The 62,268-nt window shown below is 41.8% G+C and overlaps 4 protein-coding genes across 5 annotated transcripts in view; 3 read left to right on the top strand and 1 right to left on the bottom strand.

Annotated features, from left to right (window-relative positions):
• The first annotated feature begins 2,027 nt into the window (after positions 1 to 2,027).
• On the top strand, positions 2,028 to 23,313 carry arpc2 (actin related protein 2/3 complex, subunit 2). Its single transcript, XM_080024257.1, has 10 exons — positions 2,028 to 2,229; positions 3,887 to 3,921; positions 4,472 to 4,584; positions 7,389 to 7,434; positions 12,156 to 12,342; positions 12,878 to 12,971; positions 18,577 to 18,703; positions 19,103 to 19,203; positions 21,083 to 21,183; positions 22,740 to 23,313. The coding sequence occupies exons 1-10, from the start codon at positions 2,156 to 2,158 to the stop codon at positions 22,759 to 22,761; spliced, it is 900 nt and encodes a 299-aa protein (XP_079880383.1). The 5' UTR covers positions 2,028 to 2,155; the 3' UTR covers positions 22,762 to 23,313.
• Positions 23,314 to 24,233: 920 nt separating this feature from the next.
• On the bottom strand, positions 24,234 to 31,562 carry LOC307247731 (keratin, type I cytoskeletal 18-like; the record flags this gene model as incomplete). The annotated part of the gene is made up of 9 exons (XM_080023854.1): positions 24,234 to 24,463; positions 25,072 to 25,106; positions 25,230 to 25,459; positions 27,689 to 27,814; positions 28,383 to 28,601; positions 28,835 to 28,996; positions 29,705 to 29,861; positions 30,541 to 30,623; positions 31,200 to 31,562. 9 exons carry the CDS (start codon positions 31,560 to 31,562, stop codon positions 24,234 to 24,236), a joined length of 1,605 nt encoding a protein of 534 aa, XP_079879980.1.
• Positions 31,563 to 31,977: 415 nt separating this feature from the next.
• On the top strand, positions 31,978 to 41,978 carry LOC307247729 (keratin, type II cytoskeletal 8-like; the record flags this gene model as incomplete). The annotated part of the gene is made up of 9 exons (XM_080023852.1): positions 31,978 to 32,148; positions 34,731 to 34,939; positions 36,491 to 36,551; positions 36,818 to 36,913; positions 37,380 to 37,544; positions 37,652 to 37,777; positions 38,423 to 38,643; positions 38,894 to 38,922; positions 41,821 to 41,978. The coding sequence occupies 9 exons, from the start codon at positions 31,978 to 31,980 to the stop codon at positions 41,976 to 41,978; spliced, it is 1,236 nt and encodes a 411-aa protein (XP_079879978.1).
• A 1,513-nt stretch (positions 41,979 to 43,491) lies between these two features.
• The window catches only part of obsl1a (obscurin like cytoskeletal adaptor 1a), a 28,275-nt gene continuing 9,498 nt past the window's right edge, over positions 43,492 to 62,268 (top strand). Inside the window, exons 1-16 of one of the 2 annotated variants that reach the window (XM_080024378.1) lie at positions 43,492 to 43,704; positions 47,866 to 49,170; positions 50,203 to 50,472; positions 52,008 to 52,268; positions 52,582 to 52,887; positions 53,135 to 53,401; positions 53,799 to 54,074; positions 54,778 to 54,892; positions 57,101 to 57,261; positions 57,515 to 57,787; positions 57,986 to 58,261; positions 58,511 to 58,789; positions 59,981 to 60,256; positions 60,751 to 61,026; positions 61,456 to 61,725; positions 62,195 to 62,268. The exon at positions 62,195 to 62,268 is cut by the window's right edge and continues 193 nt beyond it. In XM_080024378.1, coding sequence (XP_079880504.1) covers positions 47,949 to 49,170; positions 50,203 to 50,472; positions 52,008 to 52,268; positions 52,582 to 52,887; positions 53,135 to 53,401; positions 53,799 to 54,074; positions 54,778 to 54,892; positions 57,101 to 57,261; positions 57,515 to 57,787; positions 57,986 to 58,261; positions 58,511 to 58,789; positions 59,981 to 60,256; positions 60,751 to 61,026; positions 61,456 to 61,725; positions 62,195 to 62,268 — 4,602 coding nt within the window. In that variant the 5' untranslated portion in view covers positions 43,492 to 43,704; positions 47,866 to 47,948. Of the gene's footprint in view, positions 43,937 to 47,865; positions 49,171 to 50,202; positions 50,473 to 52,007; positions 52,269 to 52,581; positions 52,888 to 53,134; positions 53,402 to 53,798; positions 54,075 to 54,777; positions 54,893 to 57,100; positions 57,262 to 57,514; positions 57,788 to 57,985; positions 58,262 to 58,510; positions 58,790 to 59,980; positions 60,257 to 60,750; positions 61,027 to 61,455; positions 61,726 to 62,194 lie in introns of both variants that reach the window. The other variant, XM_080024377.1, reaches the window with a different exon arrangement.

Below are 62,268 nucleotides of genomic sequence, written 5' to 3'. Positions count from 1 at the left end.
ATTTATAGGGTTGTTTTTTTTATATTAAATTTACCAGGCAAAAAATCGGTAATTACCGGCTAATGGAAACCCTGAGCCAAACATCAAGCAAGTGATTGCCCCCTTGTGTTCCCAAGTGGTATCATTATCTTCGCTGTTCAAAAGACAACCAGGTCGCTTTACAATTTCCTCAGAGCGCTCCATGGAAATGATCAACACCACGTTGGAAACAAGAGAGAAAGCGCGTTCACTGAAGAGGTGCATTTAAATTGTCACAACTTTAGTTGCATTTTATTTCTTTTGGTCGCATTGGTTGAGTTGTTTTTATCTTCAGGGGTTTATGATCAACGTGGGGGAGATGCTCCATCGTTGCCATTTCCACTCATGGTCGCACATTGGTTGACGCACTTCCTGTGACTGTCACTGCCGTAAACCCGTCATTTTAACAGGGATTCGTACATGGTGGCCATCTGAATGCATAATGAGAACCATGGGGAACCAGTCTAAATGCTGATGGTGCCATAAGTCTATATCCATTACACTGCAATCGACATTAACTTCATAATGATAAGTAAAAGCAAAAAAGTTGTCTATTGCCCCTTTAAAACCCCCTTTGTATAGTGTTTACATAGTGCAGAAAAAAAATACACACAATTCACTTCCATATAAAGAGATTCATTTCTACGTTAACGTTAATAATGCAGTTATTTTAAATACGTTAATCATTTACTTGTTTTAAGATCCGATAAAACAGTATACGTTTAAAAATGTCAAACCCGTGAAGTTCAAGTTCAAGAGATTATTTGTCACATACATAAACGTGCGGTTATATGTATATGCAGTGAAATGTCATGACACCCGGTGATTAAAGGAGCCTCGATCGGACGCGGAACTGGCACACTGCGGACGGACCCCCACCCCTTCTGCATTAGAAGGAGTGAGGCTTATGGCAGCGGGTCACAGCCTATCGCGTGCGGAATCCGACTCTTCATAGGAATGAATGGGCTTCAGGTTTGTTCTTGTCGTTTGTCGTTTTAGGTGTGAAGCCAGCTTTGGATTTAAAGGCGCAGTGTGTATAATTTGCGGAACAGACTTGGCAGAAATGTGATATAATATTCATAAGCCCTCAAATGTTTGACTTAGTGTATAATCCTGATCGTTGTGTTGGCCTTACCGTAGGATGAGCCGCTTTAATCTACATAGGGAGCGGGTACGCTTCACGGAGGCCCCCATGTTGCACCGTCATGGGGAGGGGCACATATTTATATTTCACTAATAATAATAATAATAATGGTAATATTGTCGCGTGTTGGGGAATAGAGGTTGGACGGAGATTCCCCACCATGCTTTGTTCATTGTGTGTTTTGGGGTTGTCGGGGAAGGCGATTGTTTTACGTGTTCTTAGCTACAGTAATGTTAATTGCCGTGCCGTTGTTCGTGTTAGTTAGCCATGTTCCATGTGTTATGATAGATTTGTATTACTTTGATGTGTTACGATTGTTGCACCCGGGGTGAGAGCGCGTGCGCCGTTCGCGCGCTGCCCGCCGCGACAACAGCGTGGGGTTGTTAAATGCTCTGAGGAATAGAGATCACCCTTGGTTGAGAAGTCAAATCTCTTGCTTGCTTGAGGAAGCCCAAACTCGCAAGAATAATAATAATAATAATAATAATAATAATAATAATAATAATAATAATAATAATAATAATAATTCAAGCAACGGTTTTATATGATCAGAAAAATATATCACAAGATAGAGAAATAATTGAATACATGTTGACATACAGTGTATGTTGTTGTTTTTTTTTAAGTTATAACCACGTTGTCCTCTTATTTAGAACGATCGACACGCTCCATTTGTCATCAGTGATTAAAAACAATTAACAGAATATTCCAAATAAAGATGTGTGGGGGCCCGAAAAAATAAATAAATAAAATAAAATAAATGAAAAAAAAAAAAAGGTGGCTATGCAGGCAGGCAGAGCCGCGGGCAGTCTTCGGGGGGTCCTGGGCGTGAAATACGCGGAAGCAGCATAGACGGGAAGACTCGACGGAAGCGGTGTCGTCGAGGAGGAAGGGGGAGGAAAAAAAAAAAGGAAAAAATTAGCCACAACTCGCCACACAAAACGGACTGAAATCTGTTAGAAAACCACCGCGACAAGAAATTCCGCCGCTGCGATGATTCTGCTGGAGATCAACAACCGGATTATAGAAGAGACGCTGGCCCTGAAGTTTGACGGCGCCTCCAACGGGTGAGCGATCATTGTTCCGGAGCGGACGGTGCTGCTGGGCTGTCAGGCTAGCTGGGTTAGCTCCCCGCTCGCCCCCCCGTCTCCATCACCAGAGGCCGGGTTAACGATGGCGGTTGTGATTCCGCTGTAGAGTTCGGAACCCGCGTTTGAGCGTTCGGGCGGCGGCGGCGGCCGCCTGGCCCTGCCCATCGCGCCGCATTCTCTTTTTCCGTCAGACTTTGGAATTGGGAGGCCGGTGGCGGGGTGTGTCTGTGGCTGCGCTGGGTCCAGGCATCCAGCTAGCTCTGCGACCTGACAGAAGCGCGGGGGGGGGGGGGTCTCTATAAGGCTGGGAGCAAACCAAACACCCGCAGGCACCTCGCACCCACCTCCACCTGCGATCTCAGCCAAGTCACAGGGTCAGGGATGAGGGAGGCGGGTGGCCGCGTTCTTCTCGCCGACCAGTCTTACACTATGCAGTAAAAAAAATAAATAAATAAAAAAGAAGAATCCCGGTTAGATGGGATGTGTTCTGTCATGAATTCGAAGTCTGAACTCGGAGGATTGCAAATGTGCCACTATGCTGCAGAGACGCCCGCAAGGCTGCTGCGGCGGCAGCCATCGCCCTACTTCCAGCTTCCGCATTCCACTGCTCAGGCTCGGTCAAGTCGGTGCACGGAGGGTGATCACTGCTGATGTGATGAGCCTCTGCCTGGAGCTGCTGGAACAAGCTCTGGAATCACACCCCACATACCACCTATATGGCTGCTAAGTGGTATAGCAGTGCGCCCACTGTTTTTCCCTAATGAATAACTTGTTATGGGGAGGGGTGTCACCTGCATACTCATGCTGTCACCATGGGGATAGATAGATAGATAGATAGATAGATAGATAGATAGATAGAACACCAAGAGCTGAGATACAGTGGTTATGACAGGGTGGGTAAAATGAAAATGGAATAATAATGAAAATACCCAAGAATGATTTTATTCTTTGTTTTGTATGATGGCTTTGAGACTTTTGGGGTTTTTCTGTTGTTGTTGTTTTTTGACACTGTGCTGTCAGCAGGCAGGGCATGCAAATATTCCATAATATTACATCATGTTACGTTACATTAAGTCCTTTAGCGGACACTTGTCCACATATGTCCGAAGCCACTTACAATAAGTCCATTTTGTTGGCGGGTATCAAACCGACTGTGTATCGCAGCTAAACCTTCTCTGGGAATAAGTAGCATCAGTAGCGTAAGGCGGATAGATTTGTTTTGAAGTAAAGTAAGAAAGAAAGTAAATGGTGAAAGCGACTGTTGGACAGTTCCAATACCCTCTGTTGTAAACATAATAAATTTGCACAAGTTAATCTACAAGAGTTGTTCCAATTCCCAACCTGCAATGATAATGATCAAAAAACACTTAATGTGTTAGCTTAAGAACTTCAGTCTTAACTGGTAATAATCGTTTAATCTTCATACTGATGTTATCACCATGGTGATGAATGGATGGATAGATAGAAAAAAAGAACACCAATAGCTCATATGCCATGGTTAGGAGGAGATGTAAAAAAAAAAAAGAAGATAATTAAAATACACAAGAATAAATGCTTATTTAGACTACTGCTTGTTTCTCCAAAGGACCAGTCTGCTCAATGTTGATAATATATATTTTTTTCCTCCTTGTAGAACCAAACCAGAGGCGGTGGAGGTGACCTTTGCAGGTGAAGTCATGTGCTAAACAACTTGAAGGGTTTTTCAGCATTTTGGATCTTGTATTTGTACATTAATGCAGTGGTTCTCAAGGTGGGATCTGGGGACCCGCAGGGGTCCTTCAAGAGGTTACATGGAGTCCAGTCCACAGCAAAATGATTAACAGTTAACTTTCACTATTATTTCCATCTGATTATGTGTGAAGAAACACCATTAGATAATGTACAACAATGACTGTTTTGATCGTAGTTTCACAGTTCTCTCCCCAACTATAGAACAGACAGGTCTGAAAGTTTGGACTAAATCATATCTATTAATAAAAATAAACATCTTCTCAAATGAGTTCTGTGGACTGATACGTATTCAATTGACAGTCCTTGATTTTAAAAAGGTTGAGAATCATTGCCATAATGAACATAATCTATGGCCTTAAAATAAATATGTAGTTTTGCATCCTTGTTTGTTGTATTGTTGTGTTTAAATCTGTCTGTGCATGATTAAAAAAAAAAAAAAAAAAAGGCTCTCAATAAGCTTAAACAAAAATGTACATCCCAAATCTAGATTTTGATGGCGTCTTGTACCACATCTCAAATCCCAACGGAGACAAGACCAAGGTGATGGTCAGCATCTCCCTCAAGTTCTACAAGGAGCTGCAGGAGCATGGAGCCGATGAGGTACGACCTGCTCACACACTCGATATAAGACCACAAAGAACACAAGTTGGGAGGCTCATAGGTGTAGGTTATGCCCCAAATATATCCCAGACATGTCCATTAGGGCTAAAACGTGACTGAACTAGTGTGGCATTTTAAAGGTGGAGGGAGTTTAGGACTTTTAAAAACTTGGAAACAGATGTGAGGGTCTGACTTCATGATTTAACTCGTTGGCCTCACAAGCCAACGAGCTAACATTTGTTGTTGATGCTGCAACGACACAGAAAATATAGTTCGCTACGATCTCTTCCTTGCTTTGCTGAACAAACTTTCCATAAGTCCACGGTTTTTCCTGAACATTTAAAATAGCTTGCAGGCAGATATATTACTTTTTAATGTGGCATTATCAATCTTTCATTTTGTTTAGCGGTTAATACGTTGTTACTTTGAGGACACCGTAGTTCACAGGGATGGGAGGGGTCTTGTGTTCAGTGCGGGGTCTTGCAGGAGATTGAAGTAGTTCCTATGGCTTCCTTTTGTGCTGTTACCAATTGTGCCTTTTCAAGGTGACAAAAGGCCCCCGGAAAATCCTTTATCTGACAAACTTTGAGGTTTAAAGTCCCTTTATATCCCGACACATGCACACAGCGCACCATAAACGCATACGGGCAGATGATGATTATAATACAAAAGCGGAATATAACAGGGTCTTCTTTATGCTCACGCGCCATCACCTCTCACCATGTATGGAAGAAAGCGGCTGCCTCGGCCGCTGGCGGAAACAGGAAGTGAATACTATGACTCACCCTAGAGAAGGAGGTGCTGACTGTGAGCGCTGTTTTGGCTTCCTGCCAAAAAAAATATCATGCCTCCTGCGCTTCCTCTTTTTTCCCCTTTTCGCTTTAAGTTCATGAATGCGGATGCTTATAGTAGTGATGGGAAACACTGTGTTTAGAGTATTTAAGTGATGCACTGGTACTATCATCCAGGCCCTTGAACATATTCAGGCATATTACATTTTATTTATTTGCGACATGACAATATGGAGAAAAAGCTGGACTTCTTTTTTTTACCTTTTGAGTCTGAAAACAAATTAGAATTTGGTTAATGTTTGCTACTGCAAATTGACAACATTTCAAAAGTAAAATTCCTTTTAAGACAAGATAGCGCTTAGAATTCTCAGGATAGTTTAGTTTGTGATTTTATGATACAAAGCAGTCTTAAAATGTATTAAAAGTCTTATTAAAGGTCATATAATTGTTAAAAGATCTGATTGTATCACAATAAACCTGTCTCAGATATTAGATGTGAGATTTTAGAGAAGACTGACCGGAATGTAGGAGCATGTTAGTTGTTTTTAATGGAGTAAAGAAACATTCAAATGTCAATTATTTTGTTCTAAGGAGCCCAAAACAAACCACACTATACTCATTATCGGCCGATATATATGGGTACAATCAAACAAAACCAACAAGGAGTCTGGTTACCCAGTACCCATGATGCATTACGCTAGTGGCCAGTTTCCGTCTGTTGAGAAGTGCCATACATCGTTCACCTAATCTAAAACAGTGTTGATGTTGGAACTGTTGTGACCACAGCTCCTCACACCAGACACTGTTTCTCTCATCGCTTGACTCCATTTGCATATTTCTACATCAGCGATCAGTCCATTCCGGAATGAGTTATGATTTTTGAATCCATCTCCTTAAATTACTGCTTTGAGACGCCCACCTCCTTCTCCTTAGATTATACCTCTGCCCGCCGTATAATGAGTTACTGGAGCCACGTTGTCAGTTTTATTGGTCTCGGCCTCGTTGCTTAAGTGTCCTGACTTGGCAAGGTTGAACTCTCAGGGTGTTTTCATGAATGAGGATGCACAGAGACTGCCAAAAATGGCAGCTTCTTCTTCTGAAAGGAATCAGTTCCTTTTCTTCCCCTTTACCATATGAATTTGGTTTAAATTTCTCTGGTTTTAAATTGACTTTTTGTCCATTAGGCTTGGGTCGGGTTACTTTTGGAACAGTACGAAGCAAGACAGTCCCTTAACTCAGTTGTGGTAAAATAATAATAAAATGTGTGTGTGTGTGTGTGTGTGTGTGTGTGTGTGTGTGTGTGTGTGTGTGTGTGTGTGTGTGTGTGTGTGTGTGTGTGTGTGTGTGTGTGTGTGTGTGTGTGTGTGTGTGTACACACAATATATACACACATATAATATATATCCACACATATATAATATATACACACACACATTGATATATACACACACATATAATATATATATACACACATATATAATATATACACACACACACACTTTTTATCATATATATATATAATATATATTTATTTATATGTGTGTGTGTGTGTGTGTGTGTGTGTGTGTGTGTGTGTGTGTGTGTGTGTGTGTGTGTGTGTGTGTGTGTGTGTGTGTGTGTGTGTGTGTGTGTGTGTGTGTGTGTGTGTGTGTGTGTGTGTGTGTGTGTGCCAAGCCAAGCCTATTGTCCATCTTACACACATTACTTACACACAGATGAGGTGATTGACACCAATTTCGTCCCTGTGTGTCCATTACCAAGATAGTGAGGCACTGCATGATCACTGTGTGAGCTCAATGCATGGCTGCACAGGGAAGCAACTAGCCTAACGCCGGTGAAATTAGTGGAATACACAATCAGCATCTGAAAGTTGAGTTATTTCACCGTTAAATCTTGAAGTAAGAAATCAGTATATATATATATCAGTGTATATATGTCTGAATCTGGGCCAGGTGGACAAACACACATTTCTCTTTAAAAGATGTTAAACAAATATATATTTTTTCTTTGCAGCTGCTGAAGCGGGTCTATGGGAATTTCCTAGTTTCCACAGAGTCTGGTAAGTTCTTGCAAAACCCCTCCTCAGCTTTGTCTGCAGAGTGTCTCACACTGTGACATACATTAGGAGCCACTTGAAGAGGCCTCTTCCAGCTGGTTGACAGCCGAATTGCAACCAGCTTTCAGCCATTCGGCTGGAATCCCCCCTCCTTCTCATGTGTCCTGACAGTGCGTGTTTACTTTTGACTGTAAACCTGCTCATTTATTCAATTTAAGTGTCTCCATGAGATGGCGTTACCTTCACAAAAACACAATCACATACCAGAGATTTCAGATTTTCACCCCTAACCCTGACTCATTACCTGAGATATTGTCCTTTGAACCCTGACCAGAGGTCAACTTTCAAAGTTCAATTGTTTTTTTGTGATATGAATGAGAAAAGGTTTTGCACAGCTGTTTAATTTCAAAATGGGAGCTGTTTTTTTATTTACACTTCAAATTACAAAGTTCAACAGCTTTGTAATGAGAGCACTCAAACTAGGTCTATGTAATTATAGTTTCGAGTTTATTGTCACTTAGCACCACCTTGCAGTATTTATTGTTACACGAATGTTGTTGTTACACTAATCTCTGTCGCAATGTAGCTTGAATGTTATTCTCCCTTGTAAGTCGCTTTGGATAAAAGCGTCTGCTAAATGACTAAATGTAAATGTAATGTAATGTATTGTGAAATACTTGATAACAATGCAAGCATCATTACCAGTAATGAGATTCTTTGTCTCAGAGCTAACTCAACTTTACATAGTATGTAAAATAATGGTATAGTAGTGATTAAAATATAACAGTATTTAAAAACAGAATTTAAAGAGTATTCAAACAGTTAATTTTCAAACAAATTTAAAATCTTAAAATGAAAAGAAGTAGTGTAGTATAAGTAATATAAAAGTTTTTACCTAAAAGAAATACAACATAAAATGCAAACAATGACAGTGAGTCAACTTGATAGTGGACATCTTAAATAGCCATGGGCCACAACAATGCAGTGTCATAGTGTATAGTAAGATAGACACAGTGTTGTAAGACAAACACTGCAATATACTACTTAGAGGTAAGACAAAACAGGTATGCAATACTTGATACATTAAAGTGACTAGTTTTAATGTTTTACTAGTGGACAAGTATGTGGATATATAGGTTCTAGTCTTTGGCCTTTTGATTTCAAAATGAGGCGTTTTGAACAATCAAATTTTTATTTTACTTAAAATAATTGTGAAAATATCATTACAAATGTCTGCATTTGAGCCTTCCTGTCGAAGAAACGGTCCCACATCACCCCTCCCCTCATCTAATAGATTGATTTTCCAAATTCCAAAAAACAACAATGGCAACCTGTTGGGTGACACAAAGGGATGGCCCAAGGCTTTAGCTGCAGTCTGTTTGTAGTCACTCAAAAATGTGTACTGCAGCAATTAGAGGCAATTACTGTACCGTCCCTTGTGTAAAAGGTGTAGACTGGGAGGCTCCAATACAAGTGATTATTTAAAAAACAAAAAAAAAAAACAAATTAAGAAGCAACAGGTAAAACAGAAAAAATGTGATAAACAATAAAGGGCGATGCAGCAATACAGATAAAAATGATCTCATACAATCGAGTCATAATGCACAGATGCTCAATTACACTTGTGCGTGTGCATAAGTTGTCATTCTGAAAAGCAATAGAGATTGATAGATACTAATAATACACTTCAAATAAGTATTTCCATAGAGAAGTGGTAATAAATAATAATATTAATAACTTACAAGGTGCGCAAAATGACACGCTGTATGGCAAAAAAAAAAAATCCCGCTCCAATTCTTAGTTAGGTTCACCTCTCATACGATGAGTTAAAGACAAGAAAGTGTTGAAGATTTCATGATTGTATTCATGAATTTGTCAATTGACAGTATAGCAATGGAAATGTGCATTATACTTAACCGGCATACTGTACACGTACTGTGATACAGGCACCGGTAGTTCATCCTTGGATTTCCCCCTAACCCTGGTCTTAATTTGAGGTAGGGCTTAGGCCTTTATTTGTATGTGTTGACCACACCTCCGGCATTTCTTAGAGGCCCGGTTTTTATTTGAGTAACTGTTTATATTTGAGGAAATATGGTAACTCAAATATATGAATTACCTTATATTTTAAACCTTACACTGCTGTTATGTACATTATCACCTCAATGCTAACCCTGCTATTTTGTTGTTGTTTTAATGTCATTCATTGTCTCCAGCTCATTCAATCGTCACTGACAACACAGAGGAATGTTTTTCTGAAAGTTTTCTGTTTATTTTATACAAGCACAGTATGGAACCAGATCAGAATGGCACACTACTATTTTGTGTGTGTGTGTGTGTGTGTGTCTGTCTGTCTGTCTCATCTGGGACCTCAAAATACGACGCAGAGTTTTTTCAGACATCAGGGGACTCCCCGAGGGGAACTAGGACCTGGAACTAGGAGCTCCCTGAGAACCTGGTACTGGTGACGCGGATGTGACGTCATCCAGCGGGGTTTCAGCATGAGTTCCATGTTGTGTTTACACCGCAACTTCCACTTATTTCACCTTACCAGTCCACTAAAATTAGTTTCGGAACAAATTTGAGGTGAGAAATAATCAATCTAGTTGCTGAATTTTCACTCATATTAGATTTACAAGATATAATTTAAAACTTTGTTCCCACTTTCGTAAAGCACGGGCTTGCTCCCTCTGCGATTTTCAGTTTCATTCAATTAACTTTGTAAAATTAAATAAATACATACATCGACAATAAAAATACTATTTTTATTTTCTTATTCGTCCCATCACCGGCACATCAATCACTGAAGGTTCAGTCCCTGTCCTGGAGCAGGAGCTGAATAAGTTGCTTAAAACGGAGATCCGACAGTAGTGCTTGCAGCGCGGACACAATAGAATGGACGGTTCCTACAAAATGTCACTAGAACGATGAAAAAGTTCCTGTGGTGTCAAAACGCACCCAATGGCGAGTTTTGCGATACATTAAGTATTGCGATTAAATTTGTTGCAATATTTCACCTTTATTTTATGTAAATTAAAACACCTGTTACACACGGTTATGCAGTGTTTTCATTCGTTTTATTCAATTAAATGCATCAAACAACAAAAAAAAAAACCCCACAGATTCATTCATTCTTTCTTTAAAATCAGAGATGTATATATTGTTTATTGATTCTATTAGATGTACAGAACGTAGATTCCATTCCATGAAATAAACGCAGGATTATCCCGTATACGCGGGTTGCTTTACGTTTTGAGCCGCTGCCAGGGACCCGTCACGGTCCTTGCATGGGTCAGCCATGCCCCAATCACGGAGCTGCCTGGGCTCTGTTATGTTCCAGCTGTCCCCTCCAAGTTGCTCCTACTGTATGACTATTATTTGACAGCTATGGCTGGTAGTTGTGGCTCGTACAAACACTGCAAACTCATTTAATTTCTGGTTTGTCGGACGAGCACCCTCCCGTGTAGCGGTAAATCAAAGCCAAAGAACTGTCAGAGTCTGGACCATCAGTGTCACTGGAGGTCTGTTTGCAACAAAATGTCTACTCAATGAATTACAATTTTTTATTATTTTCCAAACGTACAATTTTCAATTGTGATTGAAAACCAAGTTAGTTAAACCTCTAAACAGCAGAACCATTTGAATAACTTGTTTTGTTTTTTTGTTATAGACATGTCGTAAAGGTTGATTGTTCAATACGGTGTCCAGCCTCTGGCATTACATTGCTGTTTATTGATGAAAAGTTGAGCTCTTTTTGAAGATTTGGCTCTTGACTAATGAACAAGATTTGTTAATTGTCCCGACTCTTCATTTGTTTGACTCGGTCGGTGTAGCGAGAGTCAGTCTGTTCGGTTGTGAGTGGAATTCTCACAAGAATCATTTGATTATTTTATTTTTTATTTACTTTTATTTAGTTAACATTGACTTTATCTAGCCAGGTAAGTCCCATTGAAATTACAAGTCTCTTTTTCTCGGGAGTCCTGGCCAAGATAGCAGCAGTACAGTATTTCAAACACCATACAAGCAAACCTTAAAAACACATAAAACAAAGCGCACAGTCGCAACTACCAGAGTCATATGCCTGACAAGACAGACGGGAGGAAACGGATCTAGCTAAGGAAGCAATTACAAATTCCAATTGAATTTGCCTCCAAACCCTTCACTGCGTTTTTAAATGCCCTGATCGGGACCCGCTCATCTAGCTACAAATCAGTCTGCAAGTGGTTCCAAGCTGCAGGGGCAGAGAACATAAAGGCCTGTTTGCCAAATTCAGTGCCAGCCTGAGGGACGGACAGTAAGAGGATGTCATCTGAGCGCAAACAATAGTAGCTAGTTTTGAGTGAGATATGCCCGCGAAGGTTAGAGGGGGGCAGACCAAGGATTGACCTATAAATAAATATGTACCCGTTTTCTGTCAAATTCTGTCAAAATGATTCATTTTGGTGGAATGCAATATATAAATTAGTCAATGTGAATTAGCCAAAGAGCTTCAACTTTTTTTTTTTTTTTTGACGTTAACTACGCGGAATAACTCCTGAGTCAGATCAGTTCTCCACCAACTAATCGTTTGCCAATCGTGTGTCACCAGTGCTTAAACGTAGAAACTGTAGAATAAAGAAGTAGTAGAATTAAGTTTCTACTCCAGTATGTGGTTCCCTCTTCCCATTGGCTGTGTCACTGGCGCACTCTTCTGATTGGCTGTGTGTCTTGTTGCCCCCCTGCAGGTTACAACGTGTCCCTGCTGTTCGACCTGGACGCCGTGCCGTCGAACAAGGAAGAGGTGATCCACCAGGCGGGCATGCTGAAGAGGAACTGTTTCGCCTCCGTCTTTGAGAAGTACTTCAAGTTCCAGGAGGAGGGAAAGGAGGGCGAGAGCAGGGCCGTGGTCCACTACAGAGACGACGAGTCCATGTAGGTGACCGCTGAACTGCCTGTTTAGAAAAGTAAACAAATGAATTATTGAAACTAATTATGACAACAGTATTATGTAAGGTCGGAGAATAGAGCATTTATATTCATTCATTGCTCAGACACTTTTTTCAAAGCGACTTACATGAGAGGCGAGAAAAACAATCAAGCGTACATCGACCGTTGGAGCAACCTTGAATTTAGGTTCCTGAACACCTGTTTCTAAACTCAACCAAACACAAGCGCACGATAGCGAGAAGGAATCAGAATAAAATTGTGTTAAAAGTAAAGTATTTTTTTTGTATTTTAGTCCAATATGACAAGTAAATATTTTGTTACTATATTATGTCAATACAACAAGTTAATACTAGTCAACATCAACAATAACAAGAATAATTACTCATAAACGAGGGGATACTTTTGTAGACGATGAAATGACCGTAATGGCCATAACGTGGCAGAAGAGCTGACTGTTCTCCTTTTGAAGGTATTGAATTTGGTTCGGATTATGTCTCCCGACCTCCGCTGCCTCCTTCAGGTACGTAGAGGCCAAGAAGGACCGCGTCACCGTCGTGTTCAGCACCGTGTTCAAAGACGACGACGACGTCATCATCGGCAAAGTCTTCATGCAGGTCAGCGAGTCGCTCTTTGTATTAAGGCCGTGGTAGAAATCTGATCCAATCTTTTTTTTCAGCTGGAGAGTCTCGTGCCATCTCAGCGCTAGATAACAGTTAATAGCAACTACTGCTCCAGGAAATAAGATGAAATGCACATGTTTTCAACCACAGCTTGAAAAACTATCGGCTATTTTTCAACCACCTGTTGTTAGAGCTGGGTATTGGTACTCAGAACCTTTTTATGGTATCGACCAAAATAACCTATTACCAAGTAGTATCAAAATCTCTCCAGTCAAACAATACCTGCATTCAATCCTTTATCCAGATCTAGAAAAAAATGACTCTTTGTAGGGTTTTGCTCGCAGCCAATCACCGCAAGCGTTCTTTGATTTAACAGCGTGTGATTGGCTCATTTATCAGGTCAATGGATTCGCGGTCACGCGCCAGTGTGACATGTGGACGCATTTGGTAAATCATCATGTCCTGAAACTGGCGAAGATTCAGAGAACGAAAGACAGCATTTTGAATTGAGAATTGACCCAGCTGAGGACCTAATACCTGACGATGAGTGAGTAAGGTTAGAGATGGTTATGTTTAGGTATAAGTTTAGGGATTGTTATGTTTAGGTATAATGTTCGAGATGATTAGGTTAAGGAATAAGGTCAGAGATGGTTACGTTTAGGTATAAGGTTAGCAGCAGCAACGACAACACCAGTTAAGGTATAAGGTTAGCAGCACCAACAACACTAGCGGCTACTATACCAGCAGCAGCAATAGCAGCAGCAGCAACAGCAGCAGCAGCAACAGCAGCAGCAACAGCAGCAACAGCAGCAGCAACAGCGCACAAGCGAAGATGTCACCGGAACCGGAAATCTCATCTGTATTGAGTCAACAGTTCTCAGGGAAAGCAACGCACAGCAAAGACGTCACCGGAACCAGAAGTGGCAGCCCTCACCAGACACTGAGATTTCAACTGTGTGCACCATCTCATCTTAATCCAGTCACGGTGGATGGTTAAGTTAAGGTATAAGGTTAGCAGCAGCAACGACAACACCAGCAGCGACAATACCAGCAGAAACAATTGCAGCAACAGAAAACAGCAGCAGCAACAGCAGCAGCAACAGTAGCAGTAACAGCGCACAAGCGAAGACGTCACCGGAGCCGGAAGTGGTAGCTCTCACAGGAACCAGAAATCTCCCCATCTGTATTGAGTCAACAGTGTGTACCATCTCATCTCAACGAAGTAACGCACAGAAAAGACAACACCGGAAATTTCAACTGTGTGCACCATCTCATCTTAATCCAGTCATGGTCCTTTAATTAGCGTCCCTAAATTACGGGTCAAGTTTTTTATTTTTTTTTTCATTCTGACCTCGGGAGGGAGATCCTTTTGACTATCTCTCCGCAAACACACCCTTCTTATGATTCTCTCACTGTAATGTCACAACAGAAACAACAACAACAGCAACAGAAATAGCACTAGCAGCCACAAATCAACAACAGCAGCAGCAACATCAACTCCAGCAGCAGCATCAGCAACAAAAAAACAATAGCAAAAAAGACAACAGCAACGCACACGCAAAGACGTCACCGGAACCGGAAGTGGTAGCTCTCACCGGAACCGGAGAAGTCACTCAGGTTAGAGACGGTTAAGTTGAGGTATAAGGTTAGAGATATTTAAGTTAGGGTATAGGGTTGGAAATGCTTAATTTTAGCCATAAGGTAAGCAAGGGTTAAGTTTAGGTGTAAGGTTAGCAGCAGCCACAGCACCATCAGTTAGTCATAGACTGTAGCGAACAGCAAGGGTTTTAACCTGCTTTTAAAAGTGTGGGGGCCTCTCTCAGGTCCCTTGGTAGGGTGTTCCATTTACTTGGGGCATAGATACAGAAGGCAACTTCTCCTGCTTTAGAGTTGGTATGAGGGATAGTGATGGTTTGTGTATAATTAGCATTTATTTTATATACTCAGGTGCAAGGCCATTTATACCTTTTATATACAAGTAGCAGAATCTTATAATCAATCCTGGAACAGGTGTGATATGTTCAAACCTTTCTGTCCCAGTGAGAACGCGTGCAGCCGCATTTTGGATTAACTGTAGCAGCTGCACAGCTGATTTCGGGAGGCCGGTGAAGAGGCCATTACAGTAGTCCAATCTACTCGTTATGAATGCATGGGTTAATTTTTCACAGTCTGCTTGTGACAGGAAGCCTCTTAATTTTGAAATGTTCTTTAGATGGTAGAAGGCTGATTTTGTGAGTTGATTTAAAATTCAGATCACTGTCTGTGATTACACCCAGATTTTGGGCTTCATTCTTGCTCTCCACGGACAGAGAACTAAGATGAGGTGCAATTTTCTGTCTTTGAGCGTTTGCACCAAAGATGAGTATTTCTGTTTTGTCTTTGTTCAAAAAAAAAAAGAAAGTTATTTGACATCCATGCATTAATATCATTAATACACTGAGTGAGGGAGTGTATGGGGAGTAGGTCTTCAGGAGATAGGGATGTGTACAGTTGTGAATCATCTGCATAATTATGGTAAATTATTTTGTGTTTATTTACAATATGTGCCGGTGGAAGCTTATTGAGGTTAAACAATAATGGTCCCAGAATCGAGCCTTGGGGCACCCCACATACAATATCCACTTTGTTTGGCACAAAATCTCCAATAGAAACGAAGAACTGCCTGTCCTGTAGGTTGGTTTTGAACCAATTTAGAACCAGGCCAGATAGGCCGACCCATTTTCGTAATCTCGCGAATAAAATCTGATGGTCAACAGTGTCGAAGGCAGCACTGAGATCCAGGAGCAGAACAACAGATCATTTTTTTGTATCAGTGTTTATGTGTAGATCGTTCAGAACTTTTATAAGTGCTGTTTCTGTGCTATGGTGAGGTCGAAAGCCATATTGATGGGTGTCTAAAAGGCTATTTGAGGTTAGGTAGTTGTTAAGCTGAAGGTAAACTGTTTTTTCAAGTATTTGAGGAACCGTCAGGTTGGAAATGGGCCTGTAATTGGCAATAACTGTTGCATCGAGGTTGCTCTTCTTCAGGAGTGGTTTAATGACAGCTGTTTTAAATGCTGCAGGAAATATACCTGATTGAAGAGAGCCACTTAAAATTTCTAATACCTCATGTGCTAGGCAGTTAAAAATGTGGGAGGGAGGGGATCCAGGCAGCAGGTGGAGGACCTGAGCTGACCAACAATATTGTCCAGTCTTTTTATGTCTAAGGGGGCGAAGTGAGAGATGGCAGCAGTCATATCACTGGGGAACTGAAGGGCAGGTTCATTTCTGGATGTTGAGGCACTGATATTCTGTCTGACAGCTATCATTTTATCACTGAAGAATTAACAAACTCCTCCTCCATTTTTCAGTGGAGAGCATCTCTGACGGGGTTGTAGATGGTGGATTAATAAGTCCATCAACAGTGAAGAAGAGCACTTTACTATTGTTGAGGTTTTCATTAATGATTTTAGAGAAGAAAGACTGTCTGGCCTGTTTAATTTCTATATTGTATCGATTGAGTCTATCCTTGTAAATTTCATGATGAACCTGAAGATTTGTCTTTCTCCGTTTTCGTTCTGCCTGGCGACACTCTCTCTTAACCTGCCCAATAACTGCGCCATTTCTCCAGGGGGCTTTTTGTTTTTCTATGTTTTTAGTTTTAACAGGTGCAATCCTATCAATGATATTTTGGAGTTAAAGTTGTTCACAGGATCCTCAGTTGATGATTCCTTGAACAGCGGTAACTCATTTACAATTCTCTTAAAGGTTTCAATGGTATTATTGGTAATGAGACGTTTTTTAATTGTTCGAGTACCCCTCTGTTGTACAGGAAGAGCAGACACGTCAAAGAAAATGCAACGGTGATCTGAAATAGCAACATCCATGACATAGGGTACAGTGATGTTTAGTCCTTTTGATATGACCAAGTCCAGAGTATGCCCCTTATTGTGGGTGGGTCCAGAAACATGCTGAGTGAGGTCAGATGCCTCCAATAGGCTAATGAAGTGTTGAGCATCTGGGTCTGTTTGATTGTCAACATGAATATTAAAATCACCTGAGATAATGACACAATCATAATCAGTGGAGACCTTGGACAGTAGCTCAGAGAATTCATCAAGAAAGCCACATTTAGATTTTGGTGGCCGATAGACAGCGATGATTAAAATCGGGGCACTGCAGTTTATAGGTATAGCAAGGTGTTCAAAAGACGTGAATTCTCCAAGGAGGATTTCCTTGCAGGGATAGACATCAGAGAAGACAGCAGCTATTCCACCGCCTCTCTTATCAGCTCTAGTGGTCTGGATGAACTTGAAATTAGGAGGTGCTGTCTCAATGAGTGTGACTGAGCCATTTCTATCCAGCCAGGTCTCAGTCAGTAGAGATAAATCCAGGTTATGAGTACTTATAAGCTCATTAACAAAAATGACTTGTTAGTTAGTGATCTGACGTTTAATAAAGCCATTTTTATTGTTCTGGGTGAATGGCTTTGCGGGGTACTGAGAGTTTGAGTCTGAACCGGTAGTAAATTGTTTAGATTCCTGTATGTTACAGGGAAGTTACGTAATTTCAGTCTATGGTTTATAATTACAGCAATTTGTAAAGCAGAGTGACAGTCATTAATATCAGAGCGGATCGGACTCACCAAACATCAGCAGCGAACAGAAGATTTCAGTGTCAGTTCCATGTTCAAGGCGAGGAGGCGTGATCCGTGAAAGTTTGGATAAACTCCATCATGTATCTTTGAGGTCATTAGCTAATGGCTCCTGTCACACCTTGGGTCAACTGAAATAAAGTTGTGATAAAACCTTGTTTTTATCTTTTTAGACATCAGATTTGATCAACTATTTTCACTTAATTATACAAAGCAGTTCGTCAATACATTATAAAGTGTGCTGTGACAACATTTCTAGCGCCGGCAAAAAATACAAAAACATCCTCTTTATATCTTGTGTGTTTTCGATGTATCTAAAAGCTGCATAATGATACTAACCAAACTATCGATGGCATATCATCGTAGCTGTGACCGTCCTTCAAATGGACAAATCAACCACTTTGGACTAAGTGTGTTAAGTTGATTCTATTTAGATAAATATCAGACCACACCAAAATCCCAATGCTTCTCTGAATTCAGCTTGGACCTAAGAGCCTTAATACACTGAAAACTAAAAGTCATTTGGATGGGGAGGAGTGGTGGCATTTTACGCAACTGAATGCTTCCTACTATATGGGTATAGTAGAAGAAAAAAGGTATGGAATTAAGTACTCTATTGTCTCTATGTCTCTGTTTCCACCTACATATTCAACTGCTGTTCCTCCTCTTCAAACTGTTCCCTTGAGTCCCATTAACTTAGGGGGAAGCAAATGAGTTTTATTATATTTTTCTACTCCTTGGTGACATGGGGGTTTCCTCGAATACATTAGCGTGGAATAAAAAACTGACTGACCATGGTCTACTGTTTAAAAAAAAAAAAAAAAATACAAAATAAATAAAACGAAACAGAAATCCAGTTCAGTCTTGAATGGTATCATATCAAATTGCAATCCTTATCGCCCTAGCCCTTATCTCCCTCTGCTCATACAGGTGTGTGTGTGTGGGTGTGTTTATATGTGTATACAGGAGTTTAAGGAGGGCAGGCGAGCCAGCCACACAGCCCCCCAGGTGCTGTTCAGCCACAGGGAGCCCCCCCTCGAACTGAAGGACACGGACGCAGCAGTGGGCGACAACATCGGATACATAACCTTCGGTCAGTGTTATGTATATGTGTTCTACATCGTGTATATGCCATATCCTATGTATGCTATATATGTATGCTATAACACCGACCAATAGAAGTTGCTCCCTTGCATAGTTAAAAAAAAAAAAATGAACAAAATAACTTCAAACCACTTCCTTGAGCTCTGGAATTGTGAAATTTGTCATATTCCATCATTTCAAGATATTAGAGAAATGTTTAATACTTAAACCGATTAGTTTCAGTATGACTGTTACTTAAGTGTTTGATTCAATACTTATAGCCATCCCTGAGCTATAATCTCAGTTTTTAGCCATGTGATATCTACCCTCCTGTCTTTTTTTTTTAATTATTCATTTACTTATTTGCTTTTCTTTTTTTTTTTTTTTTTGTTTTTTGTTTTTCGTGCAGTCCTGTTCCCCCGCCACACCAACGCCAATGCCAGAGACAACACCATCAACCTCATCCACACCTTCAGGGACTATCTGCACTACCACATCAAGTGCTCCAAGGTGAGGCTGTCATTTTCATATTAAAAGTCCCCTTTAGTCCCAATTTAAACTTTTAAATAATTGTAAAAGTTTATACGTATTAATTAGGTTTATTATTTTAGACATAGAGGTTGCCTATTTCCTTCGGAAATAATGTGTTTTCTATGCTTATTATTCTTTATAACCAAATATAATTAATTATAATATATAAAATATATAATAAATATGGAAAAAAATAATATATAATATATATTTTATAATTTAAAATTAATTAATATAATACAAAATTATTTGTATTACTATATAATTTTCCATTTCAAGGATAAAGAACATTTTTTAAATGTATTTATTCACTAGTCAATTTGTCGTTCACCCACCAAGTAGTCGAATATTAAAATAGAAGTTATAATAATAGTCATTTGCGCACCCCTATTGTCCTCCCAGTAAAGGTATGTTCCAGAATCCAGTTAATGGTTCTAATTATCCCTCTTGCACAAAGAACCACCATTTTCACATGAGGTCAAAGTGGAGTGCAGGTTTTTAAGAGGACAATGCCATCTGGGTGTGTTGTGTATGCATGACAAATACTAAAATGCCTCAAAGGCCATCCACTCGCTTATAAAAAGTCCTCATTTGGTCGTAAATCGCAAGCACTCCCACTCGCAACGTAAGCTTCAAATAGAAGAGAGATTTATGGGCTTTGTCTTCGGTTTTGTCAAATTCCTCTGGAATTAGAGTTAGCATTTCCCTGATGATACCCTGCTGGTTTCGAAATACTATGTGTATCTTATTGCCTGTGTTCTGCAGCGATGTTTCAACCATTTCACAGAATATTACAAGACGAGAGGTATGACTCGACAATATGGCTAAAAATGTTATTTTTTTATATTGATCAATATCGATAATTATCAAGATATATATTTATCAATAATTATAATTATTATTATAACGGTTTCATGGCTGTACGTTAAACACTGCATAGATAAAATAAATAAAAAATATGTAAACAAAAATGAGATAAATAATAATATATATCATATACATTTAAATATATAATATAATCACTGTTGTCTTGGGAACAGTCCGAAAAGTTCCTGAATCTGCACCTTGATTATATGCGTGAACGCATATATTCTTTCTTTACTTGCTCTCTTTCTGCGGGGATGGGGGCCGCGCCGGGCTCGGGTTGGGAGGAGGGCGAGTTTGAGTTCAAGTTGGTGTTGGTGTTGAGGAAGATCCGCCGCGTCAGAACCGCGGGGCCTCATCGCATCTGCGCGCTGCCCGGCGGGGGAGAGAGCGGAGAAAGCATCGGCACTCCTGCTGTATGATTGGCTGTTCGTGTCACATGGTTGTTTCTCTGCTGTACGATTGGCTATTCCTGTCGCGTCCTTGTAGGTAGAGGAAAACGGACTCAAACTGTGTCGATAATAAAGCTCATCCATTTTGTCATCGTTATTGTGGAAGATTTTATCATAAAAAAGATCGAGATCATTTTATCCCCCAGCCCTAATGAGATGTAATATGCATGAGATTTTAAATGAGAGTGCCGTTTAAAAAAAGGTGTAAAATCAAAACACTAAAATAAAGCCCTTAAACTTTGTTTAAAAGCCTGCGGTTAGATGTCTAGAAAACAGGCGCAAAATATACAAAGTATTGATGCATTTGAGGCTCGAAATGATTAGAAAGTCACATTTGAGCCTCAAATGCATCAGCTTACACTGAATTGTCACGTTGCCTCATTTAGTAAATATTCACTGGAAACATTTGGCGTTTTATTTATTTGCAAGAAACGGACCTTTCATTTTAATTGAAGGTGGTGTTTTTTAAAAAGCTCTCCATGTGTTCTATTCAATGACCGCGATAAAGCCTCCTCTGCCGTCTGACTGTCGCCCCCTTGCAGGCCTACATTCACACGCGTATGCGAGCCAAGACGTCAGACTTCCTCAAGGTGCTGAACCGAGCTCGACCCGACGCCGACAAGAAGGAGATGAAAACCATGTCGTAAGTAGCGCCGTTGTTTGGAGACCGTTCTAGACGACCTACCATTGGGTTTAGGTGTATTCATTTTTTTATTGGCAAACAACCCCATCCAAAGATGATATAATTGGTAGTGCTGTCATTATCACTTTATTAATAACCCAAATCTTAAGGTTTCCAGTTGAAATACATTTCTGTAAAGGGAGTCAATAAATCTTAGGGTTGCCAGTTAAAATACATTTCTGTAATGTGAGTTGATAAAGCAAAAAGCTTGCTAGTTTTCTCCTTGGATTCATTGAGAGGAACTCTCCAGTTGCGCAAACAACACATGTGGACACAGTAGTAGGAGTTTATGATGCACTGCTGACATTTGTCTCTATGTGCTTAGGAGGTGTGTATGTGTGTTAGCATGTGAAGCATCTCCTACACCTGAGCCTCCCGCAGGCCGAGCTGGCACAGGTCTTAGATGTCTATTGTCGCAATCCTTATCGCTGTAGAGGAACGTGTTTGACAAACGCCGGCTGCGTTTTGTCACAGCCCTGGAATGTCTTCTGGCGTCGGGTGCCCCACACACACACACACACACACACACACACGTCATCTTCACCAGTTTCTCCTCCATCTGTTGGTTTCGGTCAGAAACTATCTACAAAACTGTCGTTAGAACTGTGGAACCATGTGTCTTATAAGTTCAATTTCAGCATTTAAGAAATGTCTCCAAGCGTGCTGCAAAAAGGTTTGTTTGCACATTGTCCTCTAATAGTACACATTTATTACATCCAGTGTTTATTTGACTTTGTGAGTCTCTGAGATGGGGAATGTAGTTTTCACTGAAATTCAAGTAGAATGTGTAATTTTGTTGTCCCCCCCCTAACTCAATGGGTGTCCATCCATAAAATCTTTGACCAACAAAAACTTGGAGCGCAAAAAACTCCTTACAGCCACCCTACAGGACTAACCAGTATAAGTAAAAACATATAAATACTATGTGAACACATGCAAGTTACTAAGTAGTAATTTACCAATTTAAATACTAGCGCTGCATCCAAAATGGCGTACTAGCATATTATTTAGAACACAAGGTTAGTTTGGGAGAGTTTTTTTTAGTGTGTTGAAATCCATAGTATGCATCAAAAAGTACGTGGAAACGTATCAGATTGACATAATATATCTGGTGAAACATTGCAGTACGCAAACACTGCACACTAAGCCGGCAAGCGTATCCCACAATGCATTGTGATTTTTCTACGACAACAATCAAGAATGACGGAGTCAGTCCAAAGTGGCGGACTAATAGTATTGTCAAAAACCGGCAAAGTGCTGTAAGTACATAAATCAATACTTCGATTCATCATTGTATTACTCAGAAGTTCTCCCTAATTTCCAGAGAAACTGGTTTGAAACAGGACTTTAAAAGGAAGAATCGTTCCACTTTGTGAATCATTAAACTGTAAGAATCACAGAGGTCACGTTTACTATCCTCCACAGCTTTGTGTCAATTCAAAACTCCAAACTCAACAGAATGAAGGTGAGAGGATGGGGCTCATTTTTGGCATTGTTTTTTTAAATTGTATTCGTAGGGGTAAGACGTTCTCCCGCTGAGGTCCCCCAAGCCCCGCCCTATTGCAGCCAATCGGAAAAACCTTCTGGACACGAACCACGTCGACTCAGCGCCACATTGGACAGGACTTCAGGATGCCTCGAATGCCCTCGCCAACCAAACATGTCCACTTTTTGTTTAGGGTTTTTTTGTTTTGTTTTGTTTTGTTTTGTTTGTTTGTCCGCCCCCGCCCCCCGCCCCCCCAACAAAAAAATATGAAACAAAGTTGGCTCTTATTTGAGTAAAGTTGGTTATACCTTGGAAACTTGAGGCTTGAGCTAATGGAGGGAAAGGGGCATTCCTTGTTTCTGGCTTTGCATAGCTAAAGAGAATTACTAGTCCTATATAAATATATATATGAGAAAAAAAATGAAATTTTTGATACGATATCTTTTACTCCATTTGGTACTCTTGCCTTGCCTCCCCCCACCCCCGCCCCAGTCTCCCCCTTCTTGTATTACCCATGCATTTGATGACTTCAAAATTCAAATCTCTCTCTCTCTCTCTCTCTCGTTGTCTGTACCATTGTCATTGGTCTTAAGAAAATAAATAAATCTCTTATAAAAAGCACGTATTGTGGTTGCGTATGATTTAATCTAAAGACACAAAGGCGACAGAAACTAGTGCTTTATTTGTTTTTAACTTTCTGTAGAACTTGCTGAGTTTCAATGAGAATTTCAATTGTAGAAGAGATTTGCGTTTGGAAGAACCATTTTTTTGGTGTGACCAACAAATTATTAACGTGATGCCTGATTTCTATATCCCAGCCGTTTGCCTTTTGTAAACGATACAGAGATGACCACAGCTACTCTCCTGGTGTCTTTTGGGGCGTGTAGAGACTCTCCCAAACCCACCAAACCTTAACTGATTTGTTTCTAGACTCAGCATGTCTTTTAGGAACTACGTGTTTCCCTTATAGACATCATTTTGATATGTCTTTATATTTTGCCATTGGAACAACACTTGAAAAACAAGCGCGTGAAAAATTCTTGAAGATGGCAGGTGTCCAACTCATTTCAGGTTGCAAGGGTGGGTTTGGGGAGGGGTTCCTTTTGTAAGGCTAGTTTTTAAGTAAGTTTGTGTAGGTGTTGGTCGCTAAAGCATATACTGATCATCGCTCTTGGCAAATGGGCCAAAGGAAATATACCACGTCGATAATTACCACATTGTGATAAAGCTTCTCTTCAAGTATCTCTTACTTGTAGAAATGTAACGAAAACAGTAATGACGCCAGCAAGACCAGTGTAGAGCAGTCAAATGTGTTTATTTTGCTCAGAAAGACAAGACAATGCATTGTAACAACCTTTTGAGTGAATCAACTAAAGTGAGTGAAGTTCTTCGCTCGTAGAACTTTGCCAATATTCACGTTCATGCACTGTTAATGCCGCATGGTAAAGCAGCATTAAAGTAACTGCGGCTAAAGAGGTGAGCTCAGACGGCCGGCGGCGCCGTTTGGCCGATTCCCGCCTCTCCCTCACCCTTGGTTTTGTGGAGTCGGGGCTTCGCCGTTCACAGTTTGGGCCGGGTTGTTGACGGCGACTGACGCTGCCTCGACGGGATCGCCACCTTGTTTTTCCGCCTCTTGGGCTGGCTCTTGGGAGAGATCTTTCGCGTCGCCGGGATTTGTGGATTGATTGGAAGGGGAATGTTCCTGCTTCAGGGGGGCGTCCTCGCTGACCTCTTTCTTTTCAGTCAGTGGCGGTTCTTCAGACGGAAACATGGAAGGATTAGTAGAGAAATAGGTCTGTTTGCGTTGGGCATCAGTTTCCCATTTCCTTGGGAAGTGCAATTAAGAAATACAGTTACTTTTATTGTTTTACATTTATGTGCAATTAATTGACATTGTGTTAGGATCGAGGCTCTCGTGGCATGCAGGTAAGAGGCGCAACAGGTGGGAAAATAGAACACTTTTGATTGTGAAAAGTGAAGTTAACTGGTGCAAGTTTTGTTTAAACTAGGTGAAAATCTTAAACGAGCAAAATCTGATTCACTGAATCCCCATTAGTAAAACGGTGATCTGTGATGAAATCAACAGGTCTAAGCAACATAACTGTCGGCCATATTGCTTATACCTTGCTTCGAAAAGACAGACACAGGCCAAAGCCTTTTCCTGATTGGGTGGTTGGTTTTACCAATTGCATTGTCCCCATTGGGTAAACCCGGCCCATTTGGTACTTCGGTTAAAACGAGGACAATGTCATTGAGATGCATTAGATCGGCGTTTGAACCAGGTCTGCGGAGAGACGGACAGTTTCATAACCCAAACAAATCAACAGGTCGCAGAACGTTTTCCACCGCAGGTCTGAACTCACCACTCTTCAGCGCTTGGTCCAAAGAGAACCCCCAGCTGTTGAAGGAGAATAAGATTGAAGGCAAACGGGGCACATGTAACACGTCTACCAACACGACTCTTGCACTGGACTTCTACTGACGGCTGAAAAAAACGCGACAAAGGGAAGGCGCCGCTCACCTGTCTTCCTCGCCCGCCGTGTCGTGCAGCAGGCCGCGGTAGCTGTCGATCTCGGCCTCCAGCTTCATCTTGACGTGGAGCAGATCCTGGAAGTCCTCCACCTGGCGCTCCACCTGGGCCCTCACCTGGCCCAGCTCGGCCTCCAGGTCCAGGAGGATGCGGTTCTGGCGGTACAGCTCGCGGCCGTAGCGGTCCTCCGTTTCCTTCAGGGTCTCCTCCAGAGAACGGAGCTGAGGGGGGTATGGAAGGGGGGCGGGGGTAGAAGGAGGGATTGATGGAGGGGTGGATGGAGAGATTATATGAACTGCCGGTATGATGGCTCTCTCTCTCTCTCTCTCTATCCTCAGAGTCCACAATCAGATGTTTATCGCCCTTGTGATCCTTTATTTGTTAGTTTAGTTATTTTCTCCTTTTAAGAAGTTTAGGGAGAAGCACTGGTTTTGATTGGTTTCGGTGCTTCTCTGTTTTGTTCTGTTTGGCCAGACCTCCTCACTCTTCTAGTATGTTTTGTTTTCGGTTGGGTGTCCACTTTACACCGCGTTCCAAATTATTATGCAAATTGGATTTAAGCGTCCTAAACATTAAGTTTTTCGTTTTTCAATTAAACTCATGGATGGTATTGTGTCTCAGGGCTCTTTGGATCACTGAAATCAATCTCAGACACCTGTGATAATTCGTTTGCCAGGTGAGCCCAATTAAAGGAAAACTACTTAAGAAGGACGTTCCACATTATTAAGCAGCCACAGGTTTCAAGCAATATGGGAAAGAAAAAGGTTCTCTCTGCTGCCGAAAAGCCTCAAATAGTGCAATGCCTTGGACAAGGTATGGAAACATTAGATATTTCACAAAAACTTAAGCGTGATCATCGTACTGTGAAGAGATTTGTGGCTGATTCAGAGCACAGACGGGTTTGTGCAGATAAAGGCATAATGAGGAAGGTTTCTGCCAGACAAATTCATGGGATTAAGAGAGCAGCTGCTTAAATTCCATTACAAAGCAGCAAACAGGTATTTGAGGCTGCTGGTGCCTCTGGAGTCCCACGAACCTCAAGGTGTAGGATCCTCCAGAGGCTTGCAGTTGTGCATTAACCTACTATTGGGCCACCCCTAAGCAGTGCTCACAAGCAGAAACGGTTGCAGTGTTGCAGTGGGCCCAGAAATACATGAAGACTCATTTTGAAACAGTCTTGTTGACTGATGAGCGCCGTGCAACCCTGGATGGTCCAGATGGATGGAGTAGTGGATGGTTGGTGGATGGCCACCATGTCCCAACAAGGCTGCGACTTCAGCAAGGAGGTGGCGGAGTCATGTTTAGGGCTGGAATCATGGGGAGAGAGCTGCACCTCGGCAAAGTATATAGAGTTTCTGACTGACCATTTTGTCCCTGGTATAAAAAGAAGAACCGTGCCATCCGTAGCAAAATGATCTTCATGGCATGACAATGCACCATCTCATGCTGCAAACCCGGTTCCAGATATCGTGCCGAAAGCAGCGAGAAGTCGTGACAACTTGCTTGGATGTGAAAACACCGGCGTTCGGGGGTGGGCGCAGGGGGCGGGGGTAATAACAGGGGAGGCAGGAATGCACGTGGAGCAGAGCAGCCGGTGGGGTGACATTGCCCCGAGGGTGTTGTTTTTCTCGTCGCTTTGCATGATACCAGCCAGAGGATTTGAACAGAGTTTATTGTCATGATACTCAAAGGAGAATCTCACATTATTGATCTCTATCCCAAAAACCGCCCTCGTCAATTAAATGTCTACTATCTAACTGACGTTGCGTTGACTGGTCATCAATGCTCCGTCAATCAATTACTCACAATATTCTTTTGGAAAATGTGAAATCATTTTTCCTGTTGATGAAGATGAGTTTTGTCCAAACAGAGCCTTTCCAGACATTCCCCGCTGAAGCTTTGAAAATACAGCTCCCCCTGTGTGGTAAAGCTTAGATATCCTGACTACACCTGGGGTAGGAAGTGGAAATCACGTGGATATCATTTCAAGCTGCTTTCGGCAAAACTCAAGGAAATGGTGTAATGGATGTAAACAAACTCCGGACCATTCAAGTGATTCAAGGAAGTAAGTGAGTCGTCCCCTCGCAAACTGAAATGAATTACTTTCAAAAAAGTTGAAAGAATGTGCCATAATTCATATCGATTGTGACTGATTTACACTTGGCATACCAGGAAATGAATGGATGAAATTCTTGTGAGAATTCCATTCACAACTCAGAGCCCAACCGACTCTTCTGATTAATCTCTTACTGAGCCACTCGTAAAGAGCTGAATCTCCAAAAAGATTTGGGGTTTATGACGTGTGTGTGTGTGTGTGTGTGTGTGTGTGTGTGTGTGTGTGTGTGTGTGTGTGTGTGTGTGTGTGTGTGTGTGTGTGTGTGTGTGTGTGTGTGTGTGTGTGTGTGTGTGTGTGTGTGTGTGTGTGTGTGTGTGTGTGCGTGCGCGCGCACCATGCTGAGCACCGCCTGGATATCAATCTCCAGCAGCTGCCTCTTCCGCCGCAGGTTGTTGAGCTCTGACTTCCCAGACCTCAAGGCCTCAGTGTTGTTAGCCACCTCCGTCTTGATGTTGTCAAACTAGAGAGAGGGGGAGAGAATCAAAGCAGAGGTAGAACGGTGTCGAGGGTTGTCAAAATTGGAATACTTGCACAAGAGTAGTAAATCTGGATGAATTACAATCATATACTAAATTTGGATTTGATTTAGATAAGATTATGGATATATTAGGTTATAGATTAGATTAGATTTAGATTACATTACAGCACCATAGATAGAGGTTGGAACGGATGGAGATCTAGATTTGCTCAGATTAGATTTAAATTAGAGTACATTATCATAGTAGAGTCAGAGTTGGGTTATGGTTCCTAGGGTTAGGACTGGGGTTCGTAGGGTTAAGACTGAGGTTTGTCAGGGTTAGAGCTGGGGTTACTGTGGTTTGGTAGACTCCAGTGAGAAGCACCTCAGGACCTGACGAGGACCTGAGGTGGTCGGTGCTCCACAACATGAAGAAAGTGTGGACGCCGAGCCTCAGCACAAGACTCAAAAGGTCACTGTTCCTCTCCGCGATTGAGTCCGTCCTACTCTATGGCTCAGAGGCGTGGACCCTCACAACCACGGCATAGAAGTCACTGGACGGGCGCTATACCCACATACTAGGCATGGCCCTTGAAGTATTGCGGAAGCAGTCGAGGAGCGTCGTCTGAAGCTTACCGGCCACTATGTCCAACACCCTGAGCTTGCTGCCTGCCCGACTATGCTGCGGGAGCCCAGGCAGGGCACTGCCACGAAGGAGAAAACTAGGCTGACCGTTGTGGGACCAGCTCAGGAGGGACACTAGCCGCACAACTGCAGATGAGATGCACTCCTGCACGGTACATAGGGGCAGTTGGAGGAAGAGTACTCGTTTTATTACTTGTGATCGCTCGCTACTGCTCAGGCGGCCCTGACATGACGATGAGGTCAGTAGGGTTACGAATATTTGCTGTCGATTTAAAATTGGTCTTGTGATCCTTGGGGAACTTTAAGTTGATCTAGTAGGGATGGTTTAGTAGTGGTTTTAGGGTTAGGTTGAGGTCAAGCTCTAGTATGAGCGTGTACCTTGTTCTGGTACCAATCTTCAGTTTCCTTCAGGTTCTTCTTGGCCAGTTTGTCGTACTGGGCTCGGATCTTGTTGATGGTCTCGGCCAGGTTGGAGTCCTGGGAATCCATTTCTACGATCACTTTGGAGTCCTTGATCTTCTTGCGGAGATCATCCACCTCCTAAAACGGCAACAAGAGGAGAATCTGGCGTTTACTCGGGGATGGAAGCAACTAATTACATATACTCACTTTACAGAATTTTTGTTCTTTCACTAAGAAATAGTTTTGAGGATAGTTGTTTTTAGTTACGGTATGTAGGAGTGGTTCACTTTTTCAGTACTTAAACTTGCAATTGGATACAATATATAGTAAGTGATAGATGGAAGCCTGTTTCACATCATGTAATACTGGAGTGAAATTGAAAACTTCCTATTAAATATATTTGATACTTTTGTACTTAAATTTTTGTCTTTGTACTTTAATTTAGTACATAATTCACCACCCTTGCCACCGATACCGTTTACTTTAATGAAGCAGTGTGCCGTAGTCATATTAAAACTATAATTTTAATGAAATAATAGACATTGTTGTAAGTAAATCATAATGTCTATTTTTGTTAATATAATACATCAATATTCTCTTATGATGTAATATATTTAAGATATCTACATATTGCTACCCATTTTTGCCTAAATCATGACCCAAAACTCCTCGCAATATATTAGTGCGTTCAATCTTGTATCATTCTTGAAATCCACATGGAGTTCAATGTGATGAACCTGCAGTTGGAATCTTGATGGTAACATCATATATCAAATTATGTAGGCAGGTATCACATATTGAAGTTGTATAAAATTCCCTAAATTCCCCCCTTTTTTTTGTCCTCACATCGTTGTGGTCCATCTTGAGGTTGGCCAGTTCCTTCTTCACGCACTCTATTTGACTCTCCAGCTGCACGCGGTTCAGCTGAATATCATCGATGATCTTCTTCAGGCCGATCAGATCCTGTTCCAATGTCCGGCAGGAGTGTTTCTCAACCTCCAACCTGCACAGAGGGGTGGAAGATTTCAAATACTGAGAGAGGACAAGGTTAAAACCCCCAAAAATGGCTTTTGGCCATTGGCTTTGAAGTGGAAATCCCTATCCCTGGTTGGATTACATTAAAAGTACCAGAATTTCATTCAAAAGTGCAACTTTTTCTTCAACGCCTAGATTTACCCTTGTCTTTGCTCTAAATAAAAAATACTATATTTTGTTGTATTTTCTGAATTTGTGAGTCGACAGTTTGCTGACCACAACAAGCTACACTGGTTTGTAAATTTCCCGGTGTGTGCCCAATTCTTTGCTGCATTCTTTCCAGGAAAGGCATGGTGGACCCCGCCACTAACACTGGAAACAGCATAATATATAGAGAAATAGAATATAGAGGAGCACACGTATAACGGAAATACATTAAATGGTTATATCTTACAAAATTCCAGCTAAATAAATATGGGATTCATATCAAATGTGTTTTTTTAGGGATTACCACTTTAAATATCAGTTTTAAAAAGTTTCAAGTGCACTTTATCACTTACTGTAATGCACTGGTTGCATTAACTTGCGTCAATGGATAAATGGATAGTAGGCTGCTTCTTATTTGCCCCATTATAATAGCCACAGACAAACGAAGCGAATGTCAATTCCTCTTAAATTTCTGTTTAAATTGCATTTGACCGACTCACTTATTCTTGAAGTCATCGTTGGCCAGTTTGGAGTTGTCGATCTGCAACAGCAGCTTGGCGTTCTTCATGGTCAAGTCCCTAACCTGAGGGAGAAGACAAGATCACATTTAATAATAATAATAATAATTTAATATCCGGAATTGCATGGAACACAAAACGAAACACAGAACATGTAATTTTTTTTAATAATTATTATTTTCTTATTTATTTCTTGTTATTTATTTATTTGTTGTAAATGTTAATTTATTATTCATGTATCATTGTTATGTTAATTATGAGTTTTTAATTGCTCTTATTATATGGATTTATTAATTATTGTTGTTGTTATTATTATGTTTATTAGTATTGCGTATTTATTCATAATTGTTGTTATTATGTTACTTACCATTATGTATGTGTTTAATAGTATTGTTGTTATTATGTTTATTATGAGTTATTTATTGCTGTTATAATTATGTGTATTAGTATTATGTATGTATTTGTTATTGCTGTTGTTATTATGTTAATTACCATTATTTATTTGTTCATTATTTATGTTATTATGTTTATTATCATTACGTTTTTTACTATTTAATTTTGACGCACTTTTTTTCGATGTGCGTATCACTGCGAAGCGCCGCCCCTGGCTGCGTGGTAAATGGTGTGAAATGCTCCGTCACCTTCTTGCGGAGGTCGTCCAGCGGCTTCTCGGTCTCCTCCCAGTCTCTCCCGGCCTCCGGCGCCCCTCTCTTGGCCAGGATGGCGTTGATCTGATCCTCCAGCTCTCCGTTGGCTTTCTCCAGCTGCCGCACCCGGCCCAGGTACCCGGAGAGCCGCACGTTCAGACCTCGCATGGTCTTCTTGTCGTCCGGAGCCGCGGCGGGCACCGGGGCCGCCGCCGCCGCCGCCGGCGCCGGGACCGCCGGGGCCCTCTCCGGGTCGTTTCGCATGACGCTGCGAAGCCCCTCCAGGCTGGCCACGGACACCCGGGTGCCCCTGCCCCCCGCACCGCCGAACATGCTGGCAGAGCTGTTTCTAGACATGCCGATGAGGAGGAGGATGAAGATTGGTGATGATGATAAGACTGAGGTGTCTGGCTTTGTCACCTGGACAGGTAGATCCACGGAGAACCCAGGGGCCACTTTTTATACCGGATCCTCTTTGAGGCGTCAAACCGGCCCCCAACGCGCCATTGGCTCCCTGTGTCCATCACACACCTGGATCAACTGATTTACAGTTGAAATACCTGATCTTCGAGTTGGCTTTTCTTGTTTTTCAGCTTTTGATTGGACGCCGGGGTGAGGGGGGCCGTCCCTCTCCCCCCTCAAAAGCAGCTGGTCCCCGGGGTGCTTGGACCTCACCTGCTCTCTCTCCTCCAGACAACATCCGCTCATTCATTGTGCGTTTTTTTTTGTTTTTTTTTTAACTTCTCCATCACTCTCCGTCCCCGTCGCCACCATGTCTAAACAAGGAGCATTCAGCAGCCAGTCCTGCTCCCCGGCCGGGAGCACAGGCGCAGCCAAGAGCCAGGCCACGGCCGCGGTGGACCCCAATGACCAGTCTGCCAAGACCAGGGAGAGGGACCAGATGGTGGGACTCAACGACAAGTTCGTGGCCTTCATCGACAAGGTGGGCTCCAAGCTAATGTTTTCATTTTATTTAATTTAAGAAATTTACATAGACTCAATTTAGGGGACCAACCTGCTGCACTTGTTTCATAATTAGCTGCACTTTGATTCTCCAATAAATCTCAACTCAAATTCATCACTAATAAGTAAATACGATTTTATTATTTTGGAGTTGGCTTATTATTATTGATGTACCGCATAGCTTCAATATGCTTATCTCTATCCACGACAGACAGAAATCAGGGGTGGAAAGAAACAAAGCACTTGTACTTTGCACTTACGGAACATTTGTGAATGACTCAACCTATAATATTATGTTTTTATTTAGTATTGTAATTGTTTTTCCGGGGGGTGTAATCAGGATTTGCATGATCACTGATCTGTAGAATAAAAGGTGCAGACTTACTAACTAATACTTGCTAAATACATCTAACAGCAAATATTTATACATTACTTAAGTAGAAATGTCAATGTTTCACTTTCACTTCTACCAGAGTCATTTTGTGTCAGGGTATTTGTACTTTTACTCAAGTAAAAAGGTCTTAGTACTTCTTCCACCACTGAGAAAGAAATAAACATTGAATGAAGCTGGATGGGATGAATGAGGTTTTGCCTGAAGACTGACATTTCCGAGCCTGGGACATAAAATAAAAGCTGACCTCCTCCAGGCCATTAAAAGCCAACAAGCAGCCGAGAGCAATAAAGTTATTGAAGTTCAGGGAGCAAGCCTTGAGGAAGTTGTATTCATTACATGCAGTTCGAAGTGTCCTTAATTGAATGTGCACTTTTTTTATATCAGCTACAAACCACTAAAAAAAAAAAAAGGTTGTGCATATTTCTGTCAAATATTGTTATTGTTGTTATTATGTTGTTATTATATTGTTGTTATCTTTTTATTATATTATTGATCTTATTTCTGTTGAAGAAACCCATTCATTTGATAAAAGAATGTAAAAATCTGTCATTTTGCGAGATTTCCTCTGGAAAACAATCTAGAGACAAAACACAAGTGAGTTGAACTTGGCCCCAGATGTGAAGCACATTCTGGATCTTTTTTTGACCCCCCCCTGACACCAGGTGGGACAAGCTCCCAGTCAAATAGCCAATCAAATAAGAGCACGTGAAAATCAGATAAAAAAAGCATGACATTCAGCTAAACTAGCTGTTCAGCTTGAACAATAACTTGTTTTGACAGGTTTTTCTTACTTATTGAAAAACATAACATAGGACTAAAGATTATGGAAAGATTTAATATTAATTAAATTGAGGCTCAAAATGTGTTCTTCTTTACAAACAAAAATCGAAATTCCTTTCAGTATAGAGTAGCGCAACAGCAAATACCGTGTCTTTAATTAATCCCCCCGGGGGTCACAATCGATAGACTCCCCTTCTTTTCCGGAAATCAAAATCAAAATAATCAATCACAGGTCTGAAAATTAACGCCGGAGATCGAATCCTTTTACACTTCATGTCTAATCAGGTTATTGGATCAGGCATGTAAACACCTACACATCAACACATGCACATAATTACACAATAATATCATAATATAATATCAGACACAGGCAATGCATGTATCATGGAATGTGAGGCATGTTTTTGCTGTTTCCAGCCGCAAATTACTACCTTTGCTGCCTTCATGTTTCAACCATATATTTCTTAGAAGCCTGACAGCTGTCGCACATTTTTGTTTACACAACAAAGCTTACTGCTTAGTTATGTGTGAATATTGCCTTGTTTGTTTGAATAGTTCTCAAAGTAAATAACAGAATTAATAGCATTCAATTATATTACCTTACCTTCTCCTGATCAAAATTAGACTTATCTTTATTCCAACATTCATTCATTTCTTCCTCTGTTATAAAAAAAGTAATTCAAAACATTTGATCGCTACGAACGAATCGATTGCGAATTGTTTTGCATCACTAGTCTACAGGGTGTATTAAATTGACCTGCTCTGTGTGTGTGTGTGTGTCATTTAAAAATTGAAATTGAAATATTGTCTATGTGGCTGTAATAGTAAATCCTGTTACATACTCTACGCAAGCTATAAAACCCGAGCGCATTTACTGTATGCGAGCTGATGACAAAAGAGAAGCTCTTTTGCTTACATAGCATACGCACATTTTGGGTCCTACCGGAGTCATAAAGGGCTCATCCACGAGGCGGCGCGAAGATCATTTATTTGGTAGGCGAAAGCATTGAGCGGGGTATTTAAGAAAAGCTACCGAGGATGTTGTATATTCCCAATCGCTGTCGGAATGCTGCGGAGACAGCAGTATCATACAAATGGGAGTTGGTCCAAATGATTCCCATTAAACGCTTGTCTTCTGCTGCTGCCATTGCCATTTCAGTTTATGTTAACCCAGAGAGGATTTCCTCTTCAGTTGTGATGTTTGTTGAGTAGTATTTGTATTTAGCACCTCTATGGGAAACACGTTTCAAAATTTGAACACACACATTTGCTACGCAATAACGAAAGAAACGCCCCTGTGCCTTGCTCTTTTCGTTGTTGCAAGCAATGTCTTGTGTAGGGGATGTAACCAGCCTGATAGTGATAGTGAGTGTTTGCGGTGCTCTTAGGTGAAGCACCTGGAGGACCAGAACAAGGTGCTGGAGACCAGGCTGAAGATCCTCCTGGAACACGAGGACTACGACGGGAAGATCGAGGACATCGTGAAGGAGCAAGAGGCCGAGCTGCACAGGCAGGTGGGGAACCTGATAAGAGACCATCTGAAGCTGGAGGCAGAGCTGCAGAAGACCCAGGACGAGATGGAGAACACCAGGCATAAGTGAGTGGGGGAGGATAGATAGATAAATAGATAGATACTGTAGATGGGGGGTGTCCAAACTTTTTTCACTGAGGGCCACATACAGAAAAATATACGAAGGGCTGGGCCACTCACTAGAGGTGAGGTATATCGGCTAACCTCTAGTGTATTAAAGTTAGCAAAATCAATCAAATGTAGGTAAATTATGCTTGATAATTGAATATGCTGAAAGAAAAAAATCAGCTGACATCGCAGCTTTTCATTAATGAGTTTTCATTCATTTTGTTAGAAAAATGGTTGGCAGACCAATCTCGAAACAGCAGCCTCAGATTACTTCTTAGTCAGGGTGGTGATCCCCCTTCACAGCCCTGTATAGAAGGGAAAAAATAAGGGGAAAAGGGGATGGGTATTTTTCAAGATTGTTATGCAATAAGTTATTGGGCTTGTTAAAACATCAACTTATGTTTGTTATCAACTTTAATTGACTGAAATGATTAAGTTATTTGGCTCATTAACACATGAATACTCACCTATAATGGGAACAGCGTTGCACTCAGTGGGAGCAGTGATACTGTGCTTTGGACTGAAGGATGGCCGGCAGGTCAGGAGTTAGTTTAGTGGTTGAGATGCGAAGTACATCACAGAGATGGCTGTCAGTCATTTTGGTTCTCAATCTGCTTTTGTTCAGAGTTTACAGAGAAAAAGTTTGCTCAAATATGTATGTCGAGCCAAACAGACTCATCATTCTTTTTGCGTGGCATCTCACCAGAGGAAACTTGGCTTTTTCCAAGCTCCAGTAGAAGTCGGATAGGGAGAGAAGCTAATGTTGATTCTTCAGAGAATCGATCGATTCGGTCAATTTCTGATGTCGGGGAATAAAACCGCTGCAGCATGGAGCCACAACTTAACCAGCGCACATCAGAATGGTAGAGAAGGTCCCTGTATTCAGCTTCGACATCAGATAGGACAGCTTGAAATTTTCTGTGGAAGAGCCGCCGTGCTCAAACTATGTTGACAGTTTTCACAACAGTGTTCATCACATCGCCATGCTGGACTGTCTTGGCACAGAGGGCTTCTTGGTTGATGATACACGGCATTTTAACAGCCTAACCTGCACTCTCTTTCACCTTGGCGCACACTATAGAGGCCATTCCTTTGCGCTCGCCTGTCATTGCTGGAGCCCATTGGTTTTAAATCCACACAGCTTGTCCCATTTAGGTCCCATCCTGTCAATTACATCTGACACAGCTTCAAAAATGTCATGACCTGTTGTTGTGTCCTTTAGACTCCTAGGATCAAGCAGCTCCTCTATAATGCAAAAGTTATCGTGAACTCCCTGAAAAATAATGGTGTGCAGAGCAGTGTCTGTGTGTCAGTGTGCTCTCATCACATACAGTCGAGTAAAAATCAAAATTACAAGCTTTATATATAGTTTTATATATATGTATATTATTTATAAATATATATATATATATATATATATATATATATATATAAATAAACATATGTATATACGTATATATATACATGTATGAAGGAGGTAGCAGTGATTTCAAAATGTTTTTTTTCCAGGTATGAAGATGAATTCCAAAAGAAAACAGAGCTGGAGAATGACTTTGTCATCAACAAAAAGGTGCAAGTCCCATCCTCCTCCTCCGCTACTTTGCACAGAAAATTATCTGCAACAGATGAATTGTGTTTTTTTTTTAGGTGGAGAACGATAATTTATTTGAATGATTTTAAATTCAACCTCTATTAAGGGAAATATAATTTGAAGTGTGTGTGTGTGTGTGTGTGTGTGTGTGTGTGTGTGTGTGTGTGTGTGTGTGTGTGTGTGTGTGTGTGTGTGTGTGTGTGTGTGTGTGTGTGTGTGTGTGTGTGTGTGTGTGTGTGTGTCAGGACGTGGATGGAGGTCATTTGTCCACAGTGGCTCTGGCTCTGGAGCTGGAGGATCTAATGGGGGAGCTAGAGTTCCTCAGGCAGGGCTACGATGAGGTGAGACTTGGTTCCATAATTGAGGATGGAATTGGTTGCCCCCATTTGGTCAAACTGAAGCTATGGCCGAATGGTGACGCACACAAAGCGACCATTTTTAAACAGCAGTAAATATCTGATTTAACACTCACTGCTTGTTTATAATACTCGCTTGTAAAAGCCAGAATCAGAAATGGGAAAGCAACCAAGAACCCTTTTTCGGGGCCGCTAAGGCTCCACAAAGGTTCTGGGTTCCAATGGTTTACTCCATCAGTTCCTGTACCTTGATGGAAAAGCAGCTACGATGTCTCCCATTTTCCTTCTTTGTCAGACAACTGCACTGTATTTTACATACTTGAAGAAGCACATTCTCCAGTTTATTCTACTTCACTGGTTGCAAAGTATCCAACATGGTGGCCTCTTTGGCTTCCTGCACTGCGAGCTCCATGTCTTCATGCGGCCCCTGTTCTCCCCCTTTCCCTCTCAGGAGATCAAGGAGCTGGAGTCTCAGGTTCATAACGAGACGGTCATGGTGCGCGAATCCGCCAAGCGCGCCCTGGACATGGACGAGATCATCGAGGGCGTCAAGTCCCAGTACTCCAACATGGCTGCCCGCACCAGGGACGAGGCGGAGCAGTGGAACCAGAAGAAGGTCAGTGGGAAAGACAAGATTATTATTATTATTCTGGGATGACTTCATAGCGTCCCCCTGTGTCGAACGATTGCAACGCGATTCTTTCTCCTCCTCGCCCCGTGCAGATGGACGCCCTGGTTCTCTCAGCGGGTCAGCATGAGCAGGGCGTGCGTGACGTGAAGAAGGAGATCGCCGACATGCTGCGTCTCATACAGAGACTCAACAGCGAGCTGGAGACCCTCAGAAAGAAGGTCTGTGTCACACTCAAACCTCATTTATTACACGGATGCTCTAACACTCTGAAAGTAGCGTACAAGTCATAATATATTGAAAATCAATATTCCTTCTCAAGCCGTGTTATACACTGGATAACGTGCAACCAGACAGTCATTATCACAAAAGAACCCCCTCAGGGTGATACAAGACCCTGATCGCTCTGGTAGGGTTTTTTTTTTTTGTGATAATGACCGGCTAGCTGTATGTTATCCCTAACTTAAGATATTAACATACAATATATATTATTAATACCTGTGGGAAAATGCAGGTTTTACAGCAGCAAGAAAATGGTGTAAGTCAATAAAGGAATAGGACAAAAATAAATAAATAGATTAAATAAATACAAATACAAAAAATACTGAGCTAATAAAGGAACCTGAAATTTCAATAAAATGGCAAAGAAATAGTGGAAAAAAAGTGAAAAGTGAGGAAAAAGTTACTTAGGCTGGAACACATCAGGATTCTCGTAGTGGAGTAAGGCCTAAATCTGCATTTCCAATTCTATTTCCACTCTCGTCTCAGACGTCTCGGACCATAAATTAGCAATGCAAATCCGATTAGCGTCCCGATACTTGACCCGCCGTCCCGCGGTGAAACAAATTCAAACCTCCTCCCTACAGAAAGAGTCCCTGGAGAAGGACATCCGCGACACTGAGAACAACGGCCAGCAGGGCCTGGAGTTGACCCGGGGGAGCATGGTCCAGCTGGAGGAGGCACTGCGGCGGGCCAAGCAGGACATGACGCGCCAGATCCGCGAGTACCAGGAGTTGATGAACCTCAAGCTGGCGCTGGACATAGAGATCGCCACATACCGCAAGCTGCTGGAGGGGGAGGAGAGGAGGTGAGGGAGGATCAGACACTGCCATGTTGCCGTTGAAATGCTCACGCTAAATGCTAAAGGAATAGCAATGAAAAAGTATAAAATAGTAATATGACAAAAAAGAAGCAGCTGTCATTTAAGTGACTGCAGCTCTAATAAACATTAAACTGGTAAAGAAGTATGCGACATATATACAAAAATATTGATGTTTGCTTAAATGTAATGTGTGTGTGTGTCTAACACAACTGTCTTCCCTTTGTCCTCTGTGAAGAATGAACAACCACGTGCGCCAGCAGACAGGTGAGAGCTTTCCCACAACTCCCTATAAAATATTAATCATAAAATAATCAAACATAATAATACAATTATAAAAATAAAATGAAATAAAGGGGGGAAAATTATTCCTAAATAAATTAATGAAAACAAAGCTTATAAAAAAAACGTTCTCCATGAGCACCATTGAAAACTTCCTCCTCTGGTTAGAGGAGAGCAGTGTAGCTTAGCTTTTCTTTTTGATGCATAAACTATTAACATCGTAACTTTACAAAACGAGCATTAGTGCATGAAAATAATCACCACATCTGCTAAACGAAAAACACATTAACAGAAAACACAACTGCATTAACAGAAAAACAAATGCATTAACAGAAAAAACAAACGCATTAACAGAAAACACGACTTAATTCACGGAAAAGACAATCACATTAACAGAAAACACAATCGCATCAACAGAAAAGACAACCACATTAACAGAAAACACTAAAGCATTAACAGAAAACACAATCCCATCAACAGAAAACACGACAACATTTACAGAAAACACAATTGCATTAACAGAAAACACAATCGCATTAACAGAAAACACAATCCCACCAACAGAAAACACAACCACATTAACGGAAAACACAATTCATTAACAGAAAACACAATCCCATCAACAGAAAACACAAACGCATTAAGAGAAAACACAACCACATTAACAGAAAACACAATCCCATCAACAGATAACACAAACCACATTAACAGAAAAAACAATCGCATTAACAGAAAACACAACCACATTAACAGAAAACACAATCCCATCAACAGAAAAGACAAACGCATTAACAGAAAACACAATCGCATAAACAGAAAACAGCCACATTAACAGAAAACACAACCACATTAACAGAAAACACAACCACATTTACAGAAAACACAATCCCATTAACAGAAAACACAATCCCATCAACGGAAAACACAACCACATTAACCGAAAACACAATTGAATTAATAGAAAACACAACCGCATTAACAGAAAACATAAATGCATTAACCAAAAACAAAACCGCATCAACAGAAAACAAACCGCAAAGCCACATTACAGAAGTGAGCCACACTGATTTATCTGCAATAAAGTTCAAGTTCAAGTTCAAGAGATTGTTTGTCACATACATATACATACGGTCATACATATAGGCAGTGAAATGTCATGACACCCGGTGATTAAGCACAATTAGCTCTATAAGCTGTAAAAATACTAAAAATACTAAAAATACTATGTCCGTAATCGACACGAGGTGCCCACGCAGGCGGCCGCAAGGGCGGCGCCACAATCGTGATTCTGGGTTCTATAATTATATAATATAATTAATTTTTTGTGTAAATGAAACTTACCTTAACTTACCTCCAGTACTAACCTCACAGAGTAGAGGTTGTTATTAATAACAAACAATACTAATATGCATATTATCATTACTATCAGTAGTAGTAGTAGTAGAGGTATCATAATAATAATTATTATTGTACTGCATATAGAACTATATATAACTAGTTTATAAAGTTATATATAGTTCTATACACAGTAATATATAGTTACAGTTATATAAAGTAAAATATAGTTATTGTTGGGATCTGGAAAACGGATCCCTCCCAGGTTGGTTGATGTGTGGAGCTAAAATATATGAAACTAAATTATTTTGTGTCTGTAATTAATAATTTATACAAGTAACAACCTGGAGCCGCAACTCTTAGATGCCAATCGTGCCATGTAAGACCACCATGTCCAAATCCTACATATGCTTCCTCCATGCAATTAATAAATAGAAAAAAAAATATTTATGTCAATCCAGTTTTTTATTTAGGTGCGATGTTCCAGAGAAAACAGCTTCTACCGGCTGCGTGATCTTGTGGTGAAGTTCATTGAATCACTTCCTGAAACATCCGTTCATCAGACAGTTCAGTTGACCTCTCAGTCAGTTGAGCGTGAGCGTGATTCAGAATCACCCCCCTTTTAACCAAAATATTAGGATTTCTCGCGAACTTCACCACACTATCACAGAGCCGGTAGAAGCTGTTTTCTCTGGAACATCGCACTTAAATTGCTTAAATAAATCTGTGGATTAATATAAATGTATTTTTTTTCAAACTGATAATTGCATGGAGAAAGCAGATGGAGGCTGATTACAGACTTAAAATAGTTTACTTTAATATAGTTTATCGCAGATAAATCAGTGCATCCGGTGTGACTCACTTCTGTAATCGTGTGGCTCAATTCAGAAATGTGGTTTAGTGGTTGTTTTCTGTTGATGCGGTCGTGTTTTTCGTAATTTGCTTGTTTTTTTTTGTCTATTTGCGTGTGTTTTCTTAAGTTACAGTGCGTTGAGCTCTCAGGGCCACCGTATTTTCAAGATCAGAAAACCTTAAGAAATATTATAGTAAATAATATGAATAAATAAATAAATGAATGAATGAATAAAGAAATAAATAGAATTAAAATATAAGAGGTGCCAAATAAATATAAAAGATGAAAAAAGAAATACATACATATGGGTGAAATGGTGTATTAAAATTAATAAGTTGAAAGTCGACTTTTTTACTCATGATGGAGAAAGGTGTAAACAGCATCAGAGTAGCATCAGTTGAGCTGTGGGCTGTTGCCATGGACACTGTACACAAAAAGTGCTTCAGATAGTTTATTTACTGAAAAAAAATATCTAAGCAAGACTATAACTTTGAAAAGATCCACAAATGTATTCAACGGTTTTTGGACCGACCGAACCTCTGAGAACCATCAAATCAGTATTTGGTTTGATGGTTGGTTTCCTTTGGTTGCTTCATTTATTATCACCTGCGTCCTACTAAAACCCAACCCCCATCTCTCTTTTGCTCAGATTTCTAAAACAAACCAACCAATCCAAAGTCCTTGCTTGCACGCAGACATTCAGCCACATCTGCAGATTAATCGGCGCCCTCCTCCTCCCCTGGACGACACCCTGGCCATGGGTCCGACCCCCAGCAAAGGCAAACTGCTGATCCGGGTGGAGGTGATGGCGGGCAGGGTGGTGTCCAAAAGCTCGTGCTACACCGAGGACTGACCGCTTTCCACCACTTTTAACAGCGTACAATGAAAACTCAGTCTTAAACCTGCGCAATCTGCCACAAGACATGTGACCCTGAATGCGATGCTGTGATTGGACCGGCGCCTTTTTGAAGTTCTGGGGGTTGTGTAATTTTTTAATTCAAATTCTGTAGTTCAAACAAGTTTAAACTGACTGGCAGAAGCTTCTTTCTTATCTCTTTACGTTCTGGTTCTTCGTGTTTTTTTCCCCCTCTGTAAGACAAATGGATTCTTGTCTCAAAAGCTCATGTTTTTCAGTGAAATGGATAATTAAAAATGGGAACCTTGTGGAAACAACTTTGTATTTTTCTTTCCGTTGATTCCCCTCTTCATCTCGTATTTTTTTACGTCAGTGGTGATCTTGGGATACCTAACGCTGGAAATAAGCGATCAGCGGAGAGGTCTAGATAAAACATTGGATTTATTGTTGTAACAAATGTTCTGTTTACCTCACACAAAAGACACAAATATACTGTTTGTGTATATTTCATTTTTACTATTAAATAATATAAGTGTATTAATTGCTACAAAAACAAAAATTGCAATTAATTACGATTGACTACACCAATATCAACTGATTTATCGCCATAGCTTAAGTTAATTGTATATACTGGTTAATTGTTTGACAGCCCTAATATATACAGTATATATACATGACATACTATGTACATTCCTAGTTTGACCCTTTGAGCCATCCATAGTTCTAAACCTAAAAGCTTTGTTTTACTGAACAATGGAGAATTACAATGAAATTTGAGTACATTTTAATATTTGGATTAATTGTGATCAACCACACAAAAGTCCTACAATTTATCGCGATACGATTACGTATTACATACAATTAATAACTTCATTATTTAAATTGTTTGACAGCCCTAATATATACAGTATATAAGTACAATGTTTGCAGTCATATCCAAGATCATGATTACCAAAGTGTGATATTACACAGTGCAATGCGTATCAACCAAAGAACCTGACACATCTTGTTTGGTGCAACAGGAGTGTGATTCCATCATCTCACACTGATGCTGGGGAGGTGAGTCCTTTCCATTCTGTGTGCTTCACGGTCATATATATATATATATATATATATATATATATACACACACACACACACACACATAAACACACACACACACACACATAAAATCACCAAAGTCACCGCGTCATCATCATGACTCAAGAATTCGGACGTCAAGAATTCTTGAGGGTGCCCCGCTCCTCCTGATAGTTTACCTCAGGATATCTGCTAAGCTGAGTGATCCATCGCAGAGCCTTCCGCTCTATGTTTAGGAGGCCGCCGCCGGTGAATGGAGGGTCTGACTTTATCTGCCCCCGGCTGTCATCGAAGCCGCAGCTATTTTTAGGCGGTGGCAGCAGCTGTGAAGGAATTTAGGTCCCCCCTCTCTCTGTTATCTCGACCGTCTCTCTCTCTCTCTTTCCCTTCTTCTCTGGCTTTTGCTGTCTTGCCGTCGGTCAATGACAATATGAGGACGCTGGCGAAGGCAAAGCACCAAGGGGTTCATCTCACGGTTTGGTTGGACGGCGTCCTGCGGCCTTAAAACGGAAAGATCAGAACTTTTTTGGTGGTCCTGATTTGGATTAACGTGGCAGGAAATCTTTTGTGGATTTAATTGGATTTGAGGAAACCGCCATCAGACCGTGGGACTTGAAGCTTCCTCCGGTCCAACAAAGCGGAGGTGTGCCATACTCATACTAAGGGTACCTCTGGGGATTCACTAAAGGCAGGGGGGTTCAAAGGTCGTTCTAATCAAATCTCAGCTGAGCAGACAAGGTCAATATCCTCTTTAGCCCTTTTGAGGACCACCATCTACCCATCCATCCATCCCTCCATCCACGCGTCCATCCACCCATCCATCTAGGGAAAGCACTTTTAAGTCTTTTAATGAGAAGGTCACGCGGACGTCAGCGGTAAGCTCATGCTTTACTTTGTTAGATGACATTAGAGGTGGGCAACTGTGTCTACATTACTACTAAAGTAATTGCTTGGGTGTATGCCACCACACACAGTATTTACTTAGCTAACTGAAACTAACCAAGGCAATTGAACTGTTCCACATTTTATTTTAACTTCAAGGTTTCAAGAGTCAAAGTTGGTCAATGCATAATATAACAGCAACGTGCCATGTTAGTGCTGGAATGCTTATACTTTGTGCCAGTTCTCAACAGCGCGAAAATATTAATTGTAGCAGAACAAGTTAAAGTGACTCAAAATTTGGATAAATGTGTATTTTCTATATTCAAGTGTGACATCACAGTGTTTAATACGTGATTGGTGTTTCTTAGAGAAAAATTAAACCTGAATCAAAAAAGAAGGCTCAAGGCTATACTGTATATTTGAACTAATTAACAATGTGATTACTTTCATTTCCATACTCAATGTATCTATAAATGATTGTTATTTTTTTATTATTCAATAATTCTATGGGATTAATCCACAAGTGTCAGTATGGTAATAAGACGCTAATTTATAAGAAATACACTTCAGGACAGGCATATTGAAGTTACAGTATCTTCCCAGATAGCAAAATCTGTTCGGCCCATATTTGGCACACATAATGTGTTCTCTTCTGGCCCAATATACGCCTTGGTCCTCGGCCCAAGTCCGACCCAAATATACACAGATAAACAGACAAACAACACTTGGGCCAGATCTGGCCCTCTTGAGGTTAGACAAGGTAATCAGCCCAGGTCCAGTTCTGGCCCACACACTTTAAAGCAGTTCTAGGCTTGGCCCCTATATTGTATAGTGACTCAAACATTCCAAATGTGCTTCTGGCCCAGCTCTGGCCCAAATACTGTAAAAATTGTAATTCTACTGTATACTCATTGCCAAATAAAGTTATATACCTGGCCCACATGATACATGAACTTGAGCATCCTTTACCGTTGTTCCCACATTAAGTCTCAGGTGGTTGGTCTTAAAGGGAATAAACAAAAACAAAATAAAAAATCAACATACTCTCAAGGCTCCAAAATATATATATATTTTTATAATAATAATAATAATAATATAATTTTAATACAATTTGAGGATGTACAACGTATTCAGATTTAATCTCATTTACTGGTTAATCTATTAAATGAATTGCTCACTTTTCTAATTGTAAATAACTATTATATTGTTGAATATTTAGTGCAATCAATGTGCATTTTTTTTGAATAGTTTAATAAAAATAATAATTCACTTTGGGGCTTGAAGATACCATTATAAAAACCGATCAAATAAAATTCCTAATGTCAAATAGATTCAGTTTTGAAGGACCTAAAAGCAAACATTTGTGTAGTTCCTTCTTTTGAAAGTATTTTTTTGTTTCTAAGTACACCCTTCTTCAACTAACTCCCACTGCTTTTCCTTCTCTCCATTTCTCACACCTTCCTTTTTGACGGCCCGACCAAGACAATACAACAGGTGGTGAAAATAAGACGACACCAATGTCGGCTGGCGAGACCGGACATAGTGACGAGTCACAAAACTGATTAATCATTTCATACAACTAACGAGCTCAACTGACCATGAGATGACTTTGCCTTCGGATGAGACATTTAAAATAAGGCCACAAGTTGATTTGAGTAATGTTAAAATGCTATTTATCTACCACGGTCTATACCAATATAAGGTTACTGACATAAAATATTGTATCTAGCCTATACTATCTATTATAGCTATATATAGGCTATATCATAGTATTATTAAAATGATCTAAGGTCAATGTGTTATTATGTCAATCTGTAACTGACTTTGATAATTATAATTAAATATAATAAAGATTTGTTATTATGATAGATGAGCAAATCTAATAGGCCTACATTATATATACTGTGTATATATATATATATATATATATATATATATATATATATATATATATATATATAAAATGTAATCTCAGTTGACAACACTTAAATGTAGGCCTAATTAGATTATTACACTGAACACTGAAACTATGAGATCTTAGCAATATATAGGCTATATAGGATATCATAGGATATTATATAGGGCAACGTTAAACCTACTTTAAAAACTAACACTCACCGGTCAGAAGTAATAGTTCCGTTTGAGGTCAGCTGGCTGGACAGTTCTCTTGCACAACTGATTTTTAGGCCCTTGCCAACCGAGTTTTGGCTCAGGTCCGGCACTACGATGGGCTACAGGTGCGGTTGCTGGGAGGAACCTGGTCTTGGCAGATTGAATTTTTGCACTCTTGCGGAGCTCTGACTCAAGGCCTCATGGCAAATCCTGGTGGTGCACACTGTGGGCCACAAATCGGCTGTGTGGTTATGGGCCGCGTGCTGGGTACCGAAATCGGCCCAGAAACGACAGAACGGTCCAGGCACGGATACATATTTTAATGTTTGGCCTCACTCTGGTACATATACAGTTAACCGGACCGGTTGTCGGCTGCAATCTGCCCAGAACTTACTGCTATCTGGGTTCTCACTCTGACTTAACTTCATTCTATAATAGACCAAGGACAAGCAATCACATGTTGGTATCACTAGAAAATAGCACAAATGTCACAAAACCGAGTCTTCCATTTCTAAAAATGGAACTTCATTTGTTGTTGATTGAATTATTGATCGATCGTTCAATCAATCGCCTCAACCGCACTTCTAATACATATTAATGACAGTGCAGTCTGAACTGAATACCGAATATTTAGTTCAACAGGAAACAACTTCACTTTGAAACAACTACGATATGACAAAATCTCAAGGCGTTCAGTGATAAGTGTGATGAAGCTGAGATGTAAGCTTTCTGCATCAGTAAACTTCTGTAACTTCTGACACGTGATCACCGGCTTAGCCTTTTTTTGGATGGACCGCTTTATAAATACACCCCTCAATGAGAAGTGGGGCCAGCTGTGACACTCCCAACACCCTGAGAGCCTTCGGTTTGTCCAAAACACAGTTTAGAAGTCAGAGGTTTGACTATCTGCGTAAGCTCATCTTAAGCCGACCCCATTCAGGTTCATTGTCTACTGTCGATAGCATGTTTAAATCTGCAATATTTAGCTCAAAAAGACTTCTCAGCCACTGTACAGGTACAAGTAGAGTAATTTCTTGGATGACAGAGCGAGGGTTGGGGTTTGAGCAAGAGTTATTTTACATCAATCACCATTTACTTTGCTTAAGGCACCTTTAAACATTCTCTTGCACAAACAGGTTTTTGCAGTCATAGCGGTGTAGGGGTGGGTATCCAGGGCTTCCGCCCGAATGTTTTATGAATAGCCTCCAATCTAAAATAGCCCCGGATCAAATTTTTACAAAAGTAAGAACGACAAAAAAAAAAAAAAAAAAAAAAATAGCCCCGGATCTATTCATCTGTCATTCTGATCATGCATTAAAGCCCTTGATCAAAAACAAAAGTTAGGGTTAGGGTTAGTGGGCTTTGTGCAGATCTGGTGTGCGTCCCCGTGCCCAGGAGAGTAGAGTCAGCAGAGTGCCTAGAGCGGCATGGTTGGCTTGGGCTAAGCCCCCGATGTCTTAGAATCCTAGCAACGCATCTGTTCCAAAATGTTACAGGAACAAGATGTTTCTTGAAGACTGTCAGTTGTTAAGTGAAGGTGATGCAGGAACATTTAAAAAACATTTTTAAATAACATCTGCCAAACAAATCTCTTGAGATACTAACAGCTTTCCATGGCAACTTTTTGCTTCTGTTTCTCCACGACTGGGAAAGTGTCCCCGTCTGGTAAAATGCCTCACGCAATCTATAGATGCAAAGTGCTATTTTTCCGCTTTTCTGATGGAAGTTAAATATTATTTAATTTCCATTCATTATGATATGATTTCCATTAAGCAACCTTAATATACACACTTTCCCCTTACAATCGCAGCTCAGAAGACGACTGGAACCTTTAGAGGACATTCTGCAACCACTGTTCTTACCTGCAAAGGACAGAACCATCGTTAGGTCGTCATGGACATTTTTGGCGGAGCACCCCGTGTACTTGGATACCCACGTGCCGTGGTGGCCTGGTGCGGCACCGACGCCACGCTCAAGTGCCAAATAGGCGGAGACCCGCGGCCCGATGTGGTGTGGGAGCGAAAGAACATCCGGATCCTGTCGGAAGGACGCTATGCGATTTCAGAGGAAGGGAAAGCTTTTGTACTCACTATCTCTAAGGTGACGCCACAAGATGCCGGCCAGTACATCTGCAAAGCTCGAAACTGTGTCGGGGAGACCTACGCGGCGGCCTGCCTGAAGGTGGAGGGCGAAGCCAGACCACAGGAGGCGGCTCCGGCTCATACGGGGGTAAACGGGATCAGGCAACAAGAGCAAGAGAATGGAGGAGTGGGAGGAGACCTCAACGGATACTCCACAGAAGGACGGAACACATCTGCCAATACAAATGGTACACATGTGGAGGAGCTAAATGGAGGGTTGGAGAAGACAAAAGATGAGGTCAGGGATAGAAGAGGTCAAAAGACGCCAGAGGAGACGGGCCTGATGTCGGATGATAAACCTCGCTTCTTGATCAAGCCTCTCTCGCTCCGCGTGGATCGTGGCGAAGACGCCGCCTTCTCCTGCAAGCTGTCGGGGTCGCCCCTGGCCGAGGTGGTCTGGGAAAAGGACGGGAAGAAGCTGAACGACATCTTTGAGAGTGCCCACTTCAGCGTGAGCAGTCAGGACGGCGGGTGGTTCCAGCTCAAGGTCTTCCGCACTCGAATGCCGGACAAGGGCGTCTACACCTGCAGGGCCGTCAACTGCCACGGCGAGACCCTGGCAGGTGCTGTCCTCTTGGTGGTGCCAGTTCCAGAGCGGAGGGATGGGAAAATGTCCGACAACAGCCATGGCAATGGCCAAAGATCGCCGAAGCAGCAGGGTCGAGGCGGGCGACCACGTTTCAGTGTGGAGGAGCCACCCGTTAATGCCTCGAAAGTCAAAAAGTTTGCAGTCGCCGAAGGGAAGCATGCCAAATTTCGCTGCTTTGTGACAGGGAAGCCCAAGCCGGAGATCATCTGGAAGAAGGACGGAGTGCCCCTAGAAGCTGGGAGGCGCCATCTGATCTTTGAGGATAGGGAGGGTTACTACACGCTAAAGGTCCTCTACAGCAAAGTGCAGGACACAGGGCTTTATGTCTGCGCTGCATCAAATGCTCTGGGAAACACGCTCAGTGCTGTCCACCTGTCCGTCAAAGGTAGGCCGGACGTCCCGTCGTCCTTTTAACTGTAACAATCCAAACCTGTCATTCATTCTACACATTGCCATGCATATATTTACATTATTAACATAACAAATACATGAAAAAACATTGCCCAATTCATTGATTGTCAACCTTTTTCATATCAAAGACCCTCAATTCATCTGTATTAAGCCGCAGACTCATTCAATTCAGACATTAAATAACATTTTGTCTTTTCTATTGTTAGATATGATGTATTTCCAAAATGCAGCATTAGAATGAGTATAGTACTCATGATATGAATCACAAGTCCTGACTTGAAACACACCGGCTTCCAACAGCATGACATCAGCTCATATATTGCACTAGTCGCTCTCTAATCACACTTGTTGTGGAGGATCAGTGGTGAGCTCCTCTAGATTGTTAACCGTTTTCTCCTAAGCCCCCCCATAATGAAAGTTCAGGTCAATTGAATCGGTGTGGTCCTGTCACACAGTGGAATTACAGTAAAGTTTGGCCTGAAAGAAATACACCTAATTTTAGGGGAGGGACTAGGGCTCAAGATGAAAATATAATCAATTCATCTAACCCTTTCTAAACTGATGTATGTATGTGAAAGTGTCAGGATATGTGTCAATGTGGCAAATCACATTTGAACATTAAGGGCTATTTTATGTTAGTTGAAATAATAGTTAGACTTACAGTGTAACTGATGTCAGGTGCCATGTGTGATGGTGATGGTGATAGTAGTAACAAGTTTTAATTATTAATAAGTTTCAGTCTATTCAGTCTAGAACATATTGTGTGTAATCACCAGGTGCGTTGCATTGACATTTCACTGCATATATGTATGCGACGAAAAAACCTCTTGAATCTTGAATAAGTAAATGATTAGTTATAATATTAACTAATATAAATAATTAAAATACCACAAGTTATGACTTTGTTTCTTACTAAAAAAACAACAACCAAGAAAAATAACAATAATAACAACAACAAATACCACAAGTTTTAATAGTCTCCTCTCTTCCTCGGACCCCCGGCCAGGCCCATTGGTGCGTTTCAAGCGGCCGCTGCAGGATATAGAGGTGCGGGAGCGGGACGTGGCCGTGCTGGAGTGTGAGGTGCCAGACGAGGCCATGCCGGCGACCTGGTACCTGGAGGACCAGAGGCTGATGCCGGGCGCTAAATACGGCATGGAGCAGAGGGGGACGCGGAGGAGGCTCACCATCCAGGACGTGGGGGCAGACGATGACGGGGTCTACCTGTGTGAGAGGCCAGACGGGGCCAAGAGCATCGCCGAGTTGTCGGTCAAAGGTGGGGCTTCGGAAGAGGTCTCATTTCTATGTAATTTAACTTATTTTTCGTTGTGCAACTTGACTGACGATTTATAATAAGAATAATAACAATAAGATGATGATAATAATAATAATGAGAATAAATAAAGCTGCTGGCATCAATACACAGGGTCCAGTTTAGTCGTGTTAGCTGCTGTAGGTATTACAGTTTTCAAAGTTTCCATAATGCCAGGATCAGACTACTCTAATTCAGCCCGATTTTGATGGGTTTTGTCGATTTGAATGATGGGAAATGCTGTGGTATTTTGTGACATGACCTCATATAAGTACTTTGACATATGATTACTTTGACATTTTGACTAGAATATATTACTATTAATGTTATAAATAAATACAATTCCAGATAACATATAACCAAGTTATAAAAATGTACGTGACATAACCAATTTAGTGGTTATATAATACAATATTTTGTTATTGCCATTATATATTGTGGTATAATGGCAAGAAATCTGGCTTTGACTATGACATATAACATTTATTGTAGGCTGGCATTACTTTGGAATTTGACTTCTTGGGGAAGGACTCTTTTTATGTAACTGCTTTTATATACGTGTGTATTTCTTCTGTACTTTATTCTCTTCCCTGTCGTCAGTATTTAATGCCTTCTCCTTTTTCAATTCAAGCCCTCTACGTTTAGCTGCATGTAGATGGAATGCAATTAAAAGAACCATCTATGTTTTATAACGCATCACGTTGCCTGTGGAAATAGAGCTGCACTTTCCACTTTGTGGAAGGCGGTGTAGCAGTGATCTACTGTGTTCTCCTTTCTGTTCAGACAGTTAATAAACTGTTTGAATTTCGGTAGTTCATGTCTTATATTCCCTTGTGTGCTGTGTTGCGCAATGATGATACAGTGACGGACACGTGAGTGTTTGATGCCATGTGGGGCAACGATGACGGAGTGACGCGGTGACGACTCTATGTGATTAATTAGTATTCCAATTCCAATTCCTAATTTTCCCATGCCTACCGAGTCCATGGAACACATCATGGACTCCTGCAATTTCTATGTTACAACTGGCTCGAATCCTGCAAAATAGGGAGGGACACATCAAACAGAATGCCTTTATTTACAAAGAGCAAATAATAAGGAAATTTTCAGAGTTGGCTCATCAATTAATAGATAGATAGATGTGTTATGTCTTTTTTTGCAGAAGGCTATTGATGAAACACATTTTTTTTACTACATTGAGTCTTTGGTTCAGTGCACTTAAATAACGAAGATACATTTTATAATAACTTTTAAAAACAAACTTGAAGTTCGTCCATTTGCATTTATGCATCCCTGTTGTAGGGTTGTCTGATATTGATAAGTAATCAAATATATATTTTTAGACAATTCCTCAATATTGATCATATTTTTGGGAAGATAGCTATTTGTGCTTTCATAAGATATTTACCCTCAATAAATAAATATACATGAGAAACTAGCAACACTAATGTGGTATTATACAACACATATTGACTCAATTATCCTACCTTTACTTCCAGGAACTATTGTCTCCAAACTGCCCCGTAAGCTGGAGGTATTGGAAGGGGAGAATGCTGCTTTCTGCGTGGAGGTGGAAGAGGACGACATGGACGTCCACTGGTTTAAAGACGGTCTGAAGCTGCAGGAAACCCACCAGACCATCCTCAAGTCCTTTGGTAAAACCCACATCCTGGTCTTCGTCAACGTGGCCCACCAGGACACGGGGGTCGTGTCCTTTGTCACCGGGAGATCTAAGACGTCGTCCCGCCTCAAAGTCAAAGGTCAGTTTGGGAACCACACACGATATGAGCAAGCAAGATTTATTATTATCATTATTCAACACATACCATAAGTAAGGGATAATGTGCAGCCAGCCTGTCATTATTGCTAAATAAACCCCTTCAGAGTGATACAAGTCTTGATCACCCTGTCGTGGGTGGTTTTGAGATAATGAACGGCTGCCTGCACATTGTCTCGCTTATTATGCGGCTACTGGTACTGTAGTCTTTCAAACTTTTGGACAACTCAGAGGGCACAGCTGGCAAAGCATTTGGAGAAACTCAAGCTAAACCATTGAGTGACCCTTCCACGCAGCTACTCGACACAGCGCCCCCACCTGCCCGGTGGATATCAAGATGGATGTGGGACAACCCAACAGCGCCCTCCTGGCCTGGGTGCCCACCCCCTCTAGCCCCTCGGCCACCCGCTCCATCTTTGTGGTGGAGCGGCAGGAGGAGGGCTCGCAGGAGTGGCACAAGTGCTTCACCACGGAGACTGCCACCTCGGTGGAGGTCACGGGTGATGGCGTGCCCTGTGAAGGAGACTACCGCTTCCGGGTCTGCTGCATCAACAAGTACGGACGAAGCGGCCACGTGGAGTTCCCCAACGTTGTCCACCTGGGTGAGTGGTTGGCAGCGAAGTCAATACTGTATCTAGATACTATGAATCCTAAATTTGTTTGTGCACTTGTGCTTTGTGCTCAAGAAACAGATGTTGACATCACTGGTACAAAAATGGTACAGATTTGGTCTTTACAGGGTATTGACGGTGTCACAAAGATTTTGGTATCCCTAGTGCTTTACAAAGAACATAAAAAAAGCAAAAATAATTCCAAATATGCAGATAAAAATCTCTTTCTTCTCTTTAGTACCAGGGCCTAAGATTCACAGAAAGCTGCAGAGCTGCGAAGCGACCGAAGGGGAAGAAGTGAGGTTCTCCATCCAGCTGTCAACCTCCATAACTGGAACGTGGTTTTTGAACAGCACCCAACTGCAGAACGGCGACAGATACACTGTCTCACACTCCAAAACGCAGCATTCGTTGGTCATCCGTGAGGCCCACGTGACAGACGACGGAGCGGAGGTCACTTTCATAGCCAATGGAGTCAGGGATTCAGCCCTTCTTAAGGTCAAACGTAGGTGTAAAATCTGTTTCCTTTATTGTTGTTTGGGGAAATAGAATGTTACACATGAATCCTGATTAGCCTGTCTGAAGCCAGTTTTGGATTTGAACCAGTTGTGTTCAATTTAGTTCAATGCCGCTATCCTGTAACGAGCCAATTAGGTTGCACTTTGTCGATAACGTGTCCACATGCAGTGTTACATACAAGTGTACCTTTACACTTGTATGTAACAATGCATGTAGACATGCTGTCATGGGACATTTGTCATACCCAAAAACTGGCCTATGATTTTTAAAGCTGGACAAAATTGCACCTGACCCAGAACAGGGTTCACTGGGTAAAAAGCATTCATGAATCCTTGATAAAAACTGATATTTGAGAAGCTTTTCTTTCTCCATCTCCCTTCTAGCCGCTGAGGTAAAGTTCAGCCCTCTGACCGAGCTAGACAGAAATAAAAGGGTGGACATCGGCGATGCGGTTGTCCTCTACTGCGAAGTGTCCCACTGCTTTGCGAATGTACGCTGGTTCAAAGACGGCGCGGAGCTACTGATGGCGGACGGTCTCAACATCCAGTCAGAGGGGAATATGAGGAGGATCATCTTCCAAACAGCGGAGGTGTCAGACTCTGGAGTGTACACCTGCGAAACTACAGGGGACGTCGTCAAATTCAATGTGGAGGTGGCAGGTGAGGAGGAGCTGGGTGCATGTTATGAAGTTACACATGGATTTGCCAACCGTGGAGAGTAAATAAAGAAAATTTGAAATTTGGTCAAACTGTCAAAATCGAGAGCAGTTTCATTCCAAAACACGCATGAGAATTTAGAAAAATATAAGTAATGATAATAGCTGGTCATTATTGCAAAATAACCCCCGACAGGGTGATCAGTTCTTGCGTCACTCTGAAGGGGATTATCTTTGCGAAAAAGACCCGCTGGCTGCACAATACCCACTACAATACCCACTTGTTACACGGATAGTTAGTAAATTTAAATTATACACTGACGGAATATTGCTTTTATAACTAGTATGCCTAGTTTAAGAGCTTCCGCTAAGAAAAATAGTCCACAGCAACATAGTACACTGCAACAACACAGCTTACTGTTCTTCCTACAAAAAGACCCTACATGTGACTAAGCATTCATATCTTCAAGTCTTGCACTGTAGTTTCTATGTAATGCCACAAGATGGTGCCGCTAGCTAGCGTTAGCATTAGCATGAAGGCGGAGCGATACGAGGGACGTGAATCCAGGTGGAAACATGACAACTGTAATTATTTGGAAATAACTGACCAATTGCCACTATTGAGTCGAGAATTTCACAGACCCGTGCACTGATATTACCGTAACGTTATCACTGTGTACTCAACAATTTCATGCATTAAATCTCAGGCCCCCCTGTAGAGTTCAGTCCCATTCCAGAGGAAGACCTCCACAAGAGCAGCATGGAGCTGGACCCTGTGGTGCTCCACTGTCAGGTCTCCAGGGAGGACGCCGTCGTCACCTGGTAGGGATGGATCTTGTGGAATGATTTTACCACTTGTTTACACTTGTGGTTATTATATAATTCTTCTCATCAAATTTGACTTGACCTGACCTAAAATGACCTGATTTCAACACTGGTGTCCAAGCGTATCAAAGGTTAAATGCTGCTTTAAGGCAGTGTTTGCGACCATTGTGCCTGTGCCAGCACACAAGCTCAAGATCCAAAGATCAAAATCGCAGGGCTGCACTCATTCATTTAATTCATCAGTTCCAGCAGAACAGCAGCTCCATGTTAAAGTTTCACACTGGAAGTGAGAATGACTAGTCATGTTGAAAGGTTTTGACTGTTTGACAAGTCACTCAGTAAGTTGTTCCATTTCATACTATTCGTTCCTTTTGATTCATTTGGAGTAACGTACTGTGGGCAAGGGACAACTTCCTGGACGTTGAACAAGAGTGAAAAGAGTTAGTTCGGCTCTGAGTTGTGAATCAACTTCCCCCAAGAATCATTTAATTCTGTCAAAATGAGGTATTTTGGTGGAATGAAAAGTGTAAACAAAGGCCCCCCCCCCCAGACCCATCTCAGCAGGGGATCTGGTTTTCTTTGATCCGGCTACTGGTAGAGAGAGAGTTGAACCAACCACCCCATGTCCTCAGACATATCCAACGACTCCGTCACGACACCAGGGACTTCATGTTCGGCCTTGTTCTCCAGGCACTTTTAAATGCGCCCTTGGTGTGTCGGCTTTCAGACTGGGTGGCTCAAAGCGAGTGTGGTGGTGCGAGTGTGGTGGTCGTTGCCTTCGATCAGCTGAATAAAGGAACCCTATTCTCCAGGGGTTTTTGAAGGCCTTGGGCCGTTGGCTTTCAAAATCTGGTGAGTTTTGAGACTAGCTTTCCAGCGGCTACCTCTGAGTCACCGGGTCTTCTCAGTTCTGGTTGAGTCTTCCAGACATTTGGTTAAAGGAAGCTCAGCGCTTCAACAACGTTCAACTTTTTTTTTTTTTTTAGAAGTTCAGCCACCTAATCCTACTTTTCTCGAAGAAAACCCCTGTAGCATCATCGGTCCCGGAAACCAGCCAGGTACCCCCCCCCCCCCCCCAGACATACCGCAGTGGGATTTGTTGTTGTTGTGATCCAGCTACTGAGGCAGAGACGGGAGTCGAACGAGCTCACCCGACCTCCACGGAAACCTGTATGTCACCAGTCACCTTCGGGATCTGCCCTGTTTTCTGGGCGCTTTTAAATAAACCCCCGGGGTGAAGGCTTTCAAAAGCTAATTAAAATTATACGGCAAATTATACTTAAGAGACACTTTGTTTTGTACCTTTGTACACACTTTGTTTTGCAAAATATTAGATGATGCACCTGCTTGTCATCCGATATTCAAACTTGCAAACTAAATCAAACTACAGCAACACAACTAAATTCAATTCACAATGAATAGGTGCAAACAATCTATGGTATGATTAATACCTAAAATTAATACAAAAACATGATAACAAAGAATATGTTGTTCAGTCTTTGATTTGTCTAGAGCCAAAGATCAAATTATAACAATAATAACAACCTGAACACAAGGCCAAGATGAAAATGGCAATGTACAGCATAGAATAGTTTGCACCAGTGCTTCCCAACCATTTTCGACCATGGCGCACTTCCTATAATGAAATAATCCCAGGGAACAACACTATCTGTGAAGAAGTACAAGTACACGTCGAAGAATATCCTTTTAACTGCTAAAAACCTCTGAAACACGTATAACTGTGCTTATTAGTATGGGCTACTAACAATTAGCGATGCAAGACTTGCGAACGGTTTGTTCGTAACAAACAAATCTTTCGACTTAAATGACAGGAGCCAGGAGTCACGGTAGTCGACAGCCAGGAGTAACTCCAACAAAATAGTTGGGCGAGTAGGTGAATTTTCGACCCCATAGAATATTATGCAATGCCTTCACCTTTTATTCCCTTGATCGTTAAAATAGTCCTCAGTAATTATTTGCAGTTCTGATTCACTCGCCTGCTCACTCTTTTGCCGTAGTGAGTCATTTGTTCACTATGAACAAATCGTTCACAATTCTTGCATCAATAACTTTGAGTAGAACATAATAATAATCATAATAATTCGATGGGTTTGTGACATTTTGGTACAATTAACAATCACATTCCAACGTGGACGGACCATTCAGTCGACGTTCCCATCCTGTTTGTTTCTGGGTGTTTCCCAGGTCTAAGAACGGTTGTCAGATCCATCCCAGCGAGAACATCACACTGCAGGCGGAGGGCGCCATGCGGAGGCTGATCATACGCTCAGCGGAGGTGGAGGATGCCGGCGCCTACACCTGCCAGGCGGGGAACAGCTGCGTGGATTTCACCGTGAATGTCCGAGGTACGGGGAAGGGGGGTCCGATCCCCAGAGTGACCAGGATGAGATGCTCATGATGGGAACCAGTGAAGGACGATACCACTTTTCTGCTGGTCTTAGCCTCAGGAACAGGCTTAAGACCGGTTCAGGAATGCCCCTCACTCCCAGACCAGTTCAGAAATAACTGAACACTAATTGTGTTTTTTGACGAATCAGAAATGAGCATTCCATAGAGCCGTGGAATGATGACTGATAAATGACTCGCACTCAACGGCAGAGCCGCCGGTGATGATAGTGGAGCCCAAGGACGACGTGGTGCTGGAGCGCTACGTCTCAGAGGAGATCCAGCTGCAGTGCGAGCTGTCCCGCTCGGGCGGTCTGGTGCACTGGTACAAGGACGGCCTGGTGCTGGAGGACGCCGCCAACGTCCAACTGGCCTCGGAGGGACCTTACCGGAGGCTCAGCATCCTCTGTGCCACAGCGGATGATTCTGGAGAGTACGTCTGTGACACAGAGGGAGACTCTGTATTCTTCCAGCTCACTGTCACAGGTAGGTTCTATCGACCCACCTATCTATCTATCTCTTTTTTTTGTTTGCCTGGTCAGAAAACGATGGCCTTAGATGTCCTGGTATCCAAGGCGACTCAAAATATATCCTTGTTTAATTTGCAACCACTGAGGATTATTATAATTATCGTTATCATTATTATTAATATTATTCCACCATTATTCCTCCACCCTACCTCAGAGCCTCCGGTCAGAATCCTTTCCCCCAGCCAGTCGGAGCTGGAGCTGAGCCACCTCGCCCCGGGGAGGCTGGAGCTGTGCTGTCGGATCTCCCACCCCGACGGCCACGTGTGCTGGTACCGGGACGGCCTGGAGGTGGAGGAGAGCCCCAGGCTAATCCTGGAAGAGGACGGAACCCACCGCCGGCTGGTCCGGCCCACCACCACCGTAGGCGACAGTGGGGAGTACGTGTGTGACACCGAGGACGACTCGGTGGCCTTCCTGGTGACCGTCACAGGTATGGGGTGGCTGGGGAACAAGGTGACTCCATCAGTGTTACCCCCTCCCTTCGCCTTTATGGTTCTGCAAAGATACTTCCCAAATCTCCACAACACGTTGCCCGGCCCTGCGCGTCAAACAAGCTGATTGGTGGAATTGTCCAATTACATGTTGAGAGGCGGGTTCGGGTCCTGTCCAGGAGTTTCCAGCGTACTTTTGTAGTAATCGCCCTTCATTGTCCCCATGTCTCTCTCTTTGTCCTCACCAGAGCCCCCCGTGAAGCTATCCAGGCCGTCCGGGAATCAGTCGGACGAGGTGGAGGGTCTCTCGGGGAGGCCGGTGGTCCTCGAGGTCCGGGCGTCCCGAGCCGAGGCGCGGGTGAGGTGGCTGCTGGACGGCAGGGAGGTGGAGGACGGCTCCAACGTCTCCGCCACCGAGGACGGCCTGGTCCGCCGCCTGACCATCCACTGCCCGACTCCGGAGGATTCTGGCAAATACACCTGCGACGCCGGGGATGACGACATTCACTTCCAGGTCAAGGTTTCAGGTGAAACAAAATGGCGGATGAAGGAGCCTTTTTTATCAAAGCTGAATCGTGTGAAATTTGGTCTGTAAAGTTGTGTTCAGCGCATCAAACACCTCCCCCAATGCTTCCTGTCCCTCCGAAAAGTAGGAGTCTTTTAGCTTTAGTGGTGTAAGAATCAAACGATTCGTTCGCAGTGAACAAATCATTGAAATGACTCAGGAGTTGGGAGTCACTGTGGCAAAAGAGTGACTCTTCAACTAACAATATAACAATAATTACTGAGGACCAAATTAAGGTACAAGGCAAAAAGAAAAGGTTTTGGCATTTGGCATAATTCACATTGAATGTGACTGATTCACACTTTGCATTCCACAAAAATAAACAGTTTCGACTGAATTAAATGATTCTTGTGAGAATCACAACTCAGAGCCAAATAGACTCTTATGAGTCCATCGTTCAGGAAGTTCCTCCCACGTCGCCGCGCTTCACACCAACTGAAGCAAATGAACAGAAAATTGAACAAATGTGTTCAAATGAGTGACTCGTCATGAACCAAATCAAAAAAAAAAAGAAAAAAAGACTCAAACCTTTTTAATCTTGCGGCAACTTGTTTTTTTGGGACCAAGAACTATTCGAGTGTGACCTATTTTTGGAACTCAGTCCCTCCTGGAAGTCCCATTTTTTTCGATTGTAATAATGCAAATTCAAAAAAATCTCTCTGGGAATATTTGTGAGCACTTGCAATTGAGCAACAATGTTAGACTTTTTTATTTTAATTATTATTAATAATTATATTTATATTATTAAGCTATTATTACATATATATATATATATATATATATATATACCTATTTTTAATTTAAAAAAAAATATTTTAATTTTTAAATGTTATAAAAATTATGTTACTAGTTACAGTTAAGATTTGAAAGTAATATTCACAGTAGCTTGTGGTGTGTTCTCAGAATTAACTCATTTGAATTATAAACTGATGGTGATAATAAGGGATTTATTTTATTGTAATTTTTTTCAGTCTTTTGTTAAAAATAAAATTGGGTCCATCTTATTATATTATAAAGAATAATATCAGTTAGAATTTAAATACAATTAAGTTAATAGATCATTAAATCGATTAAAAGGCTAATAATAATAATACAATCAAATAAAATACCTTTAAAACACAATCTGCACTATGTTTACGTACTTTCATCCCAGAGCCTCCAGTGAAGATTCTCAGGAAGTCGAACATCCAGTCGGACGTGAGGTCTCGTCTTTCCGATGACGTGGTGCTGGAGTGCGAGCTGTCCAGTGCCAACGCCGTCGCCAAGTGGTTCAAAGATGGCTGCCGAGTGGAGGGCGACGAGAGGTTCTGCGAGGAGGAGGAGGGTGCGTTCCGCTCGCTGGTCATCCTCAACGCGGAGCTGGAGGATTCAGGAGAGTACTTCCTGGACGTAGGAGATGACAGCGTCAGCTTCCGGGTCACAGTAGAAGGTGACCTTTGATCGTATTATTTCCCTGTTACCGTGTATTTGCTTCGGGAGACGCTCAATTTGTTCCTTATGTCCACACTCATCTCTTCAAGTCCTCCATTCTAGTTCCTATGTGCTGTCACAAGATGGCGCCACAAGCTAGTGTTAGTATTAGCATTGAGGCGGCACGAAACACGGGACGTAAAACCAAGTAAAGAAGTAGTTGCCCACGTCAACGGTTATCTTTAACAGACAGCGGCCGTTATTCAGAAATAACTGACGCTGATCGCCGCTGTTGACCAATCTGAATTAAGTATTCCATTCCATTTGGTCCTGGTTTGGGTGATGAACCGCTACAGAATTGAGACTACTGACAGTTAACAAATGGAAAAAAAAAAAAGTCATCAATCAATCGTTCAGCCTGCCAAATATAGTAAATATTCAACAAATAGAGGAGTCTTCTGTTTCATGTAGAATGGTCTGACTTTGGTTGTCTGTCAACTTCTTGACCTCCAGAGCCGCCGGTGAGCATTGTGGGCAATTCCAATGACAACGACTACCAGGAAGTGGTGGCGGGGGAAGACCTGATCTTGGCCTGCGAGGTCTCCCGGGCAAACGCGCCCGTCCAGTGGTACTGCAACGAGCAGCCGCTGAGCCAAAACTCCCGGACCTCCATTGAGAGCTTCGGCACGCTGAGGAAGATCATCATCTCAAACGTCCAGCTGTCGGACTCCGGGAAGTACGTGTGCGACGCCGTGGACGACAAGATGATCAGCGTCGTCAGGATTCAAGGTATTGAACCTCTCGCAGAGGAGCAAGTATTAGAATAGAAATAATACAGAAACATGTCTTGGCGATTCCCTGCCTCTCTGTCTCTCTTGGTTCTCTATAGGTTCTTAAGAAAGAGAACAAAGCCATTTATAGAATATCCGCACTTGACCATACGTTCAACTGAACCGGCTTGGCGTAGCCCCAAAACTCTGTTCTCGACCCGAAGTTCATATTAAAGAGCAAAGATCGCATCAAACGTCTGAATCAGCTCTCACCCCAGAATTTGAGGATGCATTGACTGGTGACTTGGATAACTAGACATAAACTGGACTAGACCTCAGCTAAGTTGACCCATTTTCCCAGCGTTCGAGGAACAGGTTAAATTGGGTGCCGACAAACATGTAAGAAACGTCCTTTTCATTCTTTCCTCTTCCTCTGGTTTTTGCGCAGAGAGCCCGGTCAAGTTCATAAACAAGGAGGAGGACACGGTGGTCACCGGTTACGAGGCTGAGAGCGTCACCTTGACAGGTGTGGTCTCCAAGGAGACGGCCCCGGTGCGCTGGCTGAGGGACTGGACGCCGGTGGACGGCGAACGCTTCCACGTGCGCACGGACGGCCACACACGCACACTGACCATCGACCCCCTGAGGCGGTCGGACGCCGGGGAGTACACCTGCGACGTCAACACAGACCAGATCCACTTCAGTCTGCTGGTCAAAGGTGACGGTGGTCTTTGTGAGGGCCAGCTCCGCCTGCATAGATCCAGGCAGTATAGATGGTATAACAATTCAATTGAAACTTTTGGACGTTTCGAGACATTCAAAACAATTGTTTCGAAGCGTTTCTAAACTGTGGGCTCAACACTGCCATATATTGGCAGAAGTTGTCATTGCAGTTATTAATTATAGGCGTATTGATGCCTCCCTTTTTCCAAACCAAATACCTACATTAATTATACATGCAGACAAAATCAAGTTAAACGTTTCAGTCTTCCGTATCGAAATAGCCATTTCTTATAAATACATAAAAAGTATAAATATTGAATATGCCGAACTGTACCTTTAGGCTCATCATAAGGTCATTTAACATGCTTTTTGATGCAGTTACTAGCAAGACATTGTGTTTATGCCCGTGTTGACAAAAAAAAAAAGAAAAGCCAGTCCTTAAACATCGACCACCTCCATCCTAGAAATGCGGATCAAGTTTGTGACATCGCTCAGCGACACGGTGGCTCACGCCGACGGCATGGTGACCCTGTGCTGT

Source organism: Zeus faber (assembly GCF_960531495.2).
Source record: "Zeus faber genome assembly, chromosome: 2".
NCBI classification, from domain to species: domain Eukaryota; kingdom Metazoa; phylum Chordata; class Actinopteri; order Zeiformes; family Zeidae; genus Zeus; species Zeus faber.
Note: the sequence above shows the minus strand (reverse complement) of the source record. Positions and strands in the feature narration are given on the sequence as shown.

What these genes read in the sequence shown, in the direction of transcription:
- arpc2 (XM_080024257.1), top strand. Translation starts at nt 2,156, where the DNA reads ATGATTCTGCTGGAGATCAACAACCGGATTATAGAAGAGACGCTGGCC. An exon ending in GGTGGAGGTGACCTTTGCAG is followed by an intron (nt 3,922 to 4,471) that starts GTGAAGTCATGT and finishes TCCCAAATCTAG; the next exon opens with ATTTTGATGGCGTCTTGTAC. An exon ending in AGGAGCATGGAGCCGATGAG is followed by an intron (nt 4,585 to 7,388) that starts GTACGACCTGCT and finishes TTTTCTTTGCAG; the next exon opens with CTGCTGAAGCGGGTCTATGG.